The sequence below is a fragment of the Carya illinoinensis genome, chromosome 15, assembly GCF_018687715.1.
Source record: "Carya illinoinensis cultivar Pawnee chromosome 15, C.illinoinensisPawnee_v1, whole genome shotgun sequence".
NCBI lineage: Eukaryota > Viridiplantae > Streptophyta > Magnoliopsida > Fagales > Juglandaceae > Carya > Carya illinoinensis.
In genome coordinates this window covers 29,974,928-30,047,016 of record NC_056766.1, presented here as the reverse complement: position 1 = coordinate 30,047,016, position 72,089 = coordinate 29,974,928, and the positions used below count along the sequence as shown (strand labels likewise).

The following is a 72,089-nucleotide window of genomic DNA, read 5'->3' as shown; positions in this document are numbered from 1 at the left end:
TCTCTCTCTCTCTCTCTCTCTCTCTCTCTCTCTCTCTCTCTCGTTTCTTCTCTAGATTTTGCTCACCCTCAAAGTGAGCTTGCGAATACCCCTTCCCCTATGTGTGTTACATTCTCTCTCTCGGTAGCCACCAACGACGTCATAAGCCGTCGCAACCCCTAGCCACCGACATCCTCTATGCCATGCAAAATCTCTCATCTCCACCCTCTCTGTTTCTCCTTTCCCTTTCCCGATTTCTCTCATTTCTTTCAACTATAGCCGCACCACAAGTAATAGTCAGTCAATGTTCACGATCAACACCACCACCACTTCATGCTGTCTAAGAAAATTGGCCCCACACTGAAGCTTCCAGCTCCTTCGTGCCCAATGGCCACCACCGTGAGTTTCCCTCTTCCCATCTCGGCTTCTCTCCCTCCCAATCCCTCTTCTTCCTCTCCCAACCCCTTCTCACAGCAAGCCCAACCTTGGACCGACGACAGAGCCTCCTTTTCAGCCCAAGTCCTCACCTCCTCTTCGGCCCCTCCACACTACAACAACTACAAAGAGCAGCATAAGGCAGCAATGACAAAAAATCTTCTATGGCAAGCCCTATTAGATGAACGATAAATTTTAGAAGAATTCCTTCATTGATAAATTTGTACATAGCGGAGTGTATTTATACATGATTCGAAAGAATAAGAAAAATAAGCAATTATGTTTGTTACAAATAACCGTAGGGACTAATAACAAATTCCTCTGCTATTATTTTCTAGAACTTTTATTTTGTTGTAGTGTGGTACTCTGCTGTTGTAAATCATGATGGCTCTGTAACTGACTTCCCTTGCTTGCTGCAGTGTCATGCAAGGTGCCCTGCTTCTATTTGTGAAAAGGCAGTATAGAATCTTCTATTTCAATAAGCCCCATGCCCAGCATGGCTAACTCACCACTAGCACTGTTCTATGCCAAATATAAAGCTCAGGTGCCTTGATCATCTGCAAATGTTACCTGCGCGTCGTAAGTGGCTCTCATACTAACCTTGGAATGTATGTTGTTGGAATTGAGAATTTTGAACTTGTGTTGTCATGTAAATTGTGAAAGGTGCTCTGTTGTTGAAAATTTTAGATTGTGAATGGTGTAGTTGTGATGTGGTCAGATGCCATGTGAAGTGTAAAGATTGTAGAGATTGGAAAATTGTGAAGCGTGATGATTGTATGGGTTTGAGAATCTGTGGGACCATGTGTGTATGTTGGTTTGTTCTATATTAGGATTTAACCTCCATTTTTGTACGTCAAAATATTTGAAGTTAGTGTGTACTCGAGGGCCATCTGTTCAAGCTTAAACTAACACGAACATCCATAGATTACACCAAACTAGAAAAATTTGCAATAGCGAATCGACAACCTCTTTCACCTCTTCCTCATCTCCTCAACTCAATCCTCTTGTAGCTATTGAATTTGCCTCATTCTAGACCATCTTAAGAGGTTGCTCAGCCAACCTATCAACCTCCTACAACTCATGACAACAAAAGAAATTACAAGCAATAGCTATATAACTAACTCACAGTAGCTCAAAGAATTTTCGTGTATGCAAACACCAATGCAAACCAACTTTTAGCTAATAAGTCCATTGGTTTATGCAAATGCATTTTTTTCCATAATAGGCTACAGTAATTCTACATGTTTGGAGAAAAACTATTCACCATCCATACATTATTTTGTCACTTATTACTCTCTCATTACACTTACCATCCATATATTTGTTGATGTTCACTTTTAAGACAGCACAATTGGTGTATATTTGTAGATCTTATGTAGTGGGTTTTAATTACAAAATATGAAAAAAAATAATAATAATAATTTTAGGGAAATAATAATAATAATAATAAAATAATATTTTATAATTATTTTTGCTCAAAGATGCACAAGCCAATGTGAGATTTTTTCTTGACTATCAAAGACAATATCCAAAATACGTGATTTTGCATTTACATTAGCATATACCATTGCCAGTGCTCAGTGGCCTTAATTTCTCCTCCATGGTAGCTATAAGACAACACAGAACATAACTTCAATGCACTAAAAGATTGGCACCTAGTAGTTGTGATTCACAACAAGAATGAGTAGCAGTAGGAGTAGCTTGAACATAGCCTTTTTAGTTTCATAGAAAGGTTCTCTCTAAGTCCTTTCTTCTTTGTCATGTTTGCTATTTCTTCATCTGAATCAACTCCTTTGAAGCTGAGCCAACATGCCTACAATCAACACCAAGTTAATTTACAATTGAATCAAGCTTTATTGCATTCAAATGGTATTGCCAAATCGTTCAAGCACTTAATGTTATAACATTTGAAAGCTTAGTTTATGTTTGAATGATTTCACCTTCTTCACTAGAACAGTAGATTTACGCTTTAACCTTTATGTTTAATTTGCATCAGAATGGATGTAAGTTCTTTGAATGGTTTCTACATTAAATGTTCAAATAAAAAGATGCATTGTCTTTGTCTTCATCAAAATTAAGCACCTTAACCTTGAATTCTTTCTTCTATAAAGCTTGTTTTTTAATTTATAGTTTCCACAAAATTAACAAATACAAACAAATAATATGGACGAACACTCCAAAAAATAAATAAAAAAACCTCTAGATTTGATTTTCTCCAGAGAAGGAGGCTCCTTCTCCATCTTCTTCCCTCCTTTCTCCTCCTCCGTCCTCTCATTTTCTCATTTTTTTTAGTTTGTTCTCTTCCTTCAAGATCGAAAAAGTCAGATCTACAATTTTCTGACAACTCTCGAGAGACACATGTAGCACAATAAGACTATCAGACTGCAAATCATTTGAAGGATAGTAGCAGTTTTGTAGAAATCACCGCACATAAAATATGGATGCTTCTCTTTAACTTAACAAATAAAGTAGACAAAAGAAAAACTATTCAAATTAGATTCATTGTTAAGGATATAATATAAATAATTAAACATATTTTTTATTATTAGTTTAAACTTTTGGAATAATTTGTGATTTCATATTCTATAAGAAAATTACTTATTTGTGACCAACTATTTCCTATGAAATTGACTATTTCTTATTAAAATGAGTCTGTTTTTGTCACTAATGGTCATTCTCATCACAAATAATCGGTTATAAATACTCAGAAAAATATATGATATCGAAGCGGAAGTCTTCAGTTAAAATGTTGACTCTAAACTCTATCAATTTAATTATTAATTTCAAGTGAACTCACTTATTGAACATAATCTTACCTATTCACAAAAGAAGTGTTAAACATTTAATATAAATAATTAAATATATACCTCACATTAGTTTATGCAAAAGTAGTTGAAATGAAAAGTTTTCAGGTGGTTTAGACGGAATGATCTCAAAGGTGTAGACTGTAGTGGTCTTGGTAATTTCACTGGAAGGAAAGGAAATCAGTGAGAGCATTCACATCAAATTAGCTAAAAAATTGACCAAATTTGAGTAATGATGATCACTGTTTTGACTTTGGCTAACTTATATACCTTCCTTCACATTGGAGTAGCTTCTTTTTGCATTATACTATTAAAATACTACTTATTTTTCTTTTATGATTTTTTTTTTTTTTTAGCTTTGTCAACGGGTGTCAAGAGCAAGCCGAGAACCAAAGTTCTTCAATCCTTTCACCATCCACTTCCTGCTCAGAAAGGAGATGAAGATAAAGATGGGGGGCTCTCCGTCTATGTGGTGGGGGTGAAACAGAGAAGGAAAAAAAAAGGAAAGAGACACTGTAGATGAAATGGATGAGAAAAATATAGAAGGGGCTTTGCATAAGTGGAGGAGAAATTGTCATAAAAAGAAAGAAGGGGATGAAGAAGGGATCTGCGCGTATATGGGTTGCACTCCAAGTCTTCAGCCCTATAACATACGGAGTAATCATCAGTCAAGTCTTCTAAATCATTCCATCTACCGTCATTTCATCTATTCGAAAATAGTTTAACAAATCAAAATGTGACACATGACATATAAATGCCATGCCAGCACCCTTATAAGAAAATAACAAGAAATCTATAAAATTAAGATAAATATTTTTGAATTTGCTTAGCTAGCTTCTGGACCTATATATGGTACAATATATTTTCTTCAGTAATATGTTAATTGGTATTGTCTTCTCCCTATTTTAATTTGATATGGAATCGAGTCGTCAAATTTTATTTGAAAAAATTTGGAACCAATATAAAAAAAATTCACTTTGTCGTGATGGTGCTACTTTTTCTAAAGACACTACACATGACTTGCACATTCTAAACATATATATATATATATATATATATATATATCTATTACTACTATTTAACTTTTGGTTGAGGAAGAACATTGACTCCAAGTCGCCTATCATAGAGTCATCGGTCAAGATTGTCTAAAGTTCAGTAATAAAATGTGATTTGTGCGAAAACTACAGACAATAATGCATCATGTTTTCGTTAAACTAAGAGAAATGCAAAACTTTTATACAAAAATTAAAATTAAAATTACTTAGTCAAAAATAATATACCTAATTCTTTTGAAAAAAATATATTTTAATTCTTGTTTCAGATTTATTAAATTTGGAAAGGTTGTTTCATGGGAAGACTTTGACGATTCTTTTTTCACCAAAATCACTTTGACAATTATTATAAGCAAATTCACAGTGCCAGTGATTCGTTTGACTAAAGAGAAACCATTTCATAAAACATTTTCCACGCATTGTACATTTCTTCATAACGAGAAACCATTTCATAACATATTAATTGTTATCAATTTTTATTAGCCAATATACACTCTTATGCCTCCTCGTATGTTGGGCTTAGTAGTCTTCTAGACCAAGATTCTGCCTATGACCACAAGTTGGGAATCCCCTTTCAGTCAAGGGGCAGCACTGAATATACTACCATTACTATTTACCCAGTATTGCAATCTACCAAGTCCCTTGATACTATGCTCAACCGCTCATTTTCCTTTCGGGTTGGTCATGAGCCTCGTCTAAATGTTTTAAAACTCAACTATTCATTTTTAAATTTAGTAGATGATTTTTAAATGAGCCAAGTATTTAAAATATTCCAAAGATTTTAAATGTCCAAAATTATTTTAAATGCAGTATTTTTAGTATTATTGGACCAAACCTAATTTTTAAGTTAGCCTATTTAACTTTTGCAAAGATCGAAAATAATATAGTTTTGTAAATCTATATTAAGTAATTGATTTTATTTCCATTATAAATATTTGTTAAAATTCATCATTTTATTATATGATGAAAAATATTATTTTTGGGATCAATAAAACAATTTGGATTTTAAACTTAGTCCCTTGCCATTTCCTATTTTCATTTCTCTACATATCTTCTTTAGTTTCTTTTCTTTCTTCCACGGTTTATCTCAACCATTGGATTTGCAAATCAAGCCCACGTGTGTGGCCAAGATTCATTGCCCCTTATCCTTCGCTCCTCAAGTGCATTTTAGACTACACAAATGCTTAGGAATTTCGGTTAACACATTTAGCTTTAGCAAGGATTGTTCGACTTGCATCCTTATACTTTCATATCGATCTTTTTCTTTTTTTGAGATTTCAGTCTCAATGTAATCATTATATGTCCTACAGATTCTTCCTCTGATACAGAAGTACAAAGTTGTACATCTAAATAAAACTGATGCTCGACTCGCCAATAATGGCCAACCTTTGGAAATTCAGAAGCTGGGCTACGGAGTAAATTTTAGTGATCTGAGATTCACTTCTTAGGTGGAGGAATTGGATAGAAGGGGTTATCAAGCTTTTAAGGCAAAATGGTCATTTCCTAGTACTTCATCTTAGATATGAAATGAACATGTTGGCATTTTCTGGCTGCACTCAAGGTTGTAACAGCGAGGAGGTGGAGGAGTTGACAAGAATGAGGTGAGCCATGTGTATTTGCTTAACAAGCTTTCTGCACCAGCTGGCATTCTTAACTCCCAAAATTAACTTCATGTTGCATATTTTCACAGGTATGCTTATCCCTGGTGGAAAGAGAAAATAATTAACTCTGAATTGAAAAGGAAAGATGGTTTATGCCCCTTGACACTTGAGGAAACTGCTCTGAATCTGAGGGCGCTAGAAATTGATCCAAGTTTCGAAATTTATATTGCAGCTGGTGAAATTTATGGTGGAGAGAGAAGAATGGCAATTCTTGCAAATGCTTACCCAAAGTTGGTGAGTTAGATAATGCTGAAGCAAAATTCTTGACTTTTGATACTTGGTTTTTGTTTTTCTTCTCTTTACAACCCCTCTGGTTTTTTAATACAGGTCAAAAAAGAGACACTGTTGGAATCGATTGACCTTAGGTTTTTCCAAAATCACTCTTCCTAGATGGCTGCATTGGATTATCTAGTTTCACTGGAGAGTGATATATTTGTTCCTACATATGATGGAAACATGGCCAAAGTTGTTGAAGGCCACCGCAGGTACTGTTGTGAAAAGTATGATGTAATTGCTTAACCATTTTAGTGGTTTCATTTTCTTAAGGGTAAATGAGTTGGAATTGAAATACCGTAAGTGAGATCCCAATTTTCTGTTTTTTCCCACAGTATTTTGTGCATGACCATTAAAGCAAGGTGCTCTTTCTACTTAAAAGACAGCCAACGCTGGGCCTTTTATTTTACCAGAAGTTATTGATTTTTCATGGCTAGTATCAAGATAATTGTTAAGCAGATCAAGGGGAGGCTTTTGACGTGGCCTCTCCATGCTTATGGTCTTTATTTTAATCCATTTTAATTGAACTAAAACATTTTATCTTAACTGAGATGTTTGTTGTCTTTTTCAAATTTCTTGGGTTCAAGAAGACAATTTTGTTGGACAGAAAACAGTTGGTAAACTTGATAGACCAGTACAATATTGGATCACTTACCTGGGATGAGTTTTCATCAGCAGTGAAGAAAACTCATGCGGATCGCATGGGTAGAAGCTACCCTGCAATTACAGGGTGAGAGCAGATTGATCTGCATTGTACACCGGGGTGACGCAAATACAGATTTAGTTTACGCATACTTTGGATTCACGGAAGGTTAATTCCTTTCCCTTCCATTTTTGTATTTTTTGTCTCTCTTGGATCGGGCTACTGCCACCAATTTTAGATTTTCTTTAGCATATATCACATTTTAATCATCCTCTACACATATCATTGCCACTGTCATATAATGCTTTGGTGTGCTATCATTGAATGATAGGGTGCGGTGTGTCTGTACTTTATGCAAACTACATTTATTAATATTTTGTGCTCAATTTACTTTCTAGTACCTTTTCGGGTCCTAATTCATCCAAGGGTCCTCTCCCAGTTAAAATAATGCCCCTGTTAACAGTAGGGTGGTGGTAATTCATGCATATGGGACTTTATTAGCATGCAGACAAAGCATGACATTCTCCTTCGAGAAGGTTTCATTTTATAAATCTCAAGAAATGACATTTACAATCGTGAAGTGTGTAAGTGTCATGCAATCCTTTTGGAAAAAGTGAGTAAATATGAGACTAGAAAAAAAACTAATTTTTAAATAGTTGACTCCAGTCTTTTTCAAAACGATTGCGTGGTGCTTACACACTTCACAACTATACGTAATATTACTCATAAATCTCACATATGATAACGTGTTGATGACAAAGTTAACCAATCTCGACCATTGCAACTTTGGTTTATTCCTTTTTCTCTCATTTGTAGTGGGTGCTTGAATCATATATGATCTGGTGGTCGGGGGAGATTTGTTTGTTTGTAACCCTTCTGGAGTTTATCGTTGTGGTGCATATCTGTTCTTTATAATATGCACCATTTGCAGATCATATATACATGAACTACGTATGAGAAACAACTAGGTTGATTTTCATACTAGTTTATTGGGAAAAAAACATGGAAATTTTCTTCTTTAACGAGATTGACAGGAAAAAGAAATGTATTATTGTATAAGGAGATTGGTCAAAGGAGGGACATATTAATGAGTGTTGAATGATTTGAGTGTGGTCCTCTTCTTAATGAGCTGTCTTGTGTTTGCTTTTATCTGTAGAGAAAGGAACAGGGGGCAAGCGGATAGCGATCTCTCTGTTTCAGTTAAAATAAATAGATGATGTATATGTATGTAAGATATGGGGGTGTTTTAGTCATTTCATTTATCAATAGACTCGTTTTTAAATTCAGAGACCGAAAGGGCCTCATATTTTACACTAAATAGAAGCACTTGGGGGGATTTAATTGATAAAAAAAAAGTTTTGAGACCTTGTATCTGTGATTTACAGTAAATTAAGATACTTTATCAAGGATAATGACAGGAAGGAGAAGGACAGACAGGAGAGGCCCAAGAAAATCAAGTTAAATGATTCATTTGATGCTTTAGCAATAGAAAAGATTGTTATTGGAAATACAAATAGGTTTCTTCTGTGCCCAGAAAGATTATGTTTAATTGGGACCCAACATGTTATATGTAATGGGAGAAGTAAAAGGTTGACCGAATTTTTTGCTATAAAATAAAAAGCCATCGGTCTCCGAACATTTTTAAGGAGTGGATCACATTTTAAGATAATTATTTTTATATAATAGAAATGTAATCGATATAAAGAAATTATACAAAAGTAAATTAATAAATTAACATTTTATATGATTTGATATATCTACTTTACGATAAAATAATTTTATGATATAATATATCACGTCAAGCTACAATACTTCTTGTTCGTACAAATATTTTCCATTAAGAGCAGTTTCATTGAATTTGCCAAATGTAAATTCAAATTTTATTTAATATCACATAGTTTGCATTTGTATATTCCATTCAAATACAATTTTCATATTAGATTATCCATTTATTCTCTATATAATAAAAAAATATTATTAATTTAATAGCTTTTTTATTTAATTTATTTTTATCAGATTTTGTAGTTCTACCAATTAAATGTTAATAACTATTATATTCTGATTAAATTAATATTTATCACATTCATTAAATATTAAATAATAATAATATTCTAATTAAATTAATAATTAATATTCTAATTAATATTAAATAATTTATTTATTTTTATCACATTTTATATTTAATAATAATAATCAAATCAAATTTCTTAATTAGAAAAAGCACCTACATATTTGGCGAGAGAAATGAGAAATGAATATTATAGTGTTTGGCTAAATTGCTTTACACCTACATATTTGATGAGTTATTGAAGTTAATGTGAAGTGTTTTTAAGCATCTTGCTAGTTAAATTTGGTTAAAGTTATATATCAACTAAAATTGTAATAAATATTATATTTTTAAGTAAATTGGGAGAACAAAAAGTGATACAAATTCTCTTAACTCTTCGCTTATACTCAAAAAGAATAAATCTTAAGAGCAACCACTATTTGAGAGTAGCCATTGCACACATGACGTGTTAGATCGGGTTCACTAACAAGTGAACCGGTTTTGCCCTAAAGCCCACTCACGCCCCGATCCTCGCCCTCTTCCCTTCAGCATGTCACCTCCCTCCCTCTTCTCTTCAGCGACGCTAACCTTTATCCACCTCTCGAAATCTGTAGCTCCCCCTCCATTCCTTGGGTTTCAATCTAGTGCTTCATCTTATCTGAATCTCTGTGATTTCCCTGTCATGAAATGAGCGACGAGACCACCCTCCCTCTTCTGCAGCATGCTTCATCCCTCTCAACCACCCCGTGTCTAGAGCTTTACGGAATGGTTTACAAATACTGAAAGCAATTCAAGTTTCTTCACTAGATTTGTCAATGGCAGAAGTTTTGGAGGCCAAGGGGTTGGGGGTCCTTCCCTTGACATCGATCTTCTTCCCGGAAGTTCCTCGACAGTACCAAGTTTGCCTTTCCGGCCATGCCTTCCGGACATGGATAGGTCCCTAATGACAAATATTGCTGCTCGTACCATGGAAGAATTGTTAAGGCTTGTGCAGACTAATGAACCCTTGTGTATGAAATGGACAACTGACGGGAGGGATGTTCTTAATCTTGAAAGCTGTGAAAGGATTTTTCCAAGGGCTAATTCTAACTCGAGAAACCCCCATTCGAGGATCGAGGCAACTAGAGATTCTGGAGTTGTGATCATGAATGGTTTAGCATTGGTTGATATGTTCATGGACTTAGTAAGTTCTTTTCCTCGTTTTAGTACCCTTAAAACTGCTAATTGGAATTCCCAAATATCTTGAATTGTTACCATATCGAAGTGATGACTAGTTTTGGGTGTGTAGCACAGCGGGTATGGTCTTGTTACTACATTAGGACACAACACAGGTAGTTGAATTACTAATTATTATCTTGTTAGTCTTGTATTTGAATCACTAATTATTATCTGGTTGAATTACTACTTTGGCTTTGTAGGTAAAATAAAACTTCCCTGCTTTGAATGATACCATTGAGAAAAGCATCTAGTTTAATTTTTTTGCCCAGAATTAAAAAACCATGTTCATAGCTCTTTTAAGATTTTGTTGGTTACTACTGCAATGATGACCACTATATAAAGTATGTCACCCAAATATGAAATCCAATGCACTTTAGAAGTAGTTCATGGAAGGCTCTTTATGAGCACCTGGGAAACATAAAGATTTATGTCCATCTCCTTCACATGAGTGGCTGTCAAAGATGAAGGTTAATAAACTTGTTGCTGTTCTTATCAGATGCATGGCAACATTTTCTACAGTGAATAATCAAGATATTACTACTGATTTGTGTGAGTCAAAAGTTCTCAGAGGAGTAATAATTATTGTAGACATAGAACAAAATAATTGCCATCTAAATTTTCTTAGAAAGCAAGGCATTTTCAGGTGAATTGATCAGCATACTAACAAATAAATTCCTCCTAGCCACGGCTTGCATCATTTCAAGCAATGCATTTGCAAAGCACTTGGCTAGAAAGTCCGAGTCGGATGAAATTTTTTGCAACCAAATTTAAAAGCATGATGGTGGAAAAATTGTTTTTTTTTTTTTTTTTTGGGGGGGGGGGGGGGGGGGGGGGGGGGGGACATCTATTCAAGCTGCAAGTATGCTGGGAGAAGCTGTTGCAAATGAAAATATTACTTATTTTGTTGAAAAGTTCAAGCAAAATAGCATCAGGATGGAACACTTTATTTTGTATTGTAGTTCTTGCATGTTGCAGCTTATTTAATCTACTCTCATATTTTTTAGTTCATGCGGTTGATAGTTTTGTAGAAAACAACCGACTTTGAAAATGTAGAAAATTGACTTGTTACGATCTTTGGGTTTTTGCAGTTGTGTTTGGGTTGTTAATGGAAATCCTTTATTTAGTTTTCTTCTGCCCCTTCCTATTTAACTTGTTCTACTTTTGAAATGGCAGGTTCAGTTGAGGGGGTTCCATTTTCACTCACAAATTAACCACTTTTGAAATGTCAGTAACTAGAACCAGTAACAACAATTTATTTGAACATACAGCAAAAGGTTTTGGTTCAAAGGCCAATATGGTCTCACTCATATATGCTTTGTCCTCAACAAATTCTTAAACTAATAAAACATAGAAGAAATACATTCCACTACAATCTTACATCAAAGATTGCAAAAACAAACTGCAATATGAGAAGTAGCAGCCAATCCATGAATATAATGTAAATGGAAACAAACCATGTGTGAATAAAGTGTTGGCTGTACAAAGCTGTACAAAAACAAACCCCCATTAAGAAAATGTTATATTGCACTTTAAGAAAATATTATCCCCTTTACATATCATATTACACTTCTTGCAAATATTACACTTCAAGAAAATATTACACTGCCATTCTCATATCTGGCATATCCCCTTTACAAACCCATTCCACAAAGTTACATTAAAAAACAAACACAAGTCACGCTCATAGACAAGCAACACCAGGTCAGCTGATTGTATAAACATAATGGACGCCCAATCTTCCATTGTGTATACTGAAAGCATCAATCCTCTGCACGCCCATATCTGATTTCATAAACATGTATACGCATAATGCACACCCATATCTAGTTTCTACCTGTACCAACAATGCAAAAATCAAATAACTAAACTTAACACTAACTAACAGCTTGAAAAAATCAAATACAATGTGATTATTTATACATGTACCAGTAAAGGAAAAATAAAATGCTAACTAAACATAAGACATGCTAACTGAACATATTTTCACTAGCTGGTGAAAATCTAGATATGCTAGAAGATACATTTTAATTACTAAAAGCAAAAGCAAATGAAATGTTATGGTCTAAAGATTAGACGACTCTCTCCTAAGTGGACGAAAAGCACAAATTCATTATCATGGGAGCCACATCCAAATGAGGCCTTAGACTAATCACAGACTAATCATCAGACAAAAGTCTAGATAGGGCCCTAATCAAAGTTTTTCCTATAACAAAAATACAGAAAATGTTCCCTAGAGACAAGTATGGCAATGCTATTGAAAAAAATATGCCTTTTACCCACCACAAACTACCGCTCCTTTTCATTTTACACCTTATTACATGAGTTTCAATTTTGGACCCAAAACTATAGGTATCTTTCACTCTGTACCCTCAAGTCAAATATAACTATTAAAATCTTTCTTCTTCTTCTTCTTCTTCTTCTTCTTTTTTTTATTTTTTTATTTTTTTATTTTTTATAAATAAGTAGGAATAAGGCCTGAAAAAACCAGAGTTGTTGAGTAATTGCTTCGCCGATGTTATCTCCAGCAACTCAAATGTGTGAAAACATGTATGCAAAAGGATATGGTTATGTACAATTTGATAATGAAGATTATGCTAATAATGCTATTGAAAAGGTGAATGGCATGCTATTGAATGACAAACAAGTTTTTGTTGGACCCCTTCTGCACAAGCAGGGAAGAGATTCTACTTCATATAGGAACAAACTCAACAATGTCTATGATTGTTTGGTGCTCACTAAATTCAACAAATTCCACTCACAAAAATACTCTCGATGCTTTTTAGTGAGGAATTTATGATCATTAAATGCCAAAGTGAGGTGCTTGACTTTCCCCAGCACAAAAGGGTGCCAACTGCCATCTTACCATAAAGAAAACTTCAGTTTTGACTCAGTAATCTATACAAATAATCTATAAAGAAAGTCAAGGGTCTGGAGAACCTTAAAGATAACATATAAACCAAGAAAATCATAACTATCATGCTTGATAAAACCTACTATGCAAATGAAGCAGTTCCTTTGTCATCTCACCAAAGGTGGTCACATCCCAACATGAAATTTCAGGAACCTTAAAATCCAACATGATCACGAATTTCATTTAAAATCTTTTGTGCATGGCCAAATTCAATCCTTGCACAAAAACTATTACAGCAGATGACTGTAGTTCAGAACAAAGAATATGCAGGGCAATTAAAGCATAATTATGATGGGAAAATGAATTAAAAAATATCTAAGAAGTAATTGAATTAAAAAATTAGAAATAGGGCCATATATGGGATGTGTAAGGCTTTATCCGAAACAGTGCTTCATGAATAGATTGCCCATAGGGAGTGAAGAAAATAGAAATTTCCAACTTCATGCGGCAACAGCAGGTTCAACAGGAGCAAAATGTTTTCTTAAAAAATGGTCAATATCATACTAAGTACTTGATCAAGATTGTCTTCAAATGTATAATCAGAGGATATCGACTCAATTTCAAGGGAGTTTCACAACATAAATGCAATAAAACTCATCTTTCTAATTCAAGGGAAACTAACTTTGACAAGCAAAAAGGGCAAACCCAGACCCATATATATACATATGCCTCAGATTTGTGAGTTCAAAACGTAGTGAAAAATTAGAAAGAGAGAAACTTTTTTATTTTTAAAGAAAAAGAGAGCAGTCTCATTCCAACCTCATTCTGCGATCGAGGGAGGGAAGAGAGGCTGAAAAAACCAGGATACTTACCGGTGGGGGCGTTGCGGAGGGCGTTCGCAGCGTTGCAGGGCGGCACTAGTTGTGACGCCCCTAACGTCCACGTACAGACACGTGGAAATTGAGGCGTTGGGTGATGACAACACAAGTCATGCATCGATGACAACACAGATCACGCATCCCATCACCAAGTGCTAAGTGTGTGAACATGCAACACGTGCATAACAAAACAACGCAGCGGGTAATAAAAATCTTTCAACTAAAGTACCAGAATTTTGTTTAAATACACACTCGTTTAAAACAAGTGTATCAAAAATATTACAATTAACCAACATAAATATAATACAAATCAAAACAACAAACAAAAGAAGGAAAAATATCACAATCCACAAATGATCCCCAATCACTCCTCTGGCGAAGCCGCCTCCTTGGGCTCAACCTCTTTATCCTCTGCATCAAAATCTATGGTACCAAAGATGGTACTGCAAGGAAGTAATAATCCAAATACCCACAAGATAAAAATACATTAAAATTCAACAATATGCATGAACAGGATGCTATATGCATATGTCCCAAAAATTCACATTTTTCCATGCAAACTAAAAATCCCATTTTTGGCCCACAATAAACCCTTTAAAACAAATTCTCGCCATTATCCCAGATAATGGCCCAAAACAAGAAATCCACAATTTTCCCAGAAAATGGTTCATGAAAATCCACCTATAAAATTCCCGCCATTTTCTGGCCCACAAAGATCCTTTAATCAAACTCACAAATTTCTCAGAAAATGGCCTATATCCAATATCAAAACCAGTTTCCAATTTATTGTATGCACCATGATCTGCCCTAGGGATCATCTGCAACTTTGACTTCTATGCCACACCGCAGGTAATGACTACGAATGTGACATCTACACGAGCGATACCCAGCTCCATGCCCAGCACGTAGCATGACCAAGCATCCTCTCATCCCCGCTAGCTAAAGGACCACGGAGTCGGCTGACAGCGTTACCGTATCACCCAAACCGATTGTTGCCCAGCAAGAACCCAGGGGATGTCACTCAGTATTTTCCACTCCCGATTAACCAGAGGAGCTCCACCGAGATAATGTCTCATCTCGGCTTGGGGTCGTGATACACACGCACCCAAAAATCCATTAAACTCATATAAACCCAGTTTTCAATTTCCAATACATGTATATGCATGCATCATGCAATGCAAATAATGTGACACAAAATATCCAACAATCCAAATCATTCAAACATAAATAACTCCATCCTCAAATTCATCAGACCTCCGACTCCTCGGACTCAGTCCGACATAACCAACCAATCACAATTTATTGTAAAAGCAATAATATATTTAAATCTAAAAGAAAGTTTGGAAAATACTTACAGCGCTATAAAATAATTTTTGGAGGATCAATAAGCTGCAAAAGGTAGCGGAAAGGCAACGTAACAGTGCGAGGCCGTGGGTCACAAAATACCCAAATTTCTATGAAGGCAAACGAAGATTAGGAAAAGCTAGGGTAGGGCTTAGAGATGTCGGTGAAGCTAATGGAAGTGGGGGTTGGCCATGGGTGGCGGCGCAAACGGCATTTGAAGGCCAAAAGGCCCAAAACGGACAGTGGGTTGGTTGAGCTTCACCAATGATGGATCGGAGCTGAGGTTGGGTGGGTTAGGTAGCTGGGAGGCCAGTGATGATGTGGTGAAGAAGTGGTGACCAACGATGGAGGCACGACAGTGCGGGGAGCACAAAACCGTGCGGCTTGGGTGGTGCTCGTGGTGGTTAACGGTGGCATTTGGGGGGCTAAAAATGGAGGGGTGAGGTCGCCGGTGGGTGGGGAAAAGAATGGAAGTAACGGCGATGGCAATGGGTGGTGCACGGTGGAGCTGGAAGGAAAGCATACCGCCGCTTCCAGCCATGAGTGGTGGCTAAAGGCTGCACGGGGTAGCTTGAAAATGGAGGGGAATGTTCACCGGCAGGAGGGGTGGTGGGGTACACGGCGACGCGACGGCAGAGCTAGGGCCAGACGAAAAAATGACGGGAAGAGAATGGAGGGGGACGTCGCGCGGGAGAGAAGCAGGGGAAAAAGAAAGAAGAAAGAAAAGAAAACGAGAAGGAAAAAGAAAAAGGAAAGGAAAGAAATGAAGTCCAACCCTCACATTTTGGATCAAGAAACTGATCCAACGAAAACTATTTGTAAAACAGTAAATTAAATAAAATAATTCAAATGCAGTGATTAATTAAAATAAAAATAATAAGATCAGAAACACAATAATTTTAAAGCCCAAAATTAACTAATTTAAATTAAAAAGAAATTAAAATATAATATAATAATAAATAGCAAGAAACCACGTTAAAATAATTTCACCACTTTAAAAAAATCATAAAATAATATTGCAAAAATCACCTTTAATTTAAAATAAGAAAATCACTAATTATAATAATTTAAATAAAATCACTCAATAAAAATACACATAAAATGGGGATATCACATTGGTAGAGGAAGGGCGACGCGGGTGCTGGGCGATGAGGGGTTCCCATGAATGCAAACCTCGTTGTTTGAAATGGTGTATGGGGAAAACAGGTTGGGTGGCGATGGGTAGAGGTAGGCTGACGAGTCGCGGGTGCTGGACGATGAGAGGGACGACGATGCTCGAGGGTGCTACCATGCTATGCAACAAGAGGGAGGGGGATGCGGGATGGATTCAAATCGAAATGGGGTCGATGGGTATTCAAAATGCTAGAGGCTAGTAAGCCACATAGGGTGTGCAATGAGTGCTATGCTACAACTGCTCCCTACCAAATCTCTATAAAAAAGCTTCTCATCAGTTACTATTTCGCATCAGCTGTTGCACACCCTACGTGGCAAATCGGGTTCGCTATTAAGTGAACTGGTTCTGCACCTTAAGCGTCAAAGCCCTCAGTCTGCCCCCCTGCAGGAAGCCCTATGAGATTTCTGCATTTCTTCTTCTTCTGCACTACGATTATCACTGATTCTTCTGCATTTTGATTTCTTCTTCTTCTGTACTGAGATTTCAACTTCTGCACCAGCATTTCTTCTTCTTCTTCTTTGTGATTCCATAAAGCACGACTACAACACGCAGGGTGGCGAAACCAACTCAGTAGCTCCTGGGTATAGCTTTGGGTGCTTGATCGAGCTGAATTATTGCATTTTGAATGCTTTTGGAACCAATATATATTAATTCTTTCATTACTTTATCATTGGTTTTATATGGAAAAATGAATAAATCAAAGTTGTAATTTTAATTGATTAAAAGCATGAATTTCTGCTTTAATTTTATCAACTGTTGATTACTATGGATTATGGTACATATCGCTCAAGCGGCGGCAAGCCGCCGCTCGAGCGAAGTCAGGCAGATTCAAACACTCGACTTTCACTCGACAGTGGGCTCGAGCGGGTGTGCGGGAAAGGAGATCGCTCGAGCGGAAGCATTTGGCCGCTCGAACGAAATCAGGCAGAGTTGAACGCTCGATGTTCGCTCGACCTTCTGCTCGAGTGAATTTAGGCAGAGTCGAACGCTCGATATTCGCTCGACACTCCGCTCGAGCGAATATCGTATTTTACAGATTAGGGTTTATTCCGCCGTCAGAGTATATAAATGATTTTTTAGATCTTATGGCCGACCCTTGGCCTGGAAAACTCGGTTTTGAGTAGAGAAACACTTAGAATTCTTTTTTCCATTGACTTTCATTCAGATTCGGAGAAGAGGATTCATAGAAGCGATCAGTCACGCAGCTACCAATTTCCACTGGATCATTCACTCACACTGCAACAGATTGAAGAACTCCTTGAGGGGTCCAATTGCTACTGCAACTCAGTCTCCTCCACCGCTTCGAATCTTCATCTCCATTCAATTGGCTTGATCTTTTCAATTCCCTACTTGCTATTTCATTTCAGTTTTAAGTTTCTGAATTATTTTGGAGAATTTTGATTTAGACGTTTGAGTAATTTATTTGTTATTCATTTAATTCATGTTATTTATTTTTATCGTTTCGTTAACCTTTCATTTTAATAGTGATTACAATTACGGTGGCTTAATTTGAGAATTTGTGATTTGAATACAATGATGAACCCTAGAACATTGATTTTGGGGCTTTTCAATTTTCAGTGCATGTTTTGTCAATTACTTTCTAATTTAGTTTAATTCTTAATTTAGTTTTATTAAATTCTGAGTTTAATCTATTAGTCCTTTACATTCCAATCCGACAATCAAAATCCAAAAATATGAATCTAGTCCAAGACTAGTGTCCTCTCCCATCCATTGCACATACCATCATTTTATTTTCTCTTTGTGAAATTTTTCACATTTTTCAACGAGTTTGATTTTTAAGTAACTTTCCCTGAGGAGACGATCTAGGAATTTATTCCTAATTATTACACGACATCCTCCTACACTTGGGATAGCTTTAGTGCTACTCATTTTTGAGTGAGTCAAGTTTTTGGCGCCGTTGCCAGGGAAAGTATTTAACTTAAATTTAAACTCGTTATTTTTTTTCTTTATGCTCTTTAAACTGATGTTTCATGTCATGGGTGAGGAACAGTTCAAATAGGTTGCTTAGAGTCACATCGAGTGTTGAGAGTAGTATACACAGTTTGGAGATAGATAGTTCTTCTGTCTTTTCTATGAGTGAGTCAGGTGAGGAAATTGAAATTGAACTAGAAAACATGGCTGCACCTGCACCACGCACTCTTAAGGACTATTTGCAACCCACTCGCACCACTACACCTTCATGCATTGTTTTACCTGAAAATGCACCTAATTTCTCTATTAAGCATGGCATGATGTCAGTGATACCTCAGTTCCACGGAATGGATTCTGAGAGTCCTTACCAGCACTTGACAGATTTTGAGTTGGCTTGCACTACTTTTATCACTAGGGCTGTTACTGATGAATTCATTAGACTTCGTTTATTTCCTTTCTCTTTAAAGGATAAAGCGAAGATTTGGTTTGATTCTTTGAGGCCTAATTCTATTTCTAGTTGGTCTGATATGCAACATGAATTCTTACAAAAATTTTTTCCTTTTCAGAGAACTCAATTTTTGCAAGAGCAAATCAGCCAGTTCAATCAGAGACCTGATGAGACCTTTCAGGCCAGTTGGCAAAATTTTAAAGATTTGGTGAACATTTGTGCACATCATGGTTTTGAATCTTGGAGGCTGGTGAGCTATTTTTACACTGGTCTCACTCCAGAATGCAAGCAGTTTGTTCAGACAATGTGGAATGGGGAGTTCTTTAGCAAGGAACCTGATGCAGCTCTATCATTTTTTGACTACCTTGCTGAGAGTGCACAACAATGGAATACTCGTACTGATCGAGTGCCATTAGCAGCACAGCCACTGAGGGCTATTTCTGGAGGGGGCAGATATGAGCTTAAGGAAGACATTGATGTTCAAGCCCGAATAGCTGCATTGACTAGAAGACTGGAGGTCATGGAAATGAAAAAAGTGAAGGCCATGAAAGTAGTAGAGGCATGTTCTTTATGTGCTGATTCAAACTATAAGACCCAAGACTGCCCGATTATGCCAGTATTTCAAGAAGATGGGTTTGAGCAGATGCAATCAGCTAACTGGGTTAATAGAGCACAAAATCAGCCTTTCTCCAACACATATAATCCTGGGTGGAGGAATCACCCAAATTTCTCATGGAGAAATGATCAGTCTGGTCGGTCCCCACCACCTGCGCAGCAGCCATTTCATCAGGGTGCTCCTCAGCACCAGTATCCGCCATATCAGAATCCTCATAGCTATCCTTATGCAGCTCCTCCTGGATTTCAGCCTCATGTAGCTGCACATAGTTCTCAGCCTTCATCATCTGCAAAGAAATCTCTAGATGACAGTATGACACAGATGGCCAATACACTTCAGCAATTCATGCAGATTCAGGCCACCACAAATAATCAGAACACTCAGGCCATAAATGAGTTGAGAGGCACTATGAATAAGATGAGCACGACCTTGAGCACCCTGGAGAAAGGGAAATTTCCAGCACAGCCTCAACTTAATCCTCAAGTATATAGGCAACAACAACAGCAAGTACATAATGTCTCAAGGGATGTTATTGAGACAGCAAAGGCAGTTCTTACTTTGAGAAGTGGGAAGGAAGTTCCCCAACCAGAGATGCCTATGGACACACAGGTAATTGGTCCTACACCTGAAGATGTAACAGAGACTGATGAAGTTGAGAAAGAACCAGAGGTAGTGAGATCAGAGCTGAACAAGCCTGTGAGTGTAGATGTTGAAACTAGTAAGGGATACCAACCTGTGGTTCCCTATCCTCAAAGATTGGCAGCTGGCCAAAAGAACAAGTATCACACGGAGATTCAAGAGATTTTCAAGCAAGTGAAGATCAATATTCCACTCTTGGATGCCATACAACAAGTGCCTTCATATGCAAAGTTTTTGAAGGACTTGTGCACAGTAAAGAGGAAGCTGAATGTAAAGAAGAAAGCCTTCCTAACGGAGCAAGTTAGCGCATTGATATTGAGCGAGACTCCTCAGAAGTTTGGAGATCCCGGCTCCCCTAACATTTCTATTATGATCGATGAATCACGCATTGAGAGAGCTTTACTTGATTTGGGGAGTAGTGTGAACTTGCTACCGTTCTCAGTATATGAGCAGTTAGGATTGGGTGAGCTGAAAAAGACCTCCATCATGCTACAGTTGGCTGACAGATCAGTTAAGGTACCGAGGGGTATTGTAGAGGACGTGTTGGTCCAGGTGGACAAATTCTACTACCCAGTGGATTTTGTGGTTCTTGACATGCAGCAACCGGTCTCCACCATTTACCAAGCTCCTGTCATCCTAGGAAGACCATTTCTAGCTACATCAAATGCTTTGATCAATTGCAGAAGTGGAGTTTTGAAGCTTACCTTTGGGAACATGGCACTTGAGTTGAATGTTTTCAACGCTTGAAAGATGCCAGCACATTTTGATGACACAAGTGATTTGAATGCTGTGGAGAGTTTGACACCAACAGATTTTATTTGCTCAACTTCTCCCCTATCTGATGATGATTATATTTTTCAGACACCTGAATTTTTACTTGATGAGAAAATTGATCATATCAATGAAGATGACTTTGATTTTTTTGATTGTTTTGCAGATTCTTCTTTACCACTTGAAGTACAATTTGCGGGAGCAAGATGGAAACCCCAGTTTGAAGCTTTACCACCACCAGACATGCTTAAATCTTCAGAGGAAGAAGTTCCCTAGTTGGAATTGAAACCACTTCCTCAAGATTTAAAGTATGTGTTTCTTGGTCCTGAAGAAGGCACTTTTCCGGTGGTGATTTCCTCAAAGCTAAATCAGAAGGATGAAGCCCAGTTGATTGAAGTATTAAGAAAGCATCGAGGCGCAATTGGTTGGATAATAGCCGACATCAAAGGCATTGATGCCGCTGTATGTACCCACAGAATCGATCTTGAAGATGATGCTAGACCGGTTCGTGATGCTCAACGTAGACTCAATCCTACCATGAAGGAAGTTGTGAAAGAGGAAGTGCTTAAGTTACTCGCAGTGGGTATCATATACCCCATCTCAGACAGTAAGTGGGTAAGTCCAACTCAAGTAGTACCAAAACAATCTGGTTTAACTGTCATAAAAAATGATAAAAATGAGTTGATTCCAACTAGAATGGTTACTGGCTGGAGAATGTGCATTGATTATAGAAAACTTAATTCAGCCAGTAGGAAGGATCATTTTCCTTCGCCATTTTTGGATCAAATTTTAGAAAGAGTGGCTGGTAATGCATATTATTGCTTTTTGGATGGCTATTCTGGTTATTATCAAATTGCTGTAGCGCCTGAGGATCAGGAGAAAACCACTTTCACCTGTACTTTTGGCACTTTTGCTTTTACTAGAATGCCTTTTGGTTTGTGTCATGCTCCAGCTACTTTTCAGAGATGCATGATGAGTATTTTTTCTGACATGATTGATGATATTTGTGAAATATTCATGGATGATTTCTCTATTTTTGGAAAATCATTTTAGAGTTGTTTGCATAATTTGGCACGTATTCTCCAGAGATGTGAGGAAAAAAATCTTTTACTTAATTGGGAGAAATGCCAATTTATGGTCACTCAGGACATTGTCTTGGGACATATTGTTTCTTCTGAGGGTATAAAGGTCGACAAGGCAAAGATTGAATTAATATCTAAACTTCCTATTCCTAGGACAGTTAGGGATATTCGTTCTTTTCTTGATCATGCTGGCTTTTATAAGCGGTTTATTCAAGGGTTTAGTTCTATTGCAAAACCTTTGTGCACTCTTTTACAAAATGATATTGAATTTGTTTGGGCTGATGAGTGCCAAAAAGCTTTTGATACCCTTAAGAAATCACTTACCACTGCCCCTATTGTGCAACCTCCGCAGTGGGACCTTCCCTTTGAGATTATGACAGATGCTAGTGACTATGCCTTAGGAGCTGTTTTGGGGCAGCGGGTGGATAATAAGCCATTTGTGATTTATTATGCTAGTAGAACCTTGAATGATACCCAGAAAAATTATACCACTACTGAAAAAGAATTGCTTGCAGTGGTTTTTGCACTTGATAAATTTCAGACTTATATTCTTGGTTCTCCTGTTACTATTTTCACTAACCACTCTGCTCTTAAGTATTTGTTGGCTAAGAAAGATGCAAAACCACGCTTGATTCGCTGGATTCTATTACTTCAAGAGTTCAACATAAACATTAAGGATAAGAAAGGAGTTGAAAACGTGGTAGCTGACCACCTCTCTAGATTGTCATCATCTCCTTTTTCAAATGTCAGCCTTCCTCTTGATGATAGTTTCCCGGATGAGCAGCTATTTGTGGTTGATAGAGCTCCCTGGTATGCTGACATAGTCAATTATCTGGTGACTGAGCAAATGCCTTCTGAATGGTCCACCCAAGATAAGCGTCGGTTTCTCTCTGAGGTACGACACTTTTACTTTGATGATCCATATCTTTTTAAATATTGTTCGGACCAATTGATTCGAAGATGCATTCCTGATGATGAGTTTTCTTCGTTGTTGAGATTTTGCCATATGGGTGCATGTGGTGGTCATTTTTCAGCAAAGAAAACAGTTTCAAAAATTTTGCAAAGCGGTTTTTACTGGCCCTCCATGTTTAAAGATGCTTATAATTTTTGCAAGGCTTGTGAGCCTTGTCAAAAATTGGGATTCATTAGCAAAAGAGACATGATGCCTTTTTCCCCTATTCTTACTTTAGAAATTTTTGATTGTTGGGGAATAGACTTCATGGGACCTTTTCCGGTTTCTTTTGGAAACACATATATTTTATTAGCTGTGGATTATGTTTCAAAATGGGTGGAGGCCATTGCTTGCAAAACAAATGACCATCATGTTGTCCTGAAATTTTTGCAATCTTTGTTTGCTCGTTTTGGCATGCCAAAAGTTATAATAAGTGATGGGGGTTCTCATTTTTGCAATAAATCATTTTCTACACTTGTGAAGAAATATGGTATCACACACAGAGTTTCTACCCCTTATCACCCTCAAACAAATGGGCAAGCTGAATTGGCAAACAGAGAGATAAAAATTATTTTAGAGAAAACCATCAAGCCTAATAGGAAAGATTGGTCGGTTAAACTTCTTGATGCTTTGTGGGCTTATAGGACAGCTTTTAAAACAAATCTAGGGATGTCTCCTTATCGATTAGTTTATGGTAAAGCTTGTCATTTACCTGTTGATATTCAGCATCGAGCTCTTTGGGCCATAAAACATGTTAACATGTCACTTGATGAAGTTTCAGGGTTGAGAATATTGCAGATCAATGAATTGGATGAAGCTCGTCGGAATGCCTATGACAACGCTCAGCTTGCAAAGGAACGCATGAAAATTCTGCATGATCAGAAAATTCATCCAAAGCATTTCACACTTGGCCAGGAAGTTCTTCTTTACAACTCTCGCTTGCACATTTTTCCTGGAAAGTTGAAATCCCGATGGAGAGGGCCGTACATTGTAAAGACCGTTCATCCTCATGGTGCGGTAGACATTGTCAATCCGAAGAATGGTAATAGCTTCACTGTCAACGGACAACGTCTAAAGTTATTTCTGAAGGTCTTTGACCCACATGAAGAGATCTTGCTTGTGCAAGACCCCAGGGAAGTGTTTTGATTTGTTTTTCCTTCTTTACAATTTTCTTTACTTGCATTTTTTTTTTATTTGTTCTCTTGCTTTGATTTTATATTTCATGTTGATTGATTGTTTTGCTTGCTTAGTTCTGTGCACTTTGTTTTCATTCGTTCGACTCATTGAGGACTCTGTCTCTCACTAGTTGGGGGGTAGCATGTGTGCACAGTTTAAAAAATAAAAATAAAAAAATAAGTTTTGTGAAATTTGAGCATCTTGGTGGAGTAGTTGAGCGGGATCATTTGTGAAGATTTATTTTCAAGCTTAAACATAGAGCATTATTTTTGATGCATCATATTTTGTTGATATGTGGCTTGAAACACCGAGATGTTATGCTTATTGAGATGAAACTTGATAAAATTTTTGTAGAATGAAAGGTAAATTTTGAAGGACATTTTGCACATGCTTACGCTTGTAGTGTTCCTTATTTACCATTCATTGATTTAACACTGGAGAAGTAAACTGCAGGACTACCGAGCCATGCCAAAAAGTAAAAGAAAAAAAAAAGGATTTGAAAAGATTAGAATGAAAAAAAAAAAAGAAGAAGAAGGAAAAAAAAAAAAGAAGAAGAAAAAAAAAAAGAAAAGGAATAAAGGCGACTTAGTGAACTTTCCTAAGTAAAAAGGGCTAGAAACAGTTACCCAAGACTTGGGGGTTGAGTGTCCAACCTTTAAAAACAGAGCTGGCGTGAAAACTGCTAGTCCCTTGGGCTTTGAGGTAGTTAGAATCAGCAATGATTAATCTTAAGGTTGAAAAATCCTATGACAAATCATGGCTAGTAATGAGGAACACACAACTGGTCTAGCTCCACACACACATTTGAGTCCTGAGATATTTGCCTTAATTCTATGTGAAAGATTGTTGAGATAGTCTTGGTGGGTATAACCCTTGGGGGTTGAGTAGTAACGTGTCACTTTTGTGAGAATTCAAAATTGTGTTTGATTGTTTTTGTTTGAATTTCGATCTTTATGCAATATTCATCTCAATTAATTTTCACTATTTTGCTCAAGGATTAGCAAAATGCTAGTTGGGAGGTGTGATCGAGCTGAATTATTGCATTTTTAATGCTTTTGGAATAAATATATATTAATTCTTTCATTACTTTATCATTGGTTTTATATGGAAAAATGAATAAATCAAAGTTGTAATTTTAATTGATTAAAAGTATGAATTTCTGCTTTAATTTTATCAACTGTTGATTACTATGGATTATGGTACATATCGCTCGAGCGGCGGCTTCTGGCCGCTCGAGCGAAGTCAGGCAGATTCAAACGCTCGACTTTCGCTCGACAGTGGGCTCGAGCGGGTGTGCGGGAAAGGAGATCGCTCGAGCGGAAGCATTTGGCCGCTCGAGCGAAATCAGGCAGAGTTGAACGCTCGATGTTCGCTCGACCTTCTACTCGAGTGAATTTAGGCAGAGTCGAACGCTCGATGTTCGCTCGACACTTCGCTCGAGCGAATATCGTATTTTACAGATTAGGGTTTATTCCGCCGTCAGAGTATATAAATGATTTTTTAGATCTTATGGCCGACCCTTGGCCTGGAAAACTCGGTTTTGAGTAGAGAAACACTTAGAATTCTTTTTTCCATTGATTTTCATTCAGATTCGGAGAAGAGGATTCATAGAAGCGATCAGTCACGCAGCTACCAATTTCCACTGGATCATTCACTCACACTGCAACAGATTGAAGAACTCCTTGAGGGGTCCAATTGCTACTGCAACTCAGTCTCCTCCACCGCTTCGAATCTTCATCTCCATTCAATTGGCTTGATCTTTTCAATTCCCTACTTGCTATTTCATTTCAGTTTTAAGTTTCTGAATTATTTTGGAGAATTTTGATTTAGACGTTTGAGTAATTTATTTGTTATTCATTTAATTCATGTTATTTATTTTTATCGTTTCGTTAACCTTTCATTTTAATAGTGATTACAATTACGGTGGTTTAATTTGAGAATTTGTGATTTGAATACAATGATGAACCCTAGAACATTGATTTTGGGACTTTTCAATTTTCAGTGCATGTTTTGTCAATTACTTTCTAATTTAGTTTAATTCTTAATTTAGTTTTATTAAATTCTGAGTTTAATCTATTAGTCCTTTACATTCCAATCCGACAATCAAAATCCAAAAATATGAATCTAGTCCAAGACTAGTGTCCTCTCCCATCCATTGCACATACCATCATTTTATTTTCTCTTTGTGAAGTTTTTCACATTTTTCAACGAGTTTGATTTTTAAGTAACTTTCCCTGAGGAGACGATCTAGGAATTTATTCCTAATTATTACACGACATCCTCCTGCACTTGGGATAGCTTTAGTGCTACTCATTTTTTAGTGAGTCAGTGCTGAGAGCATTGATACCTATGTGCTGGTACCCAGCTTTGGAGGACTGCAGTGACTCACATGTCCCTGTATGTAGCCCTTCGTCTTTACCTTAGTCCCATGCAATTTTTAGAACTCAAAACATTTTATGGTGGTAAAGTTTAAATTTTATTTGTTTTTTGGCATATGGGTATGATGATATTGATGATTCTAGTACATTTAAATTATAATCAGTTTCTTATGCTTCTGTTAGAATCTTGAGAGAATTAACATTGATGATTCCAGTTCATGTGAATAAATAACATTGATGATAACTTCTGAAAAAAAAAAAAAAAAAAAAAAAAAAAAAAAAGGTGTTAGCTCCACTCTCTATTTGGTTTGGCATGTTCATAGTGCACTTGGTCGCCATCCCCATCACTGGTATTGGTATTAACCCAACTAGGAGCTTTGGTGCTGCTGTTATCGACGACAATGATAAAATCTAGGATGAACATTTATGAACTTTTTCATGAATTGGCTCAACTGCATATATATATATATATATATATATATTAATTCCAATTTTTTTTTTTAAATTTTAATTTGTTATTTGGAGTATGAACTGTCAATGCTATGTAATGCAGTCTTAAAAAGGGAGTTTGAGGTCCAAAAAAGGAAGGATGAAGCCTTGAGAAATGAGTATCGGCTTCAAAAAAGGGAGGATGGGCTGATAAAACCAATGACCACAGGAAGCATTAGATTTCATGGAAAAAAATGTCTTCTCTACAAATAGAAGGGGGTCTTAGTCTTAAAAAACAAATTTGAAGTCCAGAAAATAGATTGGAGATTGATTATGATAATCATTTACATCTACTTTGACAACACTGAGGGAGCTTTCTCAAAAGACCTTCCGCTATAATATAGGATTCGTAACCAAGAGTTATGGTGAGTAAATGTAAAGGCAATGTATTTGAGAATGCTTTGTTGTAAACATTAATCTCTTGATTGTAAATATTATGTACTTGAGAATGAATAAGAAGTGGCAGTTTTGCATTTTATCTTCATGTGGCAGTTTTGCAAAGTGGTATTTTTATCTCTACCAGTTTTTAGGCCTCCACTTATTCTCCTAATAAATTGTACAGATGGTGATTCAAACTACCATTTTCAACACATGAGATTTACAATTGAGATAATAGGCAGTTCTTCACTCTGCATACATACAGTTTATACTTTGCTTATCAACTGAGTTAAAAATTGTGGTTATCAATTTTCCTTACCAAACTTTACTTATCAGTTTATATATATAGTTTATACTTGCTTAACAAACTGTGCTTATCAAAACATATCAGTTTAAAATTTTGGAGAATCTTCTTCAAAATTCTCACAATGCCCCCATACATGAGTGACAGGAAATCCACCAGCTCAATTTCCAAACAACAACAAAGTATTGTACTTCTCTAAACTGAGTGTAAACAAATACAACAAAGACAAAACAAACTCCCACAGCCACTATTTGGCTGCAACTCTTTCCATAAATTTTTAGTTCTGCAGGTGTCTAGAGTGTTCTCCAATCCCATTTTCGGTTTCCATAATTATTTCTGCAAAAAAAAAAAAAAAAAAAAAAAAAAAAAAAAAAAAAAAAAACATATATAAGGGATGGATTAAACTTCCATTAATTCATCTGGTTTGCCCAGTAGCTAACAAAAGAGCAAAAATGAAACATTAATGCATTTACAGATCTAAATAACTTGAAGTTCTACAAGGGGTGCTTATATAGTAGATAGTAAAAAGGAAAACAGAATAGGCTGTGAACTTAATACCAAAGAAATAGTCAGAAATGACGCAATCAGATTTTTTAACTAAACTAAAGTTATACATGAACTAAATATATAGCAAATGAAAATCAACATCTTGTCTTGGCTTTCAATCTTGTCAATTTTAGCCAATCCAAAGTTTGCACTACAAAGCCATTCAAAATACTAGGTGGAATGTTTAGCAAAATTCAAGACCATATCTGAAAATGGCAGAAATAGACAAATCAGGTATTAAAATTCATAATGAGGAAAATCTGTCTAATGATAAACAGACAAATTAGTGGTCTCTTGCTTGTAAAGGGAAAAAAAGGAGTAGTTATGTCATTCAATATAGAATTTGGAAGGGAATCGTTGTATGTTTTGCTGTTGTCAAACCCAAATAGATTTTAGAATTGGGATATATTTTCACAGGTTTGATATGAATAAAAAATAAAAATCAAACTCAACTCAAATACATTTGAATCCAATTTATTGAAGTCATCTATATGATTTTTTTTTTTATAGTATTGAAGTCATAGAGTGTGAGGCATATATGAGGCTGTTAAGGGTCACGTACCAGAGGAATGAGATATTGCTAGAGTTAGTGTTTTAAGGGTTAGATTGAGCGCTTGTGATAAATTAATACAAGAAATTGAACAAGAAATCGAGATAAAGATGAAATTTCCCTTCAAAACGTGATTACCACAAGTGCAACACAACACAAGCTGCAGAAAAAAGAAAAAAGAGAGAGCTTGTAGATCAAACCTCGATCTACCACTCCCACTCCACAACACAACACAACACAAGCGCAAAGAGTAATTTAAGATAAAAGTTCGTATCATTTCCCGAGTATTTTAAGATAGCCTCCTAATTCTCATCCTACAAAAAGGTGGGTTTGAGAACAGATGGCAGTAATAGCTTACCAAGAACATTAAAGAGTAATTTAATGGGAATAATATTATCAACTATTAGCTTACTCTGCATGAGTACTTTAAGATAGCCTACTAATTCTCACCCATTTCCAATTGGGTCTCTAACTCTGGTTCCCATTTCCACCTCTTCACAACCTCAACAATCTTGGACACGGCTAAGGCATTAAACAATGGCTTCTTTAGCCCACCCACCATCACATGGTCATCAAGTCCTGGTTCAACTGATCGTATACCTTTACCACTGTAAATAACACCCCGATTCATCTAAGTACTCTATCTCCTCAGTCCACTCACCAGAACTACCATCATCGTTTCTCCCGGAGCTGTAATTTCCTCTAAATTTAGAGTTAATAACAGGGCTCCTGACAAAGCTAGGAGATAGCAATGAAAGACATCATGAGGAATCCAATAGAATGAAGCCACAACATGTAGAAAATTTCAAAATTGCATTTTTTCTACGCTTGGTAATATTTCTTCAAAGATCTGATTAGCAAAAGAAGCTCTTCAACTACAATCTATAGTAGGCAAAAATCCCATAAGCAAATCAAAGGAATCAAGTTTGACAATGATTATTTCTCAAATCGATCGACATTTTATTCTCTTCAAGTTTGAGATAATGGCCTTTTCCTTCCTTTTTCTATAATTTGCAAAAGCTCTATGAACAACAAAGAATCTGCCTCCAAAGTCAAAAAGTTGCAACGAATGGGATGAAGACACCGAGTATGGGCGATGCGGAAACTTACCGGATGGAAACTTACCGAATTCTTGCAAAGTTCTTTGTCTTGGAAAGGATGATCGACAGCGACGAGGGGTGCTGGGCTGAGGATGTGCGATGGCGACGTGGGACCCAGAGCAGAGGAGGGGCGATGACAGGTGTTGGGCACAAATAGGAGATGCAGGGTGCTGGACAGTGGATGTGCGACAGCAACGCGACGCCTAGAGCAAAGGAGGGAGGGGCGACGGTGGGCTTTGATGGTGGAAGAAGACACCGAGACCGATAAATGGGAGGCGGGAGGGAATTTGAATGGGATGAAAAAATGAAGGAAAACTCTACTCAGCCCCCGGTTTTCCAAACGCACTCCACACTCCTAACGTGGCTGAACCCGGTTCGAGCCACATCACGGGTTAGTGAAATTGAAACCCTCGCTGCTTCATTCTCCCGCTTCTCCCTCAGATCTCTGCTCCTCCCTCGGACCTCTCACTCGAAGCTTCTTTCTCCTTCTTCGGCACGGCATTTTGTCCCCAAAGGCCAAAAGGACTTACTGCAACATAACCCTTCCTCTTGCGTCCTTCGCTGCTCTCTCTTGCTCACACATATCGATGTTTCGATGGTACGAGCCTTTGAAACCCTATTTCTACGTTCCCTCTTTTCTCTCTCTATCTCTTTCAATCTCGTCGGCAGTGTAAGGCTTTATATTGGTATTCCTACTAGGGTTCGCGGATTGCTGCTTAATCTACTAGGTTTAATTCAAAGTTTACTTTTTCCGATTCATCAGAATAAAACAGATCTTATCCAATCTGAAAGCATAAGTGGTTTCAAATTCCGGAGTCCGTTGTCGATAAGTTCTTAAGGTTGATTTACTAAAATTTTCAATTTTCCAATTACGTATCAACCTTTGCTGTATAATAATAGTTTGCAAAGATGGAATAATGGGCCTTTGAGTACCTGGTTATTGACGGACACATTGCATTCTTTGTTTGATCTGGTTTCTTTTTCTATTTCAGTTTCGGAACGGAAACATCAAAGGAAAGGACAAGGGCATGAATTCATGAGGCAAAGGAATATAAAAAATGATGCAATAAAACTTACAAATTTAGAACATTGAGTATTTATTCGTGCTGCAGCTTTTCTTTTCTTTTTTTATCATCACTGGCGAGGAATTAGTTTCGTCTTTGGAAATTGAATGAATTATTAAACAATAATTGAGGTAGTAATTTGCTTGAATTTTGAGTACATGGATGCTTCCTTATTCTTTTTCCTTGCACTAGTGTTCTTACCTTGGTGTTTTTTCCTCCTGTATATCTTGAGTGACCATTCTCTAATATTGGTGATGTAGACTTCATTAGAGTAGAGTGATTTCTTCTTTACTTCTTCTAAAATGCCTTATTATATAAATAATATGTTTTCCTTCTTTACTGTAAAATTCTACTGGAATTGATGTCACTTTTGTCTCTATAGGATCATCTGTCTTTGGTCAGAAGGCTTCTTTTGGAGGTTTTGGATCCACTTCTACTCCAGCAAGTCCCTTTGGAAGCACAAATCAACAATCACAACCAGCATTTGGGAGTAGCATATTTGGTTCCTCCTCACCATTTGGTGCAACAAGTCAGTCTGCGTTTAGTGCAAGTAGCACCCCTGCTTTTGGTGCTACAAGCACTCCTGCATTTGGTGCTACAAGTGCCCCTACATTTGGTGCTATGAGCGCCCCTACCTTTGGTGCTACAAGCACGCCTGCTTTTGGTGCTATGATCACCCCAGCCTTTGGTACAAAGAGAAACAAAATGTCAATTCTTCATTTGGATAGATATACTTCAATCAGTAGTATTTGAGAAAATCTTGACAAGAGAGAATGAAGTTCGGAAGAGGGAAGATGTTGTATTGTTGCATGAGTATGAAGCTCAAAAAGAAAAGGACAAATTAATAGAGACAGAATATGCTTCACAAGCAAGAGGTCAAACTTCGAAGAATGATAGTAGATAATAGGATTGTACGTATATTGTTGTGTCTATATTGTGTTGTATCTCTTGTAATAGTTTTTGGTTGGTTTTGAATGTAGATGTATCATGTTAGTTTTAAACTTTTAAATGTAAATAGAATGATCGGATCCTAACATGTATAATATATTATCTATGAATTATATTATGACAACTTATTATGGATATTAGGTTCACTTTTCTGCATGTGTAGTTGGCATCTTACATTTTGAATCATAATACTTTGCTATTAGGTCTCCATCCGTGAAATATCTTCACATACAGTTGATGAATCATCACATACGTCAAGTGCGTTCCCATTATCAACTTTTCTTTCTTCAATTTTTATTTTTTTAATCTTTTTCCTTTTACATTTTTTAAAATTAAGTGGTCTAGCTTTAGAAGCCAGCATCACTAACTCGCCCAAATTCATTTGAGATTCTATGAAACCAAATTGAAGCATCATACATCCAGTCAATCTGAATCATATTGGTATTTAAATGCTCTAACTAATAGACTATAATAATGTAGTTAAAAATAATGAAAATATAAGCCATATTACACATTATCTAAATGCTTATTGAACCCATGCCATCACCCTCCAGGCCATACATCCAGACCATTTGTTAGAAAGTCCCCAACACACAGGACATAATCAATGGGTGACTTCATGCCTTTAACCTGTAATATCATAGACATGGAACATTCATGAAAGAACCTGCCTCATATATTTTCATTTGCAAGCAATACAACCTTAATTAAAGCACTACAAAAAAACTCTCAAAGTATTCTCCACTTCATATACAAATTTATTTACAAATTTCTCAATTGGATTGTATCTATGGTTACTTCAAAATTCATCAGTTATACAAATTCTTTACCACCAATCAAAATAAATCAAGTGGTTATACATTCCTTTCAACTTCTAATACATAACAATCTCGCTAATGCCCACTTTGTATGCTCTACCATAAGCTCCAACATCGACATCCAAAAGTTAAGACACATTCCAGAGAGTTGATCAGGATCAAAAAGCACCCATTTGCTTCTGCATGATGATCAAGAAGATAGTAAATGCAAATAGAAACACGTTTCAATTCCTACACATATATAATAAAATTTCATAGATATTTAGACTTTCACAAATATAAAGCACAGTGGATGCGAACGCAAGCTTCTAAATCCCAAAAAATAAAAGATCTGTTTCATTGGCATGTTATATTTGACTTTATATGGGTCCGACTCTGAGATAAAATTCTCTACTCTCCACAATTCAACAACATGTAAATGAATTCACAAAGCTATCTTGCTTCAAATTTCAATGCAAGACACATATCAATAAGAACTAGGATTTTGGTTGTGTTGCTAAACAAATATTCATATGAAAAAAATAGTCAATATAGATAATTTATTTACCTGGCTACCCCAAGTATACGGATATGGAGTTGGATATGTATTTAGATTCATCATATATGGCATTGTATTTAGATTTAGTGTATCATGATATTCCTACAATATACAAATAAACCATGGATTAATTAAAGGCTCAATATCTAACACATTGAGCATTTTCAAATAACCAATCTGTGTATCATACCTGAGTGGGTGAAGTCGATGTAGAAGGCCTGGGTGGCCTCAAATCTTCCTCTTCGCCCATCACGCTATTTGAGGAACCATTTGGGACAGTATATTTTGCAGGTGGAAATTTAGTGGGCAGCTTATCTACTTAAAATCAACAACAATAACTCACCCTGCAAACACATAACAGTTCTGTCAATACCCGACAACACCAACAAATGATCCCCAGAAAATATTAACCACTAACAAACGCAATGGCTACTTTATGTGCATATTCTGGATTTTCAAATAATTTTTGTGCGTACAGTTTCGACTTCACAAAATTCACATATACTGTTTCAAAAATGTAGTTATCTAATTTAGTAAAGAATTCTGAATGTGGTCTCCAAGGTTAGTGATCTCTAGAGAGCAGGGAATCTTGATTTCAATGGAAACAGAGGAGGCCTTCATTTAAAACAAGACGCAGCAACAATCATCATGTGATAAAGGTTGTGATCAATGATGCAAAAGGCTACAACTGCTCAAAAATATAAGAAAATACCATGCAATGATGCAAAAGGCTAGACCTGTTCAAAAAAAAAAAAAAATCCAAATCTCATGATTTCCTTTCTCATTTATCAATGAGGCCAACGTGTATCATACTTTAATAAGCATTTATATATATATATATATATATATATAATAATAATAATATATGCGTCATACAAAAGGACCAACCATGAGAATAAATTAGACTGCTTCCACTAGTAATGTACTCAATATTCAAATTCTTTGCTTCAAATGCATTAAGTAAAACATTGTGATGATCAGTTAGAAGCTTAAAATATTCCTACCTCAAACTAATTAAAAGCAACGCATATATTTCTTTACCATTGATCAATCACACAAGCACAAATTAATGCCCCTAACGTTGCAGGCTTGCAGGTGCAGGGATGTCAAATATAGCATTTTTATTTTTTACTTGCAACAAGCTCAACAAGCTCAATACAATACGAGCTGCCTTTAGGGAAAAGAAAAAGCATGCTGGGACAAACTCGTTACTCCAGGAAAAAAAGAGGTGAAAAAAAAAATATCTCTGTTAATTTGTTGCTGAAGACACCAAGGCTTCCAGTTTTAGGAGTTCTTTCCTTAAGCTTTCGTATACGGGTATGGCTTGCCTCCAGTTACATTTTTAAAAATCAGGATATGTAACTTCAGTCAAATTCAAACGCCAACAATGAATGTAACTTCAACCTTTGTGTTGATCAGTCAAAAGTTTTAGCTTTTGTGTAATAGTAATTAATGTAAAAGCAGTCAAATATTTCTTTTTTTTCCCAAAATTTCCGACTCTTACGTCCTACGTCCATCTCTCCCAGTGTTTCTTTTTCTCGTAAACTTGGTTTCTACGCGCCACGACGACAACACCTAAAACAGTAACAAGAAGAAGCAGCGTAGCTACCAGTGGGAAGGAAGGATTATATCCAACCAAAAAGTTGAGACTTGCTGGGTTATCAAATCAAAAGCAACCAACTTTAATATTCTCAAGCAACAATACTGTAAATTGCAGACCCATCAACGAAAAAAATACAGAAATGACATTCAGCTAATGGAGAGCTGAAACCATAACAGAAAATTAAAAACCCTAGCCCTTACTTTCTTACCCTTGCAATACGACAGCCGGTGGGTCTGGGAAGCTAGGATACCACCGGAGGATTGTGCGGCGAAAATAACTGGGGAAGTTTTTTTGGTCGTACGGACATAAACGCGCTGAGACAGGAAGCGAACCCAATCGGAGTTATGAAGCCAAACGGGCCGGAGTGATGAAGTCAAACGGTCCGAACTGATGCACCCACACGAGCCGGAGAGAAGGTCAGACCGGCGAAGGAAACCAGACAAATTCATGGAGCAGAGCACGCGGGGAAGCTTTCTTGCGTCAGAACTCAGAAGTGAAGAAGAACGCGGGCCGGGGGGGGGAAATTGAAATGATGCAGAGGACCAAACGCCGACGTTTTAAAAAAAAAAAAAAAAAGCCATGTTGACTGGAGTGAGGGGGTTGCGTGAACAGTGGGTGGTTGTGTAGTATAACTCAAAAATGAAACGGCTGGATAGGTCTTCAGAAGGTCCTCTAAACCCACGTTTTGACAAATAAAAAAAAACCACGTCAGGTGTGGGGTGTGGGATCAGCTACAGTTGCTGATCTATAGAAGAACTCAAACTCAGGTGGGTGTGGGATCAGTGCTGATATAAAGAACGCCTTATGCCGAAAGTACAAAATTAATCGTAGTTATGAGTGGATAAATGTTGTATAATTATATTGAAAAAAAATAATAAATACAAAATTTATATTAAAAGAAATTAATTTTTAAACAGTAATTTTATTCTTTTTTAAAATAATTATATAACGTTTATGTATTTTACAACTATATATATCATTACTCTAATCGAAATCCTAAGATGTATAATGTACCTCTTGATTTGAAAGGGACGTTTTGGTCTTCATTGGTCTCCGAACCTTTTGACGATTGACGCATAGCCAACATCTTTGCATTTAATATTTAAGGATTTTTTCTCCTAGGCTTTTATGTTAGTTTGATTGTGTATGAATGGTTCAAGAATCATCTTGGAGAGTACACAAGCCTGGCCAACGTATTGGAAACATTGTATTGAGCAGAAAAGGCTGGAAGATGACACCAAATTGTAAACCTTTTATTTATTTATAGTCGTTTATTATATAGTTCACTTGATCAATTGTTCACTTGATCCAATGTTTCTCATTCTTTTGATGCAACACCTGATCCAATGTAGTTTGTTCATTATTTGACCATTATGGCTCATTGTTAAGTGTACCACAAACAACGTTATAATATGTATTTTAATCTAAATTTCTTTCTATTTCAGAAAAAACAATCAAAATCTATCATACTTATATAATAGCATATATGTATTTTATTCTTTTTTCCACGGACAGATTTGGCATTTCATACTAGAATGATTGTACTTTTGTTGGAGTGTTTACGTATTTGTAAGGGGATAAAGATACCCTAGCTTATTGTCGCTTTACAACAATTTTACAACTAGCTGACATGGCAATCTATTGTTTAACATAGGCCACCACGTTATCTACTAATAAATAAATAAAATACTATTTGTCATCCGTTTCTACCAACATTCTCTCATTATGCACATTACATGGAAACAAGTAATTCAAAAGTAAGTAAAAGATAAATTATTTTTCAATCATTTAATATCACATTAAATGATGATGTGAAAATCATAGTTAAAAAGATGGTGAATAGAATTTCTTAAAAAAATGCATAATTAGGATAAAAGCCTCTCTCTCTCTCTCTCTCTCTCTCTCTCTCTCTCTCTCTCTCTCTCTCTCTCTCTCTCCTACTTGTTATTTGGTGGAAAACCACGACGTCAGGAATGCACACTATACGAATCACACCTATTTCTATATTGTGGAACATTGTGTGCTCGTATACTCAACACATGTGTGATGCCCCCAGATTTCGATTAGGATTTGGCGAACTCTAAAACGTCGAGATATACAATACAAGGTTATTTGCATTTGTTTATGAAAAATAAAAATGAAATGTACCTATAATGAATCTAACAACAAGTACCAGAAGTAATATATCCCAAAAACATAAATAAACTTCATAGAATTCACATGATAACTGATATCCAAAATGTCACAGTATTTGTCCAACATGTCTATAAAGTAGAGAGTACTGGCGACAACTCTCCACAAATATAGTTTGGAAATAAAAATTTCTGTACTAAATTGCTGAGCCACTCATACAGCTCAACTATGATATCCAAATTGACATCCAGAAAAGGGGGAATAGACTCCATCAACTCCTTTCATGTGCTCCACATTCTATTCAACTTAGTCCAATTTTCCATGCATAGGTTCTCCAGATTCTGACACATTATTTACCATTCCGGAAAAAATGGTAGTTGAAACTACTAAGTGAGATTTGATTATAAATCTCAGCAAGTTAACAACCAACTTAACTAGCAGTATACAGATGCATGCATGACAGTAAAAAGACATGAATGCTGATGTGAACACGAGTTAACGTAACATGATTTGGCAAATAAATGACATTAACATGAAAACGTTAGCTCGTGTAACTGAAATTATGCAGTATTTTTAATAAATGAGAGTATTCAAGTGGCTCCCACGCCTTCATCATGATTGTACTTTTTATATTATGACAAATTTTACTACTTCACCATAGTACCTGGCCGAATGTATGCGTTGACTGCAATATCAAGTAGATCATATACTCCTTGGCCATAGTACAAAACTAAGTGTAAACTGAACAAGAACTTGTAATTTTGTTTAACAATTAAATTGATTAATTAAAAGTGAAATGTTGATGCTACACAGGTCGCCTTGAGCCGTGTATCCCTACCAATATTGCATCACATCATAAGTATCTGTATTAGCTGTGAGTACGATAACATCTTGGTCAATTACAGGGTATGAAGCCAAGTGTCGCTCGTTACGAAATTGTACGTGTGGTCGTTATCCTTGGTGCAGCGAGGCAGGCTAGAGTATGAATATGACCATGATAAATGGGAGAGCGAAGCGCACATGCTAAATTATGTTAAATGATGTGAAAACTATTAGTTTTATATTTTGAATAGACTTGGGGTTCGAGAAATGATATGTTAAATTATGTTATATGACAATATTGGCATTAGGTGCTTGACGATGTTTACAGTGAGTCATTATTACTTTATTTGCTCAGAGCATGATGCCTCAGTATACATATTTATAAATGTGTTTTCTTTTTACTTGAAATTTATTCATTTAAATTTATCGTCATTTCTTGCATTAATAGTTTTTGTCTTGGTTTCTAATGTAACAGCTCACTAGAAATTCAATAATGAAATTTCTATAGACTTTAGGAATCTCGTGAAAACTTCGTAAGTTTTCATAAATCGACTAATCGCATAGGTTTTAGTCTGTCAACATAGTTAGTGTTATCACTCATTATAGTGCCAGAAATGCGATTTTAGTTGTTTGAGGTAGTTAGAAGTGTCAGAATACGTTATATTCTACACCAATAGACTCAGTTGAATATTTAGGATTTTATAGCCCAATAACTCATTTTCATAATTTCGGACGAAACGACTGTTTGAAACTGTGAATTTATTTATAGGGGCACTTTGGGGTTGAGTTTTGGTAAACAGTTTTTACTGTAGGTTAATATGAATATTTAGGATTTTTCAGTACTAAGTTTATTACGTTTTTTTTTAGTGAATAGTAACCTCGATAAGCGTACTAAGTGCAGTGTTTTCAAAATCACAGTGTGGAATGTCCAAATTAGGTTATAGAAGTTTTATTTGGACACTTGGCAAGATCTTAGCCACACATAGTGAATAGTATTAGATACTTGGCACAAAGAGAAACCATTAGATGGATTTGTGAAGGAAATCAAGGTGTGAGATCATGCCACCTAAGCAAAACCTTTTTCATCTGATCAACCAAATTGAGCCAGATCAAAGAGGGTTTCAACCCTAGTGAAACCCTAAATGGTTGGAATCCAATTGAAACCCCAAAAACTTGGTTGAAACCGAAACCCTAAATGGTTTCCCCAAACCCTAAAGTTGACCTTCAAACCCTTTTTGATCCAATTTCTAACATTGTGTTTAATCACTTGATTAAATCACTTCCACATACTATTAATTTCTCAAATTCTTATTATGACATCTTTATCCAACATTTTAAACCTTGGAAATTTGATTGGGCCAAGAAAAATTGGATTTGGGCTTGATAGCATCTCAAACCCTAACCAAACCCCCTTTAAACCCCAAAATGAAGCCCACTTGGTTGAGGCCCACGAATTTGGCCACCTTGGCAAGGCTTCTTGGAGAAGTTTCCTCCCCCACATGGCAGACCATTCACTGCCCTTGGCTGCACCCAATAGTGCCTTGATGAGATGGAGAAACCCACCCCATCAACCCCCATGCCTCACAGCTCCTGCAGGCTGTCCTCTCCCTTCACTATTTTTCACTTTATGTCATATAGCCACCTCCAATCAAGGGTCATTAAGGTCCATATCTTCCCCCTACAGAAGGCTTGAGTCATGCAAGACACACTTACTTCCCTTTCATCACTTCTTTACCCCGTTCTTAGAAAGAAACCCAGAAGAGCTCTCTCGGGCAGATTTCTGTGTGTTTTTGCGTGGACATTTTCGACCCTTTGTAGGTATTTTCACATAATTACTCCTTCATAAAAGTTTTTCCTCTTTGAGTATAGTTTCTGTAGATATATTATTCGTATCATTCCATGGTCATTTGGTTGGTCAAAAGTATTTTTAACCGTGGAAAGGTCATTCTGGGCGTGAAACTGGAGAGTATGTTATGTTTTGGAATTTTTGACCAAGCTAATGGACATATCTTGGTCCGAAAATTTTATGGAGTGTTTTCAGCATGTGTTTAAGAGTGTTCATTGAAGTTTTGTTACATGAATAAAGCTTTTGATGATAGATTCTCTTAGATATAGAAACTTGAAAACTGGAAGTGGAAAAACAGTTTTTATTTGGTGAAAGTTAGAATATTTCGTGGTTTGATCTTACTCTAATGGCTTTGATATTTTTATATGATGATCCTAAGTCTCTTATTTTCATTTTAGGATGTTATTTTGGAGATATTTAGCATTATTTTCAAAGATATGATTTTTCTATGCAAGAGAGTTTCGGTTAGGCCTAAGATTTGATGTTTTTGGGTTAGATCCATGTTTTATTGATTTTTAGCCATGTGATTTTAATTTTGATGGTTGGATATTCTTTAGGACACATTTTTAAACCATGTGATTCTTTATTTCAAAGATCTCACCTTCTTAAGCCATTGATCAAGAGATTTATCAAAGCTAGTTAAGAAAAAGTTTCTGTTTTTGGACTAAGTGTAAAACCAAAAACTCCAAGTGTTATTTTGTGATTTTAGTGACTTTAGTTTAATGATTTAAAGCATGGTTTATCTTAGGATGATGTTATGAATATGTTAGAAGTTAGATTTGATTTTTTTTGGAATTCTTGGAGATGTTTTGATTTAAGGACAAATCTTGTGATTCAAGTGTTTTGATCTTTTTACACAAAGATGTTTGGTGTTGATTATAAGTCTTTTCTAAATGGATGTTTTAAGTATGGTTTTAAACTTAGAATTGGAAGATGTTTGTTAGAAAATTTTGGTTTAAGCATGAGTTTTGAAGTTGGAAGGAATTGCAACAAAAATCAAGAGAAATGGCCTATGGATATTTTTGGCCATAGTGTGTTTTCCCTAGTTTTAATTTTTTTTAAATTTTTCTGAGTTGATTTTTGAGTTTAGGACAAAATTTACATGAGGAATGTAAATTTTAGAAATTTTTGGAGTTAGGATGTGAAATCCTTAAGTTAGGGGTAAAATAGTCATTTTCCCACATGTAAATGGTAAAATGGTAATTTTACTCTAAGTTGTCTCTTTTACACATTTCTAATTGTTAGTAATTAAATTTATAACTTTTAGAATATCCTCTTACAGTTTCTCGTGTTTCGCGCTTTATTTTCATTGAACGCAACAAACGTGGTAAGTTAACTCTTAACTTACTATCAGTTTTTTTGGTGTATGTGTAATGGGTAAGGGAGACTATATTTTATATTTTTATGTTGTTATATATGCCATGCCATGTTATCACATGTTTATCTGTTACATGAATTATTCTGTCATGAAATACTTATTTGTTGCACAATATATTCCGCCACATGTTATGCAACGCTATGAACTATTGTCTGTTACATGCTATACCATGTTATGAAATATTATCTGTTATGTTAATGTCTCAAAGTACGTCATGTCTGTCGTCTTACGTTCATGTCACGTTACGCTACGTCAGGACTTCTGTCCTTTCATATTCATGTCGTGTCTGGTCTCGAATACAGTTTGTGTATCTCGAGAATAATCATGTTAAGTTATTCATGTCAATCACGACCCTAAGTGTTAGGATGGGGTAATATCCTAGTGGAACTCCTTTGTTCACGCTGGAGTGTCTAAATAGGTGTGAAATTCCCTGGGTTGACGAAGTACAGTCAACAGGTTGCGAATGGGGCCTAATTAGCTGGTCACCGGAGTGCGCCAGGCACTAATGCCGATGGTGCTACATTTTATTTTACGTGTATTCATTGGGCCACAACAACTGTGGAGCATACATTACATGAGACACAACAATTGTGACACGTAGAATACGTGGGGCCACAACAACTGTGGAGTACGTATTAACACACTCACAGCTGGTGTAGATACCTGTGTTGTGATGCGGTAATCGGCAGGGACACACGGCTCAAGGGGACTCGTGTAGCACCCATATGGTCACGTTATTAATTAAGTCAATTGAATAAGATTCCAAGTTCATGTATTTCACATTCAAGTCATGTTTCACGTTACGTTATGTTCAAGTTTACGTTCATGTCAAGCTTCAAGTTCACGTCCATGTTATGTTTCAAGTTCAAGTCCATGTTATGATTTAAGTCCATGTCACGTCAAGCTAAGTTTCTGTTTCAGTTCAATTATGTCAGCTCATGCCATGTTATGTCATGTCACATTATGCTTATTATTTTATGCCATGTTATGTCAAGTTATGTTATATTTACTTTTGACTTTGATGGTGCATTCATACCTTTATTTCTATGCATGCATCATTAATCTGTGTGAAAGTTTTATGTTAACTTGCTGAAATTTGTAATCAAATATCACCGTGGTAGTCCCAACTACCATTCCCCCCGAATGGTAGGCGATGTGTCAAGTTCAAAACAGGGAGCAGACACCGATAGACTGGAGGAGGTTGATTAGACGACGCAGATGTGATGCGGAGTTTTCAGCTTCTATAGTTAGTTTTTTTTTTTTTTACAGTATTCTAGTCTTGTTAGTTGAGTTACACGAGTTACTCAATGAACTGGTTCAGTAGTGTATTTTGGTACTGTAAATATGGAGTCTAGTCTCCCATGTTTTGATATTACAGTCTTCTGAGACTCGTACTGCAATCGTGGTTTTTATTTTGTTAAGTATGCATGGATTATGCTTTAATTATTTGGGATGTTATAAGTTTGGTGCATAGTATTCAAAAAAAAAAATTATCCGCTGCGAATATTGCATAATGTTAGATGCATGTTAGGAACATTGCATCTTATATGTCATGAACGGGGGCATGTAACCTTGTGTTACATGTCTCGACACTTCAGATGTCCGTCCGATCTCAAACGGAAATCTGGGGGCGTCACATCTAACTTACTAAGACTTTCTCGAAATCTCACTGTAATAGTTTCACTATTATTTTGCTCCTCAAAACAATAGATTTTGATGCAGATGTAGGGCAAGTGGAATACTTTGATCTTCAATGTTCTTGTAAAATTATTGGCATTATATTTGTGTTTGGTGATAAAAAAGTCTCAATCTATAATGTTTTAACAATGGTGTTGAGGTGACTTATGAATAATATTAGAGGACTGTTGTGTCCACCGAGAATTCTCACTAAGATGTATAAATTTCTTTTTCTTTTTTTGTGCTTTTTTTTCAAACATTTTTTTAAACCTCTTAAACTTTTTTTTTTAAAAGCACAAAGTCATTAAAAAATACTTTTGTAACTATTAAGTAAAAAAAGTACAATCGGTACCTACCAAGAGTGGGTATTCTCGGTAGGACTAGCAATTTCCATAATATTATGGTTTTGGTAAGTGAAAATTATTCTTTGGTACCCTTATTTCAAGTTATTACCTGATTTTTAATTTTATTTTTCCTGCAAATTTTCCTTTATATATATGTCGGGCATACTAACACACAATGATCGTGGAATGTAAGGGTGTTGCCTGTGTGGCTAGCATATCTTGGCGTCTTGGCTTTCTGCCAAATCTCAAGCGGGGACTGGGAGGCTAGATTATTTATCTATAAATTTTGTAAAAACTCTATAATTCCTTTTTATTTCCTATTAAGAACTAATAAGGGATGCTAGATTTCTCTAATATTTTTTTTCTCTCTCACCTTCCCTATAGAAAACCAAGAGCCTTTTTTCTTTTATTGTCCAGGGTGAGGGAGCCTCCTCTCCTCGTCCAACCCAATTTTTATACTTTGTTTGTTTAATGTTTCTACATTGGGTTGAAAAACACATGGTCTACCATTTCCTGATCGCCAATTGATTACATGCGGTACACTATAGATAGATCTATGAGATAAGCTAAGAACTATTATCATCCGACCAGCGTGTCATGAAGCTCATGCGCGTGCCACCAATGTGGTGTGTGAGCTCTACAAGCCACCATGACTCCCCCACACCAATAATCACAAGCGCGGCACAAATAGATTCTTTGGTCTCAAAGTTTCAAAATGAGTCTCACTCCATGGCCACCTCATCCCCACCATTAATGTGTGAGTCTCATGTGTCGAGATCTATCTTTATCCCCATAATTAGGATAAGAGAATTCATGGTTCTAATGATGAAGTTCGCTTCTATTGCATGATTTGGTTTTGCATACGTTGTCTCAAAAGTTGTACTACGTTGTAAGTTGAGAACTTGTTTGCTTATGATCAGTAACAATTTGTCTAGTATTGTGACATTCACTTACTAAGACGAAGTACCAGCATGACATTTATTTCTTACGTGTACATCAGCAAGTAGTACATATGTGGCTATAACTTAATGACCATCATTACAAGTGCATGGGCGGGTATTAATAATGGATAGTGCTTTAATTTCTATCCAACATAATCTTAACATTACATTTGTGAAGTCCATGAAGCTAACTATCTTTTGATAGTGCTTTAATTTAAAGAAAAACATGGATTCTAAAATTATCAAAAACAAAGACCAGACCGTTTGGATTGTTTTAAAGCAATGATCTATTGCAGATTTTGGGTGAGTTGGAGTCTACCAATGGAAAATTGCATGAAATTTTCATGAAATTTTCTTTCTTTTTGTTTAATTGCTGGACTATAACTTAGTAGATCAACAACCTCTTCTTATTGCTGGAATATAGTCATCACCAGCTATACTCTTTTGGTATTAACTAACTTCTTATTATGATTTATAGCTCAACATTAATATGTTTACACTTTTGTTTAAGTTTGACTTTATTAATTCTTTGCATATGTTTTGCTTATTGTTTTCTTCAAGTTGAGCTTTGAAACTTGGGCAAGAAATAGGTTATTGTTTTCTTGAGCTTTTATGAATAGACAGAAAAGATATCCTAAAATTAGCTCAGAAAGGAATATCTATCATTCAAGCATCTTGTCTGATTGGTCACTAATTGACTACTAAAGTTATGATTCCAATGATCAAACTTTCAAGTCTCATATATATTATTTAAACTTCAAGCTTGAGATTGAAGAAAAGAAAAAGAGATGACATATGAAAATGCAAACATCAAAACACAAAGCTACACAATTCTAGCTTACGAGTGTTGATCACAACAAAATAGTAGAAAGTGGAGATGCACACTTCAACAAAGTTAAACCATGTTCGTCGCCAGTGTGGATTTATGTAAAGAATGACAAGAACTCCCAACAGCATTATCGTGTAAGACACTGCAAAGCTAATGTAGAACACTCCCAAGTCCATAAAACCACAAGCTTCATCTCCCTTGTCATCAGTTGGAATGATAGACGGTGGTTGAATTTTAGTGCAAGCCTTTTGTAGTGGAGGTCCACACAGGAGAGGATTCCCCTCGTAACTGTTTTCATCAAATGTACCAAACTGAGCTTTTCTTTCTGGTGTTGTTCCCCAAAAGTTATTGTGTGCCACATTGAAGACGGCCAAAAAGTTCAACTCTATCAATTGCGGGGGAATAATACCTTCCAAGTTATTATTGGATAGATCCAAACTCTCAATTTGATTAAGCTTTGAGAATTGTGTGGGGACCGGTCCCTTTAGTTTGTTGAATGACAAGTTCAACGCATAGATGTTACTCAAGTCTCCAAGCTCGGGTGGAATTTCTCCTTCTAATTTGTTGTATGAGAGATCAATCCCAGACATGTAGTTGAGAATGTCACCTTTGTATGAGAGAATTATATTCTTCGTTGTGAACTCCACTTGTAGTACATCCACCGGTGGTAATGATACATCATATTCCCAGTAAGCGTCCATTTTAGAATGGAAGATCCTTGAAAATGTCTTGGACATAAAAGGGTAATCGCCAACAAAATGTCGCTCAAAAGTAATGTTACCCAAGCAATGCGGTATTTGACCAGAAAAATTATTGTTAGAAAGATCCAACAAGGTTAGTTTTTCTAAAAGGCATATTTGAAATGGAATTTTCCCCTGCAAATAATTTGCTCTCAAGAGTAGAATGCTCAAACTCGAAATGTTACTTATCCAATCTGGAATGTTGCCAGTAAGGTAGTTATCTCTAAGATCTAGAGTGACTAAATTAGAGCAACCCTTGAATGCACTGGTAATGGGACCAGTTAGCCTATTTTGATGCAAATGAATATGTCTGATCTCGTACCAATCAAAGCAAGAGGGTATAGAGCCATTCAGATTGTTATGGGAAAGGTCAAGAAATGATACGTAAAACAAGTTACATAACTCAACTGGAATGGGACCTTCAAGCTGGTTTCTCACAAGAGTAATACGACTCAATAACGTCATGTTCCCCATCCATCTTGGAAGCATCCCTAACAAATTTTTATTACTAAAATCAATTGCATACAAGTTCGTTAGATTAGATATGCCATGTGAGATCCCTCCGGAAAAGTGGTTGTTGTCCAAATACAAAAATTGCAGGAATGTCAGATTTGAATTGGTAGGAAATAATTGGCCACTCAAATGATTTTTGGACAATTTAAGGTAGTTTAAGGAGGAGCAGCCCATTGTCAGATTTTCTGATATTGTTCCTAAAAGATTATTGCTTGACATGTCTAAAACAATTAAGGAAGCCAAATTACCAAAAGAAAAGGGAATAGTGCCATTAAAGTTATTTTTAGAAATATTTAAATGCTCTAGATTTGGAAAAACTAAACTAAAGTTAGTTGGAATTGGACCTTGTATATTATTAAATGAAATATCTAAAACCAAAAGGTTGGGAATATAATGATTGGGCAGTTGCAAAGTTCCTGTTAATGAGTTATTTTGCAAATTAAGAAACTCCATCCCTGTATTGTTTTCGAGCAACCATGTGGGGAACTGTCCTAAAAAATTGTTGTGAGGGAGATTTATTACTTGCAAGTCAAACCGGTAATGATGGAATCTAGTAATTATTCTTCCAGACTTGGTAGATAAGCAGCTTGAACAACTGAAAATTTTTTAGAGATTGAAAAATGAGGAGAATGTGAATGGGTTGAAGTAGTTATGTGATAGATCAAGGTACTCAAGTGACTTCAAACTAGGTAGAGGGGAGAGATCAATGCTTCCATTAAAGCGATTGGAAGAGATATCAAATACTCGAAGTTTTGTAATGCTTGCCAAACATGAAGGCAATATCCCTTCAAAATTATTATGACTGAGATCTAACTCTTGTAGATTTGTAAGCTCACACAAGCCTAGAAAATAAAATGAGAAAGGATTAAGTTCTATTAAGAGATTGTTGCTAAGCAATATTTTGCGAAAACAAGATTGTTTACCTTAAACGATGGGCAAGCTTCCATTGAGTCCACATTCTTGCATTTTCAATACATTAAGGGAAGTCATAACTCCAACTTTACGGAGGAAGCTTTTGTCAATGTCGGAACCATTCAAATACAACTCCTGTAGGTTCTTCAGTCTCCCCAACTCTAAAACGACAAGGAGTGTTTTAAAATTGAGAAATGATTTGTACACTTGTAGGGTGTGCAAGTCACACACACTACTTTTGGGGGGGGGGGGGGGGGGAATGTGCAAATTTAGGGTCCACATAAAAAATTAAAATAAAATAAAAATCTACTTTTTAATGGTTGATCTCTCTTGTTTTAAAAAATTGAGTAGGTAAGGTTTACACACCCTAAGATTATATCTAACATTATATGATAGATAACATTGCACCCGATCAAGGTTGATGGGGGCACTTATTTTTTCCTGTTTCAAAAAATCAAAGACTCGCAATTCTTTTGGCTTTGAAACTATACTCTATAAGGTCTCAAAATTATCTCTAATCTTCTTTGTATTGCCTCTCTATGCCTCTATCTGTATGCACTATAACTCCTTATTCAGGCCTCTTGCCCTCTAATGATTTTTTTTTTTTGGCACGATCCACAAATAATTGATATTTTCGGTCATTGTCTCCAACATTTGCAGTCATGCAGTTCTCCAAAAAATTTTAGCAATCAAGGTGATACAAAACTTCTGCTAGAAGTTGGTCAAGTTACATTTGATAATCTAAACAGGAGACTTTTTGTGGGGATTAATACCTCATGGTGTTTGAAATGCAAGGTTGTTGTGATAATTCTCTACCACAAAATCTTTTCTTTTTAGTTTAGTCTTATAGTGTTATATATTGAGGTTTCAAATAAACTGCTAGATTGACTCCTTTTTTATTAGTAGTAGAAGATTTTACCAAATCAAGCATAGCCAAACACTTTAGGGGTTTTTCTGAATGTCAAGTTCTTTTTTTTTTTTTTAATAGACTTCAATTCAATATAGAATGAAGGAAGTTACAGCTGTGACCCATAATAACAGGTAACAAACCCCGCTTACAAGCCAACTATCCATCGAATGTACGCTCCCCCGCACACAACTTTCATTGCGTCGGACAATGTCTAAAACTTCTAAATTCTCCAATGACAACACCAAACTGAGATGCGAGACTCTGTTAAACAGAAGTGTTCATCTCGGCTTGTCTACGAGAAACACAAAACATCCTCACCCTCCATGAGAGGAAAGGAACTACCCAACCTACACCCTCCAAAGGAGGAGATGACTCACAACCCTCATCCTCAAAAGAGGAGAGGTACTTGCCTATTTCAAAAAATTTATTAAAACATTAAAAAACAAACCTAACAAACCACTGAAAACAAACAAACTGAAAACACTCTATGCTCTTCTAGGCCGTATGCCCACTAGCCTTTTGCCCAACCACTTTTACACATGGTTTTCTGACAGCACCCCACAATCTTCACGGTAACCTGCAGCACAACAAACCAATTTACCGTCATGCGCTACACCATCACTCTCTTTCTGCGTATGGTTTTCTGACAGCAAACCAACCAACAAACGTGACCACTTCGCAGAGTGCTTGGACAAAACAAGCCGTCTCCGTCACCCTCACCGTCGCCAGCCCATAACCAAAACAAGCTGTTCTCCACATCGGCTAGAATAGACGGAAAACCAGAAACAAAACCAGAGACCAAACGCACTAAGAGCTTATTTTCAGAGACAAAACACCATAATCGAAACAAACAAAACCTCAAAAAATTGCGTCACCCCCTCTCCGGCCTCCACCCAAGAGAGTCTCCACCGTGAGCAGCGTTCGAACTCCACCCCAGAAGATCTCCTTATCCCCCCTTGCACCTCAGCATGAATCCCGAAAATAACTCTGGTTTCTAGAGAGATGGAGGAGCTTCTCTCTCTAGGGTTTTTGGCGATTCCAAGTTCTAATTTGAGGGTTCAACTTAAAGAAGAAAAATGTTTGAATGTCAAGTTCTTGAAAATATAGAAAAGGCATCTTAGTGGCTCCCATTCAGGGGCGTGTTTTATTTTATTTATTGCTTTTGCCATTAACTTCTGTAATAATATATTTGCAAAACATATTTGCAATCGTGAATTCTGCAACCGTTGGGTAATTGTTTTGAAAATGTGATTAAAACGTGGGACCCGCCAGATAATCGCTTTGAAAAAATGGATTAAAACATGAGACCCACACGAAAAAAAATTAATTTTTTTAATAGTAGACCCCACTCTTTTTCAAATTGATTACGCGGCATTTATGTACTTCACAATTGTATGTTAAATTACTCATTACAAGTATTTCCAAGTAATCATCAAACTTTTTCAAATTCCAAAACAAAAATTATATTCTAACAATATTTTAACTTTATGATATTTTTATTCAATTTTTTATCTTTCAATTTCCAAAATCCAATAAATACTTAACTCAAACTATCTTACTAGTATGCACAAATCATCTTATTATTATTCACAAAATTTTTATCTCATTTCATTCCTAAGCATCCCCTAAAGAAATTAAAGGTCAATTTTCTATCTATCTTCATACAAGGATGTGGACTTTAAAGCTTGATAATACACATTAAACGGGCAATGATGCATGAAAAATTCTATTCATAAGCCTCATACACTACACACCATTATTTTTTTAATGTTTCTCTTACCAAATGTATAGTATATGGATGATTAGTAGAATAATTCAATTATTTTAAGAAGAATAAAATAAAATAAAATTTAAAAATAAAAAATTGTGTTGTGTGTGGTGTAGGGGCTTATGAATAGCAAAGCTCATGATGCATTGGGTCCTCTTTATAAGGCTAAGCAATATGGATTTAAGCTCCATTTGGATTGCAAGGTAGTCTTATATCATTTTATCACATCTTATCTCAATATTCAAACACCACAAATACAAACATTTTTTAATTTTTAATTTTTAAATTTTTATCTAATTATTGCAACTTTATCAAATTTTCAAATAAAACACAAAAAATAATTTAACTTTTTCAAATCTCAAAATAAAAATTATATTAAAAAATTATATTCTAACAACATTTTAATTTTATAATATTTTTATTCAATTTTTTCTCTCTCATTTTTCAAAACTCCATAAAATATCATAACTCAAACTATTTTATTCCTATTTACAAACAATTTCATTACTATTTACAAATTTCTCATCTAATCTCAACATCCAATCAATTTAAAATTTAATAGTTTTAAAATTTTAAAAATATAAAAAAATATTGAAGTTTGTATATTATTGTTTTTGAGTAAATATATAAGACGATGCATTGTCTCTCTCATCTTGTAAAACATGCTAACTTGAGAAGACCTTGACCAATGACTTAGAAATTAATAGGCTAATTAAGGCTCGGTATCAATGAAAGCGAATTAGATCATTTGCATTGTAAATTCGCTTATTCTTATATTGTGTTCCAATGACACGCAAACATACCAATTAAACAAGAAATTATGGTGAGAAAAGAATTCCAAGCCTCCACAAAACATCTCCATCTTTAAAATTACTAAATTTTTAAAATTAAAATATAAAATACTTTAAAATTTATATAAATTATTACATTATTTCATGCAAAAATGATAACCATGGAAAGACCTTGACTGATGACTCAATTATAGATTGTAGGCTTTGAGTACAAAATATGATGTTCTATCCAATTTCTAAATCTCCCTACTTTTCAATTATCTTGATCACCTTCCTGATTTTTGATACGTACAAGGTTAACAACAATGTGTTCACTTTCTTGTATAGGGTGCTCTATACAAGATTGATGTTTACATCTTTAGTTTCTCAATTATTACATAATATAAGACATATATCCCAACTTATAATAAAATTACATAGAGATAAGATAAGGTAAATACCTTAAACATTGTAAAAATCAAATCAAAGTGATTTGATAATTATGAAAATCAAATCAAAATTATGATTTGATATTATCTTCAACACGTTTCGGGAACCCAAGATCACGACTCACCAACAAATACTGATATGAACCCGCGGGAAGAGAATCCCTTGAACCCACAATCAATTTGAAAACTTACCCAAGAACGCCAAACTCAAGTCTATGGATGGAGAATTTAGACCCGTTAAAAACTCGTTTCAAGAACCTAAATTATATCAAAATCTATACCCGTTGAAATCCCGTCTCAAGAACCCAAATTACGAGGAGGAACGCCACAAAGGCTGTGATTTACCTTTGATAAGTTCAAGAGTTCAATTAAGAACAAGAGGAGAAAACTCACTCACAATTAAAATTCGAAATAAAATAATGTCTGCCTTGAAATGGCTGATTACATCCTTTAAATACCCTCTCCAAAATATGATAAAACCCTAGACTAAAATTTGAGACCCTTTCTCTCAAAAATGCCCTTAGTGAACAGTAGCCGCGGTACTGTAGCGTGAACAGTGTCATGCTACAGTACTTCTAAACCCTAGTTCAAATAAGTAAGACATATGTGGGTTAAACATCCTCAAGCCCACTTATTCAAAACTTATAATAAAAATCCTTTAAACAAATTGAAAACCTTAATATCTAAAGGCTATATTTCTAAGTCAAGTCTTCCACAACTTGGATCAAGTGGATCAAAGCTGGTTCTTCTTCTTTCAAGTCCATCTTGAGTGTTGGGCTCTTGCTAGCTTCTTCCCAAGTGGTTTGTACTAATCCTTGCATTGCTTCCTTGATCTTCTTGGCTCTCGATCTTGTAATTAGTCCATCTGGAACTTGCAAAGGATCTTTAAGAGTAGGCCTGCCTTGGTTCTCATCAAATACATTTGAAATCTGAATTATGAGTAATGAATAACACAATTAAGACCTGCCCATGCACTTGGAATAATAATATTGATGGTGATTAGTTGCAGGCTTACAGCCATATATATGCACGTACACATCTGGAACTAATGCATAGGACAATGGCGTTAATACTTGACGAATTGAATGATACATTATTATCATAAGCGAACAAGCAATACAAGAAAATCAACCTTTGTGGAACGAAAATTTATTGCGTTGGAATTTTGGTATTGTCAATATCGTTCAAACGCTTAATACTTTATCATAATTCCAACGTTTAGTTTACATTTGAGACGTGGTTTCAGCTTTATTATTCGTTGGGACTACCAATTTACACTTTATCTCTTCTTATCCCTTTACTTTAAACTCAGACTGCACAAATTTCAAGACTCGGTCACACAAAGTACTTCATGTATCAATTCGCGTTCCGATATTTTTTTTATTTAAATAAAAGAAAAAGAAAATATCTCTCATAATATAGCCGCCCAATTCATAATTTTGCATCGGATAATGATACGTTTACACCCATATACCACTCATTTACCACCCATCCTCACGTGGCTTTGTTTTTTTTTTTTTCTAACTCTGCTGCTGTCGGTTACTTTTTCCTTGCGTCAGACTGCTTTACTGCAGATGCTTTGGACTGAAATTTCTCTACAGTGAAGGATGTGATTTGGTCCAGCTGATTGAAACTATTCCTGTCAGAAACATGAATTATCTCGCGCCAAAACATCTCACTTTCAACCCTCTCCTCTACTCTCTCTCTCTCTCTCTCTCTCTCTCTCTCTCTCTCTCTCTCTCTCTCTCTCTCTCTCTCTCTCTCTCTCAAGTTCATCCAACGCTTTTATTTCTTTACGACGGGAACTGCATTCGTTTCCCGTTCTAAAAAATTTTTCCGTCCGTTTTCCGTGGGTTGCCACCGTCGAGCCCACCATTCGAATCCAGTCAACGTTGAGCCCACTCCTGAAGCCCAGACAACGTCAAGCCCACCCTCCAGCCCAAACATCGGGCCCACTTCCAGCCCACCCCTTCAGCCCAAACGTGAAGACCATCCGGTCAGATCCTCCACGACGCACCACTTACAGTGGGTATAACTTCTGTCTCACTTCCATCGTTACACCTCCTATGATATGAAAAAAAATTAGTTATTCGTGTAATGAAATTCTTAATTTTTGATTGTAATTAATTGAGTATTCACAATGAATTTTTTGATGTATTTTAGACTTCTATGAGTGAATTTAATTTGTTATTAAAATTTTAATTTTTACTTATGTAATCTGTTAAATATTTTTCATACTGAACCATATGTGTATTTGCCTCCAATATAAGTGAATTTAATTTATTATTGTAATTTTCCTTTTTACTTGTGTAATTAGTTGAATATTTTTCACAACAAACCCCACTAGTACAAGTGAATTTAACTTTTTGTAATTTTCATTTTTGCTTGGATTTGATTATCTAGTATTATGCCATGATTGGGGTAGGACAATCATTTTTGCCTACTTTTGTTTGCATAACTTCTTTAATAGTTTTAGATTCGAAAGTAAAATTTGATGATGAATAAAAAATATACACTATATTTGGAAGTTAAAAAAAAAAAAAAAAAAAAGACTATCATTTCTAAGATCTAGATATGCTATCATAAAAGGGATTTTATTATATAATTTTAGACATTTTAAATGCTTGCTAGTTGTGGTTTTGACCCATAAATAAAGTTAAACCAAAATAAATGGAAATGATAAATCCGAAATTTTGAATTTGCCTACTATGAAGTTTAGTAGTGATATATACAAAAAAAATGCATTGGATGTACGATGTGTGTATGTATGTATGTCTTTATTTGTTATGTTATATCTATGTAGGGATGGAACCAAATATTGGAGACGAGGGTGTTGTTGAAGAGCCAAAGGAGGGAATGTCATTTTCATCAATTGAGGAAGTAAGGGCATATTACACGAGGTATGCAAAACAAGTTGGGTTTGGAGTGACAAAACGAAATTCTAAAACTGGAGCCGATGGGCAAATAAGGTATTTCACACTTGCTTGTGTCCGTCAAGGCACGTATGTTAGCAAAGCGTCGAATATTCTTAAACCGAGGCCAATGGAACATAACGGATGCAAGGCAAAGATCAATGCTATATTAGGTTCCGAGGGGAAGTTTCGTTTAACCCATGTTGTCCTTGAGCACAGTCATGTTCTTAGTCCTGGAAAAGCAAGATATATTAGATGTCATAAGAGGTTGGATGAGTCGAGCAAAAGAAAACTAGAATATAATGATATGGCTGGCATTCAATTGAGCAAGAACTACAATTCTTGTGTTGCTGAGGCAGGAGGATATGAGAATCTCACGTTTGGAGAGAGAGATGCGCGAAATTACATACGTGAGGTTAGATTACTTCGGCTTGGGTTAGGAGGCGCCGAAGCACTACAAAACTACTTCACTCGTATGCAGGCACAAAATGATGGTTTTTATTATATTATAGACGTTGATGATGAAACCAGATTGAGGAATGTGTTTTGGGCGGATGCCCGTAGTAGAGCTGCTTATGAATCGTTTGGTGATGTTATAACTTTTGACACGACGTACTTGACCAATTCATACAAAATGCCATTTGCTCCTTTTGTGGGAGTTAATCATCATGGTCAATCGATTTTATTTGGATGTGGCTTGATTTCTGGAGAGGATACGGACACGTTTGTATGGTTATTTGAGTCATGGCTTAAGTGCATGAATGGCCGAGCACCACAAGCCATAATAACAGATCAAGATAAAGCTATGCAAAATGCAATTGCAAGAGTGTTTCCAAAATCTCGACACCGATTTTGCTTGTGGCATATAATGAAAAAGGTTCCTGAAAAATTTGGAGCGTACAGTCAATATGATGACATCAAAAGTCAGCTGCACAGGTATTTGTTTTCCTTGATTATTTCTAGAATACTATGATATTTTGTTGTGGCATATTGTGGGTAATTGACCCATTGATCATTGGATTGTTCACACAGGTGTGTTTATGACACGTTGAGTCGTGATGAATTCAACAAGTGTTGGCTGCAGCTTCTTGACAATTTTGATTTGCATGATCATTCATGGCTTGAATGGTTATATTCTGAGCGTCATCTATGGGTGCCAGCCTACGTCAGAAATGAATTTTGGGCAGGAATGTCATCTACTCAGCGAAGCGAGGGTATGAATGCATTTTTTGATGATTACGTAAATTCAAAGACAACGTTAAAGCAATTTGTAGATCAATATGATAATGCACTTAGACGCAAAATTGAAAATGAGCTTGCAGCTGACTTTAGTTCATTTCACATGCAAATTCCATGCATAACTTTTTATGGCATTGAGAGACAATTTCAAGCAAGTTATACGAATGCAAAATTTAAAGAAGTTCAAGAAGAGTTAAGAGGTTTGATTTATTGCTGCGCATCATTGATTCAGAGTGAAGGAGGGATTTTTATATACCATATGGCTGATCAGGTCCAAGTTATAGATGGATTTAGAAAAAGTACAAAATATGTTGTTGAGTTTAATGAGATAGAGTGTGAAGCAAACTGCACATGTTAGTTGTTTGCTTTTAAAGGCATTTTGTGTAGACATGCCATTCGTGTATTGACACTCCATGATAAGGAAGAGTTGCCTGCAAAATACATACTTGATAGATGGAGGAAGGACCTGAAACGAGATTATACGCTTGTTCGAAGTAGCCGCGATGATCTGAGTTATAGTCCAAACGCATACCGAATGAATAAACTAAACAAGGCCTTTTACGAGATTTCTTCAATTGCAGGCACCTCAGATGATGGTTGTGCGAAGTTACTGACTCAATTAAGTAAGTTAAAGCTGGAGTGGGTTGAGGTTCAGCCTGTGTGTGATAATCAGTCTACTGAGTCATTAGGGGTGACAAAGAGATCTGACAAATTAAAAAGTCCAGTTGCTGCTCGTAGTAAAGGTAGGCCAGTTTCTAAAAGGAAACAATCATCAGCTGAGAAAGCGATTAATCGCTTGAAAGCAAGGAAGACTCAAAGGGCTCCTGTAAGTTAGGCAGTTTTTATATTTTGTGTTTCTAATTATATTTTCAAACCTATTTGGCATTAACTGCAATGTCTTGAAATTTTTAAAAGAAGAATAGGTCACACCTAGTCACAATCGCTGTCACAGACGTTAGCTCACCTTGTTTGCCAGAGCGTGATTTTCCTATAGCCTCTACTGCTCAATCGACTATGGTAGTATTGTTGATTTGTTCATTTGTTTTGTTTGAAGATATTTATTATCTGAGAATATTAATTTTGATTATCTTATCTTGCCTTGATAGGTACAACCGTCTTTACAGCTCTTAGACGATGAAGATTTAAATGTCGACATTCGTACGTATATTATATTAATTATATTAAAATTAAATTTTACTTAAAATAGCATAATCATTAGTGTAATAATATATTGCAGGTTTAGGACTATAGGTCCATTCTTTAGGGCCATCTTGCAAGGAAGTTAATAAATTAAAATAGCCTAGCTGCTGTTTATGATGGAAGGTCATGATATTTAAGATGTCTACATGCAGGCTTTAGTTGTTAAGGTTCATTTTGCTGATTTTGGTGTAAATGCTAGTCGTATTATTTGCGATGTGGCAATTTTGTGCTCAACCTGGAAGATGGTTATTTGTGGTCTGCCTTGTATTCATTCTCAACAATTGATTTTTGTGCGAAATTTCAAGCTGCTGTAAATTAAACCAACTATATACTCATATGAAAGGTTGAGTTATACTGTGTTGTTACTAGCTTTGGAAGAGTTTCTCATCATAGTTCAGATGAGCTATACATTCATTTTGCCATGCCATCATTTCATTAGTCCTCCAATATATTGCAAACAATCTATAATAGTTTTTCTTAATATGGAATATTGCCAATAAAAAGCAAAATTGTCAAGATCGGATAACTCAAAATTATGTTTTCTAAGTGGGTTTGGAACAAGTTAAAATAATATTTATTGTTGTTCATATAAATATTTCAAAAAATTAGAATTAATACTTGTTTTCATCCTTCCAAATACAATAAGCATAATCCTCATCTCATTTTTGTCAAATACCATACATATTGAATTTGGCATCAAAGAGAAACTGTCAGGGCAAAAAAACAGAACAAGAGAATAAATACTACTTTTGTCAGTGAGACACACATCAAGCTAAAAAAACAAGGCCATACAGGCGTCACTAAGGAACTTGGATAACAAGGCCATATAGCCACTAGTAATCAAAGTCCAACATCATATACGATATTTTTGACAAAAAACCAGCAAAATATCAAAGATGGTTTGGACTTCATTTTGTGTGCTTCATTATGAATTTGTACTTGATGTCCTCTTCCTTCTATCTCCTTTATTGACCTGCAATCATTAATAGACTATCCTAATTAGCTGTATATTAAGTACATAGGTAATGAATAATGTCATTTACATTATGAGTTAATTTATCTATTGTCAAGGGCCTATTTGGTTTCACAATTTTTGAGAATTTTTTAACATTTGTTTTTATATTGGATTTTATAAAAGAGCAGATAAAATTTTAAATACTATTTAGTCCAAAATATGTTTCGTATTGAATTTTTGGGAGAGTGAAAAACTAAACATGCAACTAAAATTATATATTTTCCTTCCCTTTTATTTCTATTTGTTTCTTACTTTTTGTGCTAAATTTGCAATTCTCCAATCAAGTTGCATGCAGCTTATTAAAAATGCAAAAAAGCTCATGAAAAAAGGATGGATAGTGGCCAAAGCTAAATCAAATCTTACAAAAAAATTTAAAATTAAGTCACCATCCCAACAACACCCGAGAGCTTGGAACAACCACAACCCATCCCAATTCCAGAAATTAACTGCAAGCACCAATTAATTCTTTAGGCCTCGATTATTATCCAAAATCGTGCACCTTAATGCCTCAAAGACAACATCCAGTTACACATACAAGCTCGACCTTGAGATTTCAAGATACCCACTCCAAAATCTGGCTTAAGATTCATTTTAAAGCTCTCAAAAGTTTCAAACAAAAACCAAATACCAATGCTAATAATAAGCTCAATATACAACAAGAATAGCAATAATTTCAGGGATAAGATTCGAGAGCGCCCAAGTCATAAACAAGCAGTACAGGATTGAATATTCAACATTATAACTGAAGAGAGAATACCCTTACAGCGATTGAAGTTTAAGTCAAAAGCTCTCTTGTTCTTCGCATCAATTAGAGAAACAGAAAGAGAGAGAGAGTCGAAGGGGAGGGAGAGAGAAGTATCCTTACCTTTGAAGGCGCCGTTGTCTGATGGCCACACCGCAAGAGTCGCGACTTGAAGGGGAGAGGACGCTGGGATGTTCGTTCTCAGCCTGCGTTAGTGAGAGCCCAACGAAAATGAAAATAAACCGTGGGAGATTTGAATTTCAAAATGAAATTTTATTCTATACGGCAGAAGTAGTCTGACACAAGCAAGAAAATCACATCATTACAAAGAGAAAATTTATAAAAAGTAACCGGCAGCAACAGAGTTGAAAAAAAAAATAAACAAGACACGTGGAATGGGTGGTAAATGAGTGGTACAGGGGTGTAAACGTATCATTATCCTTTTGCATCTGGTCCCTTTCTTAGACAATGTTCCAGGTCTGAAAAAATGGACACAGAGAATAGACCGATGGAATGGGGTAAAATTATTATTATTTTTATTATTTTTGTTTTATTTTCAACCATTTTTTATACATCTTTAAACATTTTTAAAAAATATAAAAATATGTCAATCCACCAATAATCACTTCTTTAATCATAAAGTAAAAATAAAAAATAAAAAATACAATCTATGAAGATTTTTGGTCCATTTTTTCTGTCCATCTTAGAATTTCATTTTGATTTTATGAATGGCCCACCTAAGAATGAAATTATTCTTGACCATATTCCAAGGGAATCATTTAAACTTCTGGGATGAAAGAATTTCGTTCACACAAAATAAATATTATCGTTCGGTTGTCTAAAACGTTTGCTAAAGGATTATTTTAAATACAATATTTATTTTAAATTATACTTTTATTCAATTTTTTCTATGTGCTTTTCCAAAACTTACTCTCATATAAATTTCCTAACTTCTCAAATATTCTCAATTTTTCCAATGTGCTTTTCATACGTTGCAATTATAAAAAAGAAGTCTGCCATTGTAAATTTTCGAAGTGGCAATACATGACATGATTCGTGAGTTTAATAATGTATTTAATAATGTAATTGATGACAAAGTCTTGGGTTACTCTCTTAATCCATACTTTCCCTGTAAAGAAATAAAAAGAAAAGCGGTAAATTTTTTTCCTTTTTTATGTTTTTGCACTTCACTAAATAGATATTTTCCTTTTTTATATTTTTGCACTTCACTGAATAGATATTTCTAGAAAATAATTTGTATAGGGTATAGGGTGTGCAAGCCATAGTCGTTGTAAAAAGTGAAACTTATATGAGAAAATTCACTTTGTCATGATGGCCCCACTTATTGTAATAAAAAAGCTATTATGCCCACTAACTTTGACCACTCCAAGTGATCTCTCTAAATATATATATATATTTTTTTTATTTAATGATTAAATAAGTAATTTTAAGTGTATTAATATATATTTTTATTTTTTAAAAATATTTAAATATATTAAAAAAATATAATAAAAAAAAAGTTGAAAAGTGATTAGTAGTCACATAGAATGGTATTACTAAGACAGCAGAGTAGCCCGTTCCTTATTTTAGGAGTCATGATGGCCCCAATTGTTTTAAAGATGATGGCCCCACTTATTTTAAAGGTCATGATGGCCTCACTTGTTTAGAAGACCCACCACAGGAGTTGTGCACCTTAAATATGTATATCTGTCACTACTAGTTAGGTTGAGAAGGAATAATAGATAGGGAGTCCAAGTCGCCTATCACAAAGTCATCACTCAAAGTCGTCTAAAGTTTAGTATTACACGTTACCATATATTTGCATGGTTAAGAAAATTATGATAAATGTTTCAGAATTTTTTTTTTTAGGTTGAGAAGGAATAATAGATAGGGACTCCAAGTCGCCTATCACAAAGTCATCACTCAAAGTCGTCTAAAGTTTAGTATTACACATTACCATATATTTGCATGGTTAAGAAAATTATGATAAATGTTTCAGAATTTTTTTTTTTTTAAAAAAAACTTGAGGTGAATTTCTTTTTTTTATTAAATAAGAAAGTATATATGTATTGGACGTCTCTGTACTCGTGCAAAACGCCTTAACCTTGAGAAGGCGTTGGCCGATGACTTGCAATTAATAGGCCAAGACTTTGGTGCCAATTAAAGCGAATTAGATCATTTCCAATTAAACATTAAGCAAATATGGTGAGGAGTAATTCTAGTCATCGGTCAAAAAACGTGTTTTTGAGTAAATATATATAAGACAAGTCCATTGTCTCTATCTTCTTGCAAAACAAGTTAATTTGAGAAGACTTTGACCGATGATTTAGAAATTAATATGCCAATGAAGGCTCGGTATCAATGAAAGCGAATTAGATCATTTTCATTGTAAATTCGTTCATTCTTATATTGTGTTCCAATAACAAACAAACATATCAATTTTGGTGAGAGAGAATTCTAAGCCTCCATAAAGAACCTCTTTAAAATTATTAAATTTTAAAAAATAAAAATATAAAAATATTTATATGCATTATTAAGTTATATATACTACAAGAAAAATGACATTTTTCAGTATTTTTTATTCGGTCACAACAGAAATCGACACTAATAGTTAGTAATTGCGACAACGGTTAAATCGCCGTTATATATATAAAAAGTTAAGTAACTACCAAAAATAATAACCATGGGAAGACCTTGAGCGATGACTCAATCTCCCTACTTTTCAATCGTCTTCATCTTCTTGATTTTTAATACGTACGTAGCAATCATTAGCTTGGGGTTTATGTGGCCGTATTTGGGACGCAGAGTAAGAATTGATTTCAGACTACTGTTGGAAGCTATCCATGAGTATTGGCCAGCAAGCCTCAGATTGCGTCATGGGAATTTAAAATGGACAGATTTGGTGTAGCGGTACATTTTTATGTTAAGTTGTTCTACACTGCATCATAAGGTACAGATTGTCACAGAGTACTTATTAAAACAGAGTGCTTATTAAAACAGAGGATGATCCTCTGTTTTCATCCAAGGATCATAGCGCCTGCCTCTTTCTTTTTTGGAAAGCTGTTGTAGGTTTCCATTATTTCTCATAATTTCCTGGCAGCCTCCTCAAGGCTTTTTAGTCTTAGATTTTTGTTCTTCAATTGAGGGAATAACAGTGACTCCAAGTCGCCTATCACAGAGTCATCACTCAAAGTCTTCTTTATGCTAATAAGAGAAATGCAAAACTTTTATATAAAAATTAGTTGTGGAAACGCGCTTTCTACCTATTTACATTACCATCATTGACTTTGACTAGATTTCCCCCATAAATATTAGACCCGGCATCCAATAACTCTTCTGTCTTCCACATATTTCTCTCGCACCATATTTGTTACAGCTCTCTCTCTCTCTGTTCCCAGTACTGTATCATGAAAATAAAAATTACACTCTTACTTACTACTTCTTTATTCTTACGCACTTTTGCTGGTTTTGCAGCTATATTTGCAAAAGGTAATCCTTACATCTAATTCTCATTTTGGCCTAGACTCTGATTTGTACTTTGAACTGGTTCTTGTGCTTTCATTTTATTTTGCAATTTCTTTGTGGTAGTTTTAATACATCAAAATTGATCTACTTTTTTTTTTTTTTAATGGAATCTTCTTATAGTGTACTTGTGATGGTATCTACCTGATCCCTCCCTCCCCCTTTCTCTCTATTCTTTTCAATTTGGCTTTGTTATGGAATTTTATTCAACAAAAGTTGGGTTTCTATGTTCCTTTGTTAGATGTTCACTTTTAGGTCTCCATCTCTCTCCTCTCCTACAAGTACGGAAAACTGCATTAAGAATAATAAAAAAAGAACATAGCATTTAGAGTTGAATAAATATATATTTATTTATTTCTCGCATTTAGTCTCATCCAATACCTATTTATTTGGTCCAATAAATTTTATTAATTCGACTTATTGAAGTCTCATTCCTACATGAGTTTAAATCAGTAGTAAGACATGGAAGTATCATTGAAATGAAAGCAGGACTGTAAGTGGCAGATACTAAATAGGATAGATAGAATTGGCCCAACCTAGCTACTATGGTAATGCACATAGCTGATTATCCCATATTTAATTAGATAAAAAGCAAGCACATGTCATGGGAAAAGGTCCGGATTGATTATACAAAATTAAAAATCTCATCTCATCTCAACTCGTCATTATAATTTTTTTAAATTTCTATACAAAATATAGTAAACAATTTAAATTTTTCAAATTTCAATACAAAATTAATATTAAAAAAATTATATTATAACAATATTTATTAATTATTATTTAAAACATCTCATCTCATTTCATCTCATCTGTATAACCAAACGTGGTCATTATAATATTAATTTTTTAAATAGGGATACATTACAATATGCAGTGCATCCATATGAATTATTAAAACAATAGAACAAAACAAAGAATAGTTTATTCAATTACAGGTATTTTTATGTTGGGCTATAACCCCACCAAGGGCTTTGCTACACGCAGTCGGGAAATGCAGTCGGCGTGCAGTCGGCTGTACGGAATGAATAAAAAAAAATTATAAAAAAATTATTTTATATTCAGGGGGACCTACATGAATTATAAAAAGTTATAAAAATAATTTTTTTTTTTCATATAGGTCCCGTATTAATTTTTTTTTTTACAGCCGACTGCACGCCGACTGCATTTCCCGACTGCACAAATCATTTCTGCCCCACCAAAAGTACACGTAGGATTCCCCCCCCCCCTTCTACCTAGGCCTTTGCAAAAGGGCTTGGGTCCCATCCGAACCGAAAGACCCGATTAAGCTCACCTGAATAAAATTGGATTGATCGAGTTAGGCAACAAGTCGGGCTTAACAACTCTCAAAGTTGGTTGAAACCAATCACTCGTTTTTCCTTCTCCTCAACTCTTTTTGTTCTTTGTTGTTATACTACCACCCACCATCTGGAGTTCTCTTCATTTTCCCAAAGGAATCTAAGTGCCCTTTCCAAACAAGCATAAGGTGAGGAAAATAGAAAATACCCCCAAACTTTCCAAAATGCAAGGAAATTTTGATAAACTATGTAAAAAAGTAGATCTTAGTTCCTTAAATATAAACCCTAGAGCTCCGTACCATAACCAAAAATACACCAAATAACCACAAAGACATGCTTTTGGAAGTGAAAATCATACTTTTGCTTTCTGCTCTGTATTTGTTGCTCATTAATCCTACTTTTACAGATACATTTTTGGAAGGTAATGCCAACATCTAAACCTCATTTGGCTTCGACTCTGCTTTGTGCTTTGAGCTGGTTCATTGTGCTTCTTATTTTGTTTTGCAATTTCATTGTGCTAGTTTTAGTACACAAATTCTCATATTACAATGTTGCAAATGTTGCAGCTGAATTTTCATATTACAAGTTGGCACTCCAATGGCCAAATTCTATATGTAATCAGGGTAATCAATGTGTTAAAAACACATTTTCAATACATGGACTGTGGCCTTTCTGGGCAGATCATTCTATAGTACAACCTTGTCCAGGATTGGAATTGACAAGTAGCCAGGTAATTAGACTACGTTACAGTCATGTTTGCTCAAAAATCATTTCACTTGGTTTAAATTAGATATGTATCTTTCTTGGCATGACTTGTAGGTGACAGGTATAGAAACTTCGCTGAAATAATATTGGCCTAGCCTTTATAGGTTAGATAACTTTAACTTCTGGAAGCACGAGTGGGCGAGCCATGGTAGATGCCTTGGTCTAGAGCCATCTGTGTACTTCAAGGATGCAATTGATCTTAGAAAATACTTTTTCAAGGATGATGATTTATTTCAAAAAGGTTTGTTTTATAATTTTTCATGTGTGCCCCTTGATTTTTCCTGCCAATTGATTTACAAGTTATTTTCCATGCTTCTAAGGTTTTAAACCGCGTCCCCAGCCATACAATCTGCTAGCTCTCTATAATACGTTGCGTCAAGCAAATGGCGCTTATGGAGAGTTGAAATGCAACATGAGAAATGGTGTGTATCAGCTGGTTGAGGTTCGTCTTTGCATTGACCGTCAAAAGAAGCTTCATGATTGTCCAAAAAGATTCACCACCTGCGGTAATGATAATCAAGCATTAGTTCTTTTCCCCAACTGAAGTATTATTGGGTATGCTTTTTCTTTTTCTTTTTCTCCCCTTTGTTGGGTTTCTTTCATTCCCTAGCCATTTTCTTTATGAGTAATGTTATTTTATTTTAAAAATATCATCATTGATTTGACACATTTTAAATAATTTCATATTTCAACTACTCAGAAAATTATCACAGAACAAATGTCATATTACTTCTTTTTATACCATAACTCGAACTCGGAGCAAGTCTTTTTATAATCTTTATATACAATTTGTTTTTTTTTTTATTTATTTTTTTAATGAATGAATGTTACAGAACATAAGAAATATATTCTGCATGTGGTAGTGGATGACACGTAGAAATAGATGATTGTTTTCTCTTTTATCATGCTAACCCAAAACTTATGTAACACGTTAAATGCACAGATCCAGGAAGATCCAAAGTGTCCCAGGCCAGCAATGTAATGGTTGGGCCGGGCCTAGGCCGAGTTGGGCGAATTACTTAACTTCTTGTTTTCCTTTACTTGTTGTTTTCCTTTATGTCATATAAGGAAGTGAGCCACATAATAGCTGGGCTGATAGCTTGGGTCATGTTTTATCTGAGGCATTTTTAAGATGTTTTGCAAAGCTCTAGCAAATATGCTTACTGTAGTTACCGAAATGATCTATCAAGAATATGAATACAATCGTTTTCTATTTTGCTCTCAGCCTCTTTTCTATGGGAGGCTACGTCAACTTCGAATTTGACCATTTTCTTTATATTTTTTCTTATATTTTTTTGTTATCCAAACACTACCCTGTGTTACAATTAGTATCAAGAGACACCGATCTATATGCTATCATCAATCCATGGAAATGGAAGAAATTCTATCAGACTTACTCAACATCATGAAGCAACTAGAACAATCACAGCAAAATTATTTTACAGACATTTTTGATAAAATTTCTCATCCCAAATTCAAAATTTTCATCTAATCATTACAACTTTTCTAAATTTTCATATAAAATATAATAAATAATTCAACTTTTTCAAATTCCAAAATAATAATAATATTAAAATTTAATATTTTAATATTTTATCTTAAAACTCAAAATTTTCATCTTACTACCAGACCGAATCGAGTATCATTTGGCCCTTCAAAATTTTTATTCCAAACTCAAAATTTTCATCTCATTATTACAACTTTTTTAAATTTTCATATAAAATATAATAAATCATTCAACTTTTTCAACTCTCAAAACAGTAATAATATTAAAATATAATATTTTACTATTTTATCTTAAAATTCAAATTCTCAATTTACTACCCAACCACGACCAACCTTGGAAATTTTCAGAAGGAAAAGTATAGTTACAAGCACAATTATATGCTAATCTGTGCACCAATGTGATGCGATTGATCAAAAAGTAGATTTTATTGAAAATAATATTAATTTAAATTTTAAGTATGAATAAATTAGTATTGATATACAGATTAATATGCGACTGTGCTTGTTCTTAGCAAAACTATTTTCAGAATAACTTTAATGGAGTGTTCTCAAATTAGGAAAACCAACTTTACGCTCTGCAAGGAAGGAAAAATACACAGCAACGATGGAAGAAAAAGAGATCTGTCACGAGGAAACCAGAAACCGTTTTCCCCGCTCAGCTTATTCTTTCTCATGTTACCATAAATCCCGTTGGAAACCAGAAACCGTTTCCACCATTCTCAGAGCATTCCCTCCGAATCTCGTGTCCTTCCCTCCTCTTAGAAATTATTGTCCATTTTCTTCATTTCTTTCGGTCGTCTCTGGCAACAAAGACTCATTAATCGTAAGAGGCCTAACCATCATGTGGGAGTTCGATCCCGGTGGCATCGATCTCTAAAGGCTGTGGGAGCAGAGGAAGACGACACCGTACAGGGACAAACAGATAAGAGATCTGTCACAAGGATTGCTAGCGACGAGTAAGGACTTTGTCATTGCTTCTCCATCACAGTCCATCTCTTGCTCCATCCCTAACCTCCTCCAAGAACAGATTGTTCTTGGCCTCTTCACAAATGACTATCTCCAAAAGCTTGCTTTCGGTACCAAGATAGAGACGTGGAGCCCAGGCCGAGGCTTCAGCGTCACCTCCAAAACATCCAAGAATGGTAGCTTCCCCACCTACCAAGGTCTTCATCGAAGGAGTGGAGGTCACTCAACCTTATTTTTTCAACAACGGTTTGGTGGTAGTTCACGGCCTTCAAGGCTTCATCATTCCTCTCTTCCCTGTTCTCTCAGCAAGAAAGGGCGAACTGGCCAGTGCACCTTACCGGCGAAGCTTCGTGCCGTATCTGCATTTTCCCACCACCACTGCTACGAACTGTATCAGCGTGGAGAGCTCATTACAGAGAGCATCGGTGAGGCCTAGCCTCAATGCAAATGAGTTCCGTAACATGCTTTAGGCGTCAGATTTGGTCAATGTTGAGCTTAATCAACTCGAGAATGAAGTCAGGGATAACAACACTGAGTTGGAGGGGGCTTAGGCGGAGATAATGGCCTTGAGGCTCTCAGAACAACTCAGGGAAAAGGTAGTTGAAGAAGTGTGCACGGAAGAGCCTTCAAGGTTTGCGGAAAAGTCGAAGTTAATCGAATCTGTTCTTGAAAGTGGAAACCGAGAAATAGGGAAAATAAACAACGAGAAGAAGGCTTCCATGGCAGCTCAGTTTGAAGCTACTCTTCAAAGGAGTCACGTAATCTCGAGTGGAGAGCTCTATTGTAAAAGCTTCATGGATTTGCAAGTTTTGGAAGATGACAATTTGCTCACAAGTTGCTTGATGTAGTGCCACCTTTTTGGCCCTTTGACAGGGGAAGAATGCTGAGGGATAATCTAAGAGGTAAGAAGTTTTTAGCTACTCTTTTGCTTGATGAATTGCCGATGAGGGGTATTGTAAGCTATGGGGGATGGAAAATACTCCTGCGTTTGCAAGTTTTAGGAGATAAGAAATTTGCCCCCAACTATTCGATGTGTTGCTAACTAAAGGGGCTTTTGAGCCCTTTGATAGAGGAAAGAGAAGAGATTGTGGGGAATCACTGTCTAAACAAAACTTTGAATAATGTTTTCACCTTTTTTATTTGGATTTTGATCTTAAAGAGGATGGTGAAATACGTGTTAATTCTGATGATGGTGATAAGAATGCCTTGGGATCTAGTGATGGGAATTCAATAATTTCTAGAACTTCGGACGGTTTGCAAGGAGTGATGTCCATGACTAAAGTGCAGGTTCAATATTCTCTCTTTAAGATTATTACTCGTTATGCTGTTATTATGGCCATTACTTTGGGTCTGTCCCTCGATGAGCCTATAAAGAACAGAGGATCCCGTGAGAGAGGTAAGGAAAAAGACCTCAACTATGACATCCTATCTAGCTTGTGTGAAGGTTACACAGTTTCAGATCTTCTTGAACTCTTCAAAGAAGCAGCATATTTTCCCATCACGGTTTCGGCATTGGAGCACAAATTCAAGTTCAATGAAGATGAAGCATGCCGATATTTCCAGCAGCTTATTAATGCCATTGATTATTGCCATAGCAGGGGCATTTATCAAAGGAACCTCAAGCCAGAAAACTTCTTGTTGGATGCCTATGGAAACCTTAAATTGTCTGATTTTGGATCCAGTGCTCTGTCCCAACAAGTCAAGGATGATGGCCTGAATTATGTTGCTCCTGAGATCCTTAACGATAGAGGCTATGATGGAACGATGGTAGACGTGTGGTCATGTGGAGTGATACTCTTCGTATTGATTGCAGGTTACTTGCTTCTTGATGATTCTAATCTTATGAACCTGTATAAAAAAGTGTTGGCGGCTAAATTTAATTGCCCTCCTTGGCTCTCTTTTAATGCCATGAAATTAATAACACGAATCTTGGATCCCAATCCAATTACTCGTATTACTATTCCTGAAATTTTGGAAGATGAATGGTTTAAGAAAGACTATATGCCCTGTGTTCAACGAAAAGGATGACACAAATTTCAATGATGTAGAAGCCGTCTTTAAAGATTCAGAAGAGCACCATGTGACAGTGAAAGATTCATTTTGGCTTGTGGTTGCTTAGTGCTCTGTTGCATTACCTGAGGAACTTTCTAAGAGGAAAGTAACAGATGCTATGCTTCAAGTTGAGGAAGCAAATGTATCTAAAATGGAGATCTTAAAAAGGGTGGGAGAAGCTACAAAGGAAGTTAAAATTAGTAAGGTGGCATTTGATGAAGCTTTGAATAGAGTGGAAGCTGCAAATAGGGAAAAGCTAGCAGTTGAGGAGAATTTTTTGGTAAAAAATCAGAGATCTCAGCTCTTTCAAGTATCAATTTATTGGTCTTTTGATAAGGGAAAAGGACTGGGGTATGCAGCAACTCCCATTGATGGGGTTATTATTGTGAAATGTGGAGTGGCAATTCTTGTTTTTGACCCAGGTGGTGGGACAATCATGCACAAAGATATCGCACCTTGTGGACAAGGTGCTTCTATGGGGGATTTTGTCACCGTCCACGAATGGAATGGTTGGGCCAGGCCTAGGCCAAGTTGGGCGTATTACTTATCTTCTTGTTTCCATCTTGTTTTCCTTTATGTTAGGTAATGAAGTGGGCCCAAGGTAGCTGGGCCAATAGCTTGTTATTTCTTTTATCCAGTCCATTAGTTATTAGTCTTGGGTCATGTTTTATCAAGGTTGAGGCCTTTTCAAATGTTTTGCAAGGCTCTAGCATATATACTCACTGTAGCTACCAAAATGATCTATCCGGAATCTGAATACAATTGTTTTCTATTTTGCTCTCAACCTCTCTTCCATTGGAGGCTAGGTCAACCTCGAAACCATTTTCTTTACATTTTCTCTCATATTTCTAGTTATCCAAACACTATCCATCAGGTGTGTTACACAAGGAGATCCAAGGACAGGGACAACGAAAGGGTCTGGAAGTCTTCTAAGAGTAAAGTATTAAGGGTTGGAGAAGTACAAAGGCAGTTGCTAAATAAGTTCAGCTGCTGGTGGGCATGGGCTGAGTTCCTTTATGTTTAAGTTATGTTCATTTATGCTTGTGTTATCTATCATGGGTCCTGTGAGTCACGGGCCTTAGTTTTAGTTTTGGGCTGATGCCTGTCAGGACTAATTAGGATTTATTTACTTTGCTGTGTTTTTGGCCCATTTGGGGTCAGCCACTCTAGAAAAGATATTTTGAGCATGTGTAGGTGTTTAAGACATTATTTTCACTTTTTGAAGATGCTTACTTTTTGAATAAATAAAAAGAAACATTTTAATTTCTAATAAATTCCAAGTGGTATCATTTAAGACTGAACGTATGAACTTTATATTTTGATTCCTGTGGATCGTGGTGATTGAAATTAGCCATGTAGACCTGGGAAATGTACGTCACCCTTGAAAATTTTGTGAACTAGTAACTTATATGTTTAACTTATATTTCAAACTGTTTTTTAGAGATGAACATCCCATGTAAAATGAGAGGATTCCATTTGGATCAGTCATAATGCGATTGGAGTGGGTTCAATGCTCCCAATAGTCACATTACTCTTGAAAAAAAGATGTTTTTAACAACAATTGTGACTTGAAAAATCAGACCGTAATTGAGAAATGGCAAAGAGAAATAATTTTTCTTAATTTAAATTTTATTCTCCCAAGTCACAATTGTTTATATGGCATATATAACATGTTAATAAGTAATTTTTATGTATGAAATATGAAATTACTTAAAATGTACCACATCAATAAATGTGACTAAGTAGGAATATATAAGTAAAAAAGTGTAATTGTTTCTCATGTTGCAATTTAATTGTGCATAAACTTTTAATTATGGGTGTAGAATCGGATCCCCTTTTTTTTCAATCCAGTCTGGAACCTGGAAATCTAGGTGAATTCAAGCTGTTAATTTTTTTTTTTTTTTTTTTTGTATCCAACCGATTTAGCCCGGTTTTCCGTAACCGGGCTTTTTTAAAAAAATTTTATTATTATTTTCTTCTTCTTCTAATAAAACACTATTTTTGTTGCAAATTTGATAATACAAGCTAGTTGATTAGTACTTGTACATAAAATATTCAACAATGTTATTTATTTACGTTGTTATGTATTAGTTTAATTAGTTGTGTTGTATTATTATTTATTTTATTCTTTGTAAATTTATGTTTTGAATTGTGATGTAACAACAATATTATCTATTTTGCATTTTTATTTTTCTTGTTCTTTATTTTTTTTTAAAAAGCTTTTAAAAAGTGTTTAAATTATTATTTTTTAAATATGGGCAATTTAAGCTTAATATCATATATATATATATATATTTAAAAAAAAAAGTGCTATAAAAACATATTTTTAAGTTTTAAAGTCTTCTTCTCTCTCTCTCTCTCTCTCTCTCTCTCTCTCTCTCTCTCTCTCTCTCTTTTTTAACAAAAAAAAGTATTAAAAACCCAGATTAAATCCGGTTATAACCCGGATATCCGGGTTTAAAATAAAAAAAAAATGAAAAATTTGGATATTCAATTTCAATCCAAATTTAATTAATTAAAGATTTTAGAGCTAATGGGACTGTAATATAATTTAATTAATTGACTATTTTTCAATTCATTTATTCGACAAGGATTCAGTCATTTGAAATAGAAATAAAAAAAAGGAACATCCATATTGCATAGAGAATTTTGCTATTGGACTCCCCGCTCACAATAGGTGAAATCCTATGCAACATTTCTAGTAGCTAAGACTAGGATAATGAAAGCAAATAAAATCGACATTCTTCCAAAATTGTAGATTATGCTCGTATGTATAGAAGGGTGCCAAGAAGAAAATGATTTTGACCATTCTCCCTCTGCTTGCTTTTAATTTTTTATTTTTAAGATGGGATAATTAGGACTTTGCAAGTTGCTCATAAAAGGGGGGAAAATCATAAGACTTAAAATGTAACACACCTCAAATTACTTGAAAAGAAATACATTGAAATCATTCAGTTCGAGGGTAGCACCTCCAAAGAAGAGAAGAAGAAGATGATGAGGAAGTAAAAAAAAAAAAGATTTTCATTTAAGTTTCTGCATGCCCTTACAAGTTCGTCCTCCCACTAAAAATACTACCTTTACTAACTAATTGGCCGAAAGCCAACTTAAAAAGACTGTAAAATAAGGACAGTTAAACAAATCTAATAACAGTAAATGGGCCATGGCCCCACTCGAGGTGAACTTGAAAATAAAATAAAATAAATGACCACAGGCAAACACTACCACAGGGCTGAGCCAATCAAAATCCACAATGAAATTTGACCCACCACTATTCATATACAAAAATGTGACATAAGAGTTCCATATGTAATGATGGAGGTGTACTACATTGTTAATAATATTATATAATCAAAGATGAGTTATTCTATTCAGTAACCCAACAACACACACCTATCAAGAGAACCCTTATCAAGTATGTGATGTAAGTTTGCTGAATATAACTTTTTCATCAAGAAATATGGACTAACATAGCGCAAAATAAGAAGAAGAGGAAGAGATAGATAAGAAAGAGAAGTATGGATAAAGTCATTATAAAATTGGAATCAGCTTTCTAATCACTGAAGTCATGCATACAGCGCCTTGTTGCAGGCATATAGATTAGACATACGTGTTGAAAATTGAAAATTAGAACGAGATAAGTGTTGGCTCAAACGATACTAAAACTAGAGTATCGAAAATTGAAAATTTTATGTTTTACCTGAGAAATACGAAGCTTGTATTGCTTTATATGCAATGTAGGCCTATATATGTATGTGTTAGGTGTCTCCATTTCTTTTAAAAAACTTTGAAGGGGAATGGTGAGAAAAGACAATTTTAATCCATTTGGATAAAATTAAGTTTTGCTTGAAATCAACCATTCTATGCAATTTTTGGAAAGTTTTAAATAGTAAGAAGTTAATAGTTTTGGTATAATTAATATTGAGAATTTTCTTCTTTAGAACGATCCATAATTTTCATGTTTCCTCGAAAAGTAAAAACTGTCTTATTTAATAGGATAGTTGTAACACACCGGCCAACATCATTAGGGATAAATATGGATAATTTTATTGGGTCAAAATTACTAAGATTGTTCATCTGGGTTTCAAATCCAGGTCGAAACCCGGACTGGGTTAACCCGGGTCAAACACGGGCCGGAACCCGGATGAATCTGGG

The 72,089-nt window shown here is 35.5% G+C and overlaps 4 protein-coding genes and 4 long non-coding RNA genes across 11 annotated transcripts; 5 read left to right on the top strand and 3 right to left on the bottom strand.

Moving 5' to 3' along the window:
* The first annotated feature begins 5,475 nt into the window (after nt 1-5,475).
* Nucleotides 5,476-7,121, top strand: LOC122297343 (rhamnogalacturonan I rhamnosyltransferase 1-like). Its single transcript, XM_043107385.1, has 3 exons — nt 5,476-5,871; nt 5,961-6,165; nt 6,259-7,121. Exons 1-3 carry the CDS (start codon nt 5,798-5,800, stop codon nt 6,319-6,321), a joined length of 342 nt encoding a protein of 113 aa, XP_042963319.1. The 5' UTR covers nt 5,476-5,797; the 3' UTR covers nt 6,322-7,121.
* A 2,239-nt stretch (nt 7,122-9,360) lies between these two features.
* Nucleotides 9,361-12,731, top strand: LOC122295658. The gene is made up of 2 exons (XR_006238203.1): nt 9,361-10,077; nt 11,286-12,731. It is a non-coding gene; the product is annotated as an uncharacterized LOC122295658 (long non-coding RNA).
* LOC122295659 lies at nt 11,641-13,759 on the bottom strand. The gene is made up of 2 exons (XR_006238204.1): nt 12,872-13,759; nt 11,641-11,946 (listed from the first exon to the last, which is right to left on the bottom strand). It is a non-coding gene; the product is annotated as an uncharacterized LOC122295659 (long non-coding RNA).
* A 16,048-nt stretch (nt 13,760-29,807) lies between these two features.
* On the top strand, nt 29,808-30,760 carry LOC122296790. The gene is made up of 2 exons (XM_043106584.1): nt 29,808-30,318; nt 30,713-30,760. Exons 1-2 carry the CDS (start codon nt 29,989-29,991, stop codon nt 30,758-30,760), a joined length of 378 nt encoding a protein of 125 aa, XP_042962518.1. The 5' UTR covers nt 29,808-29,988.
* Nucleotides 30,761-44,642: 13,882 nt separating this feature from the next.
* LOC122296789 (receptor-like protein 1) lies at nt 44,643-48,921 on the bottom strand. The gene is made up of 2 exons (XM_043106583.1): nt 46,838-48,921; nt 44,643-46,756 (listed from the first exon to the last, which is right to left on the bottom strand). Exon 2 carries the CDS (start codon nt 46,365-46,367, stop codon nt 44,643-44,645), a length of 1,725 nt encoding a protein of 574 aa, XP_042962517.1. The 5' UTR covers nt 46,368-46,756; nt 46,838-48,921.
* A 3,545-nt stretch (nt 48,922-52,466) lies between these two features.
* On the top strand, nt 52,467-55,709 carry LOC122296788 (protein FAR1-RELATED SEQUENCE 5-like). The gene is made up of 4 exons (XM_043106582.1): nt 52,467-52,752; nt 53,527-54,571; nt 54,668-55,074; nt 55,249-55,709. The coding sequence occupies exons 2-4, from the start codon at nt 53,529-53,531 to the stop codon at nt 55,707-55,709; spliced, it is 1,911 nt and encodes a 636-aa protein (XP_042962516.1). The 5' UTR covers nt 52,467-52,752; nt 53,527-53,528.
* A 1,002-nt stretch (nt 55,710-56,711) lies between these two features.
* On the bottom strand, nt 56,712-58,200 carry LOC122297596. Its single transcript, XR_006238838.1, has 2 exons — nt 57,955-58,200; nt 56,712-57,047 (listed from the first exon to the last, which is right to left on the bottom strand). It is a non-coding gene; the product is annotated as an uncharacterized LOC122297596 (long non-coding RNA).
* Nucleotides 58,201-61,151: 2,951 nt separating this feature from the next.
* LOC122295868 lies at nt 61,152-64,637 on the top strand. 4 transcript variants are annotated; one of them, XR_006238301.1, is made up of 5 exons: nt 61,154-61,320; nt 63,055-63,069; nt 63,215-63,378; nt 63,468-63,968; nt 64,357-64,637. It is a non-coding gene; the product is annotated as an uncharacterized LOC122295868 (long non-coding RNA). The 4 variants fall into 4 exon arrangements; XR_006238299.1 differs by lacking the exon at nt 63,055-63,069 and having other exon boundaries at nt 61,159-61,320; nt 63,468-63,654; nt 63,734-63,968; XR_006238300.1 differs by lacking the exon at nt 63,055-63,069 and having other exon boundaries at nt 61,152-61,320; nt 63,439-63,968.
* The last annotated feature ends 7,452 nt before the right edge of the window (nt 64,638-72,089 follow it).

What these genes read in the sequence shown, in the direction of transcription:
- LOC122297343 (XM_043107385.1), top strand. Translation starts at nt 5,798, where the DNA reads ATGAACATGTTGGCATTTTCTGGCTGCACTCAAGGTTGTAACAGCGAG. An exon ending in GAGGAGTTGACAAGAATGAG is followed by an intron (nt 5,872 to 5,960) that starts GTGAGCCATGTG and finishes ATATTTTCACAG; the next exon opens with GTATGCTTATCCCTGGTGGA. An exon ending in CAAATGCTTACCCAAAGTTG is followed by an intron (nt 6,166 to 6,258) that starts GTGAGTTAGATA and finishes TTTTTAATACAG; the next exon opens with GTCAAAAAAGAGACACTGTT.
- LOC122296790 (XM_043106584.1), top strand. Translation starts at nt 29,989, where the DNA reads ATGGGAGGCGGGAGGGAATTTGAATGGGATGAAAAAATGAAGGAAAAC. An exon ending in CACATATCGATGTTTCGATG is followed by an intron (nt 30,319 to 30,712) that starts GTACGAGCCTTT and finishes TTTCTATTTCAG; the next exon opens with TTTCGGAACGGAAACATCAA.
- LOC122296789 (XM_043106583.1), bottom strand. Translation starts at nt 46,367, where the DNA reads ATGGAGTTTCTTAATTTGCAAAATAACTCATTAACAGGAACTTTGCAA.
- LOC122296788 (XM_043106582.1), top strand. Translation starts at nt 53,529, where the DNA reads ATGGAACCAAATATTGGAGACGAGGGTGTTGTTGAAGAGCCAAAGGAG. An exon ending in ATCAAAAGTCAGCTGCACAG is followed by an intron (nt 54,572 to 54,667) that starts GTATTTGTTTTC and finishes TTGTTCACACAG; the next exon opens with GTGTGTTTATGACACGTTGA. An exon ending in AGTTCAAGAAGAGTTAAGAG is followed by an intron (nt 55,075 to 55,248) that starts GTTTGATTTATT and finishes TTGCTTTTAAAG; the next exon opens with GCATTTTGTGTAGACATGCC.